General features: G+C 35.0%; 5 protein-coding genes across 7 annotated transcripts; 3 read left to right on the forward strand and 2 right to left on the reverse strand.

Annotated features, from left to right (window-relative positions):
- Window positions 1-13,185: 13,185 nt before the first annotated feature.
- Window positions 13,186-16,810, forward strand: LOC141677764 (LEAF RUST 10 DISEASE-RESISTANCE LOCUS RECEPTOR-LIKE PROTEIN KINASE-like 1.2). Its single transcript, XM_074483824.1, has 4 exons — window positions 13,186-14,078; window positions 15,205-15,240; window positions 15,328-15,555; window positions 15,656-16,810. The coding sequence occupies exons 1-4, from the start codon at window positions 13,388-13,390 to the stop codon at window positions 16,576-16,578; spliced, it is 1,878 nt and encodes a 625-aa protein (XP_074339925.1). The 5' UTR covers window positions 13,186-13,387; the 3' UTR covers window positions 16,579-16,810.
- Window positions 16,615-21,096, reverse strand: LOC141677765 (nicotinamide adenine dinucleotide transporter 1, chloroplastic). Of its 3 annotated transcripts, none has more exons than XM_074483826.1 (9): window positions 20,729-21,096; window positions 20,222-20,317; window positions 19,871-19,977; window positions 19,158-19,206; window positions 18,887-18,996; window positions 17,961-18,055; window positions 17,481-17,569; window positions 17,295-17,389; window positions 16,615-17,183 (listed from the first exon to the last, which is right to left on the reverse strand). In XM_074483826.1, exons 1-9 carry the CDS (start codon window positions 20,790-20,792, stop codon window positions 16,803-16,805), a joined length of 1,086 nt encoding a protein of 361 aa, XP_074339927.1. In that variant the 5' UTR covers window positions 20,793-21,096; the 3' UTR covers window positions 16,615-16,802. The 3 variants fall into 3 exon arrangements, with proteins under 3 accessions (XP_074339927.1, XP_074339926.1, XP_074339928.1); XM_074483825.1 differs by having other exon boundaries at window positions 18,887-18,999; XM_074483827.1 differs by lacking the exon at window positions 20,222-20,317 and having other exon boundaries at window positions 18,887-18,999.
- Window positions 21,097-27,164: 6,068 nt separating this feature from the next.
- Window positions 27,165-28,514, forward strand: LOC141676528 (flavonol sulfotransferase-like). Its single transcript, XM_074482193.1, has one exon. It carries the CDS (start codon window positions 27,165-27,167, stop codon window positions 28,173-28,175), a length of 1,011 nt encoding a protein of 336 aa, XP_074338294.1. The 3' UTR covers window positions 28,176-28,514.
- A 1,095-nt stretch (window positions 28,515-29,609) lies between these two features.
- LOC141677601 (putative leucine-rich repeat receptor-like protein kinase At1g68400) lies at window positions 29,610-32,326 on the forward strand. The gene is made up of 2 exons (XM_074483604.1): window positions 29,610-31,000; window positions 31,661-32,326. Exons 1-2 carry the CDS (start codon window positions 29,689-29,691, stop codon window positions 32,293-32,295), a joined length of 1,947 nt encoding a protein of 648 aa, XP_074339705.1. The 5' UTR covers window positions 29,610-29,688; the 3' UTR covers window positions 32,296-32,326.
- A 218-nt stretch (window positions 32,327-32,544) lies between these two features.
- On the reverse strand, window positions 32,545-35,878 carry LOC141677602 (glycosyltransferase BC10-like). The gene is made up of 2 exons (XM_074483605.1): window positions 35,229-35,878; window positions 32,545-33,378 (listed from the first exon to the last, which is right to left on the reverse strand). Exons 1-2 carry the CDS (start codon window positions 35,754-35,756, stop codon window positions 32,728-32,730), a joined length of 1,179 nt encoding a protein of 392 aa, XP_074339706.1. The 5' UTR covers window positions 35,757-35,878; the 3' UTR covers window positions 32,545-32,727.
- Between the last annotated feature and the right edge of the window lie 36,211 nt (window positions 35,879-72,089).

Below are 72,089 nucleotides of genomic sequence, written 5' to 3' on the forward strand. Positions count from 1 at the left end.
GCAGCAGTGATTCTGCGAGTGGTGAGCTGATTACAACCGTGAGAGTTGTATTTGAATGGTTGTTGAGATTGAGTACCACTAATCGGGTCGTGGTAGTGTATAAGTTATCATTGATAGACTAATTAAGTAGAGTGTCTACCTAGTGAATATTTATTCTTTCTTATCAATAGAGAGTCGTATTATTATACAAGGAAGGTTACGGTGTAAGCATAGAACTCTAGTAACGATGATGTCTAGAATGAGATCCCAGGTTCGATTTTCGAAATCGAGGGAGTTTCAAAGGTGATTGTGTATAAGCTCGAGGAAGAGCATGGGTCCAGAGAATGATGGACGGATTAGCAAATATTTAGGCATGTGAAATACGATGCTATAATACTTGATGTTGATATAAATACGTATATGTTTTGTTCTCCTATGACAAACCTCTATAGTTCAGAGGTAGATTCCAAGCCAGATATTTTATGGCAATAAAATTTTTACGAATATACAATTCTCTTCAGTTCGTTCTTTTCTCTCCTTTTCATTTCATATAAGCTGAGAAGAACAACCCTTCCAGAAGGGGAGGTATTTCCGAATGACTATCTATCTGTGTGATAGAAGCCGAGTAGGATACCAGCTATTGTTTAATTGCTTGTCAAGTACTAAAGGCTGGCCACCTTCTGTACTAACTATGCGATATAACAAGTGTTCATGATCATAGTGATCTCTCAACAAATTCATTTACTTCTATATGATTGATCAAACTTTGGGAAATAGAAACAGCTGAAAAAGGAGTAATAAAGTTGTGGTAGTATTCGGAATGGAAACACATTCGTGATACTAAGGTTGACGTGGTTATTAAAAGGTTATAGAACGCTAACGAGCAAAAGTATAACCAGTATAATATTAGGAACGGAAGGTGATAGCGATTACGAACTGGAAAAGAATGGGTATTGAGAAGCAAAAGCTATAATGTTAGAAGCTATGATGAGAGTCTGTGCAATAGACTTGAAAGAATTTGGAATGATCACTTAATGCCTTGAGGGAAGACAATGTCGATCTCCCTTATGTTAGGATGAAGTTGTAGAGCGCAAGATGCTCGGACCCGCAGTAGTCCAAAGGACCAGGGATATAATAGATCTAATCAGAGGATGACTGGTAGTAGCCAGGAAGGACATAAGAAGTATGTCGATTTGACACGAAAGGACAAAGAATAGGAAGGAGGGAACCTTATATTGTTAAAAGTATTCCCTTGAAAAGAATTAATGAGGTTTGAGAAGAAAGGAAAGCTAAGTCTACAATTTGTTGGACCCTTGGATATATTAAGACGTTTGGGAAGTTAGCATATGAGCTAGCCCTACCCCCGAACCTGTAGCAAGTTCATAACGTGTTCCACGTATCAATGTTAAGGAAGTGTAATTCGGATGCCAGACAAATAGGGGCATATGAGCGCATAGACATGCAACCAGACGTAACCTATATAGAGTAACCAGGAAGGGTATAGAGTAAAAAGGAACGAGTGCTTAGGAGAAGGGTTATCAAACTAGTAAGAGTTTGATGGTAGAACCACAATGTGGGAAAATTGACTAGAGAGTTAGAAAGTGCAATGCTAAGAAAGTATCCCTATTCATTTCTATCTGATTCCGGGACGGAATCCTTTTAAGGAGGGGAGACTGTAATAACCCCAATTTTTGGAAATTTTTGAAACCCTTATGAATAGTGCTTTTGCTGAATGAGAAAACTTTTCATGCCACACTATGTAGGGGTTCTGATATGGATATTCTGAGATTTTATTAGTACTTTATATGGGATATAAGTGTATATAAAGATCGTCAGAATCCAAATCCGAACACTTTGATTTTTCCCGGAAATCCACTAGGTACGGAAATAATTGAGTATAAGGTAACAGGATAAAATGGATTTAAATTAAAGGATTATAAGAGAGGATCATAAAAGGAATATAATATATTGAGAAAGGTTAAGGGAACCTAAGTAATAAGATCCCGGGTATGATCCCTCAAACGATAAACGAAAACGAAAGTTAAGCGAACCGTATAACAGATCAGCAGTCATTAGGCAAACAATTAGAAGCTAATCAAAGAGATTAGAAGGGATGATGACATAGCAATGTGACATAAGCATGACATAAGGGGAAGGAGATGTGGTTGATTTTTAACCACACAAAATCAAGGGCAACTAGGTAATTTACTAAAACAAGACAAAAAGCAACCAACCAAGCCAAAACATTTCATTTTCATCAAAAAACACAAAACCCCCATTTTCTTCTTCAAGCTCTCGGCCTCTTTTCTTAAAAAATGAAAGTCCAAGCTCCTCCACTTGCTATTTTACAAGGTAATTATCCTAGCTTCTCCTAGTTAAGTTACATACTTCCTATAAGTTTAAGCTTCTAATTCCAAGCCAATCTTTTTCTAGAAATCCAGGAAGAAGATGGTGAATAGTACTTTCTTGAAATTAATTTTTGTGTTCTTGATTTCTTTGAAAGAACAAGCTTGTAGGAGGTTAGATTAAGGCTTCCATGGGCATTCCAAGGATCTTTCATGGATTAAAAGCTTCAAGGAAGGTATAACTCTTCATGATCTTAGTTTTAAGTTTTGTTGTTTAGATTTCCTAATGTTGAGATGATGGGTTAGTGTAATGGGTTTGTAATCATGTTTAAAGCTTGTTATGAGTAGTTTAGTTGGTGAGAGGCATGATTATTGTGTGTTTAGAGATGGGTTGATTTTGTGATATTTTTGGAGTTGGAAATCTTGGTTATTAGTTAATGAACCTAAGTAAAGCTTTTAGTTCATGTGGGGAATAAGTATAAATTGTTAATGTGGAGTTGTTGGGGCTGTTATGATTTAGTTTGGATGGAGTTTTTATTGGGTTGTGATTGTGGGTTGAATTGTGGTTGATTTGGAATGGTTTAATTTGGGAAATCGCGTAAACATAGCCGTCGTAACGTCCGATTTTCTTTAGACTATTTTTGTGCATAACATTAGGACCCGAGAACCCCCTGCTAGATGTTGACCATTGCCATGTCTAGATAGCTCATGTTACGAGCTTCGTTTTGATATGTAGTTCGTTCGATTCCGATGCACGGTTTAGGAGAAACGACCGTTTCAAGTAACGGCGTTTCGCGAATGAAACATTTCCCCTCGCCTTACTTTGAAACATAGGTTAAAGACCTTAAAGGACTAAATGAAGTATGAAACATTTATGTAAGGTGTAATAGGCAGTTGGTAAGACACTCGCGAAGGAATCGCCTTAAAACTCGTAATGGTTAAATTATTAAAAATGGTGGAGCCGAGGGTACTCGAGTGACTTAAGAGAATTAGTAAGCGCAAAACAAGCGTTAGAGTCTAAGTTAGTTAAAGTATAGATTTACAAGTGACTTTGGTTTAATTCCAACTTACTTGTTGTTTATAGGTTACCAGACTCGTCCTGAGCCATTCGTAACCCCCAGTCGCTCAGGCAAGTTTTCTACCCGTTATAACTGTTGTTGTGATGTATATATGTATATGCATTATCTTGCGATAGATGCATGTTGGTTAATTAGCAAATGTTGCAATATATTGAAGGATGCTGCTATGGTATATATATATGCATGCCTGTTTCATATTCTTTCCATATATATTTGTTGATTCAGTTGATAATACCTATGCTAGAGGATAGCGGTAATTTGCATATACCCTTAGTATAGGGACCCAAAGGTGAAAATATTTTCTAAAACCGGGAGTCGAGGATCCCGAGTAGATTTTGTATATATGGATATAAATATATATATATATATACTTATATATATATGGTCATAGTTTTCAAAACTATTAATCGAATAAGGTTTATTCGATAACTTTAACTTTATTTTATTATTGAATATTATTTTGAATATTCATTCGAGGGCTTATGACTTCTTTATTTTATTAAATGAATATTATTTGAATATTCATTTGAGGGCTTATGACTCTTTATATTATTTATTGAATATTATTTCGAATATTATTCGAGGGCTTATGACTCTTTTATATTATTATTGGATATTACTTGGATATTGATTTGAGGATGTATGACTCCTTTATTTTATGAATATTATTTATAATATTCATTCGAGGTATTATGACTCCGCTTATTACTGCCATATATTCTTTATTTTATTAAAGAATAAGGTGTCAATAATCAAACTTATTTTCGATTATTCAATTAAAGATAGTACTTTCGTATAAGTATATCTTTGGTTATTTAATACTTGTTTCAAGTATAAGTTTTAATACTTCTACTTCAATTATTTTTATAAAGATTATTCTTTATGGGAATATTATTTAAATAATAATATTCAGACATTTTCTAAATATACTGGGGACTGATTTACTTCATTAAATCAGCTTTACTCCAAACACTCTTTAAAGTGTTTTCGAGTCTTCAAAATGATTTTTAAAAGTTAGAGCGGATCTCAAAACTCATTTTTATATTTAAGATCTTCCTTTTTAAGGGGATTTAAATACTCGCTCAAAACCTGAGGGATCCGGCTCTGTGGTGTATTTTATATTCGCAACAAGGTTGTAGTTTTGGTAAATGAATTGATTACTTACCCAACGTTCGGGAAGTAAGTCCATCTATTGAGTCGGCATAAGCAACATGGGCTCAGTGGGCGTACATGATAGTGTAAGTGGCTCAGTGGGAGTCCATCGAATGCATAAGTGGCTGAGTGGCAGTCCAGCATAAGGTCCTATTGAGACCAGGGTGATGACCAGTGGGGAATTCGTCCATCTACTAGTAGAAAAGGTTACTTATTGGTATCTTTGCCTGATCAGCGAGATACCTGGTTTATGCCAAAATTCTTTTCCTTTCCAAATTTATTGGATATTGCAACTCTGTTCATACTTTACATGACAGAGGTTTTCAGGAAATGTATAAAGAAGATGTATATGTGGATATATATATATATATATATATCAGAACTTAATGAAGTATATCCTAACTTCATTTCCTTTAATAATATTTCAAAGATTGAATCTATTCAAGTCTTATCTTGTGGTCTCATCAGTGGGATGAACTTTTGAAATTAATTATAACTTGAACGGTGGTAGTTCAAGTAGTATTTGGAAAAGATATAAGTATATTGGAGTATCTTGTAACTTCATCTTTTAAACTTATATCTAGTTAATAATTGTCTTATGAATGACAAAGATTTTCAGAAAAACGTTGAGACAAGGTTAGATATATTAGATCACCTTGCAACGATACTTTTTATACAGTTATAGACTGGAACTTTGTGTATATTATGCATGGAAGAGGACTTCCAAGATTTTGAAAAGTATATATGTATATATATATACTGACTATTTTGCGACTTCATCGCATTAAAATATCAAACTTGGTTCATTTCTTTTGACCAAGACTTTCATGAGTACTATGAGAAGGCTCATATATTGTTAATCATTATACATATTATTTTGGTGGGCTTGCTGCTCACCCTTGCTTTCTTCTTTCATCACACAATATCAGATAGACAAGATGAACAGGACCAAGCTCCCAATTCGCGAGCGGATAGGAAGCATTCCGCAGTTTCCTATAGGTGTTGAAGTCACTGTAGCTGAGGTAGGGAAATACCAATAGACTAGGCTTCAACTTTTGATGTACCATATTATGTATATTTACGAATTGTAATAATGGCAAAGAAAATGTAAATTTATTCAGAAAACCTTCTAAGGTGTATTGGCAGATAATTGTGGAATAAAATAACTTGTGATTATTTTTGGATGTTCATCTCTGAGACTATAACGTGTGGTGTGTGTGTTTATTGTGGGGTCACAGTACAGAGTAGTTGATTAATGATTAAGGTTGGGTGTTACTAAGGGAAATGGAACTCGTGACAACCCGGATCCCCGACCCCGGATCTGGGGGTGTTACACTTACCATGACTGGACTAGTCCCACTAGCCTCTTACGTCCCAATCCAATCCATCAGGAATTCGTTTGGAAAACCTTGAGTTGGAAAAAAAAATAGGATTTCTAAAATCCATTTTATCATTACCAAGAATATGAAATCATTCAGACTCTTTCGAGTCGAAACTCATTCTTAAGTCAGATTTTAAGAAAATAAAGTTCAGGAAGTGATATGAGGATAAACAAGGAACAATTCTTAAGGATTCTGTATCAAGAATAACAAGGTACTTAAGTTAGAAGGATCAACATCTGTTTAGGGATCAATAGGGTGATCGGGAAATAAGGTATCATTAAATAGGGTTCGCAAAGATAATTATAGGGATTTAATACAATTCATGGCTTAATAAATAGTTTGAATAGAAAGGACATGTTATCAAAGGGTCGAATCAGTAAGCTTATCAGTAACAGTTTAACAAGATCAAAGGCAGGGTGTCTTAAATCAATATTAGGGTTTCACAATTAAACAGTTCAATACTCTACATGATATGAACAACATTCTCTTTATAACTATTTACACAAGTAATCAGAGTTACTTGCCTGAATTTGCTTTCCTGAAGGTTGAACTACTGCCACCTAGTATATCCTTTCCTTTCCTAGCCTGAATGCCCTCACGCTCCGAATCTACAATAAAACCAAAACCTTAATCAGTTCCTCAACTCTCGTTCCCAGAACGATCACTCAATATGATAACTCGATTATATCCTCGACTAGGTTATACGAATATAGCTTATACACATAAGCACATAGCACATTCTTTACTCATAGCCTTATATTACTTTGCATATACTTGCTAATCCTTGACTATTTTCCCAGATCAAATATTTACAACTCGTACAAACACACAATGACATGCACGACTATTGCTTATAGCTTTTAACCTTAATTAACTCAATTCCCTTTTTCTTTTATCCATAATTCGAACCAAAAACATAATCCAACAAGCAAAATTCAAAGATTTTCGCACAAAAACACTCAATCATTCTATCATCTACCAAAAATCAGATTTTTGACTTTGAATTTCTTTGGCCTAATCGGCCTTAACCACAAACATAATCAAACCAAAACATGCATTAACAATTCCTCTTTTAAGTCAACATGCAATCTTATTACTTTCTAGTTAAACCTTAATTATACCAAAATCAAGTCACAAAAATCAATTTCTTCTTTTTATTAACACAAGGTCGAACCAAAACCTTCACCATGCATTCCCAAATTTCGCATTTAAACAAATGTACAAGTCCAATTATCTTAGAATCTTAGTTAGCATACTTAATTCACAAAAGAACTTAGCCCTTTTTGATACATGCAAACATTAAGAAATTTTATCACCCAATCTTTACTAATTTCCAAGAATGAACATTAACAAGTCATGATCATTACTAAAAATCATTTTTGATCTTTTGAAACCAAGATCCCGTTCGGGTTTTTCAAAAAAAACAACACATGCAAATGATCTTCTTAATCCTTAATTCACAAATCAACCCATAATCATATATCAAATCAACAACTCATTCATTTTACAAAAATCAACTTGGTTTTCTAAAAATGGCAAGGGCCATTCGGCCTTCCTCAAGAAAACACACATGCAAACTCAACTTCTAAACTTTTGCATCTTTAATCCTGCTAATCTCTTAACATCAAACTAAATTATCATTACAACCAACAAGAATCAATTTATCAACTTATAATCCACAAAATCATTCGGCCTTTTTATTAAAATACCACATGCAAACACAAATATTTGATTTAAAGATTCTAGAGCTCGGTTTTTAACATCATGGCTCACCACCGGTTCACCGGAGTTCATCACCGGTGGCGGTGGCATCTCGGTGGTGCCCCCATTCGGGGGTTTCAAACCATCAACCACCCATTTTCACAAGTAGTACACACATGCAAACACATATCCTTATTCAAAACACAAATTCTTTTGTTTTCATGAAAACCGAACTCAAAAACCACCAAACCCAACTTTGATTTTTCTCAAGAACTTGAAAATAGCTACATGCATGTATGAATACAAGTAGATATCTCTATTTCTCACACAATCAAGGTTCTATACCCGAAAATGAATGAAGAACAAGTGAGAGAGAGTGAAGAGAGAGAGTGTACCGAGAGAGAGAGAGAGAGAGAGGAAGAAACGAGAGAAAAGAGAGAAAGAAGGGAGGGCTCGGAACAAAAAAAAAAGAAAGAAGAAGGAGGTGGGGTGGTTTTATATTACCAAGGGAGGGTAATATAGTAATTAGGTTATTCTATGTTTTGATTCTCTTTTTATGCTTAAAAGAAAATAGAGTTGATCTGCAAATAATTCTCTCGGAAAGATGAATTTGTTTTGAATAAAAATCTTATAACACGTAGATCTCGAAATTAGCTTTCCAACCATTACTCATAATAGATTTTTGAGCGAACGGTTGATTTTATATGATTTTTACAAGTTTGTGCTAGTAATAACACTTTTCCACATAAAATCAATTTAAAATGCAACGATCTCCAAATAAATCCGTCCATCATTTTTAGAAAGTCTACAGGATTATTACGAAGATAGCAAAATAATTTCCATGTTTTTATCTTACTCAGATAATTTTATAAAAATGTGCGAAGGTTAAATAAACCTTTATTTAAATCACATAATTCCATTAAATTCATAAAAATATCACAGAGCAAATAGTCATGCACACAGACAAGCAACCACACATATACAATCACATAACGACTCAGGTCTGATCACAACATTTATTCTTCTTTAATCTTTATCTCTTTTCTACCCGTACCAGGTCACGTTCAGCCTGACGGCCCGACGTTCAGCCTTTCGATTACGCTTCTCATTATCATTATCAATCGACACATCACTTAGGACGAAATACTTTATCTAAACACTCATTTCATTCAATCGCACATAATTCATATTTTATATTCTTTAACTCCTTATTAGGACGGGTTCCGTTCTACCTGACGGCCCGACGACACAACTTAACTCCTGAGCTGTCTCTTTAAATTGGAACGTTTTTATTTACGCTCATATATTCTAATATACAGAGAAGACAATTAATCAACACTTAGTCACATAATTATAATCACATCGCATAAAACATACTTTATTGACTTAATTACGTCACAAAATTCTCAGTCGTCACAGATGTTCGTCACCATTTTCTACGAGATAATGTTTCTAAAGGTAATATTGAGCTTATTTATATATCTACTGAGAAACAACGTGCAGATATCTTCACTAAACCTTTAGCTGAAGATAGATTTTATTTGATGCGTCGAGAACTTGGTATGTGCTCTTTGTGTGATTAATTCTTTTGTCCCTTTTATGATGTTGAGGGGGAGAAAGAGTTGTTTTTCATTTGGCTCTATACTTATTGTTATATCTGTTGCATAACGATATAATCTGCATATGCTATTTTCTTGTTACTAACATCTTGAACAGAGCTTAAAGTGTTTTTGATAGGGGGGCAATTGTTCTCTTTGTCATCATCATAAAAGGGGGAGAATGTTGATTTGCAGATTTCTGATGATGACCTAATTCAAGATGTACGTAGAGAATGCAGATTATGGCACTTAGTTCTTGTAAGTGATAAGGTTTGGAGTAATTCTATTTGACTGGGTAAACAAGTTTATCACCAAAACAAACTCTATTTTGATAAACCTATTTGAACTATTCTAATCTTATCCTTTCTAAGGTTTATCTTTTACAACCAACTAACGTGTTGTTTTACAAAGACTTATTCAAATATTTTCAAACAAATAAATTATCCAATCTTATCTCTTCTTTGTTTTGAAAATCAAACCCGTTAGATTTGTGTGTATAAATACACATCTTATTTTTCAGATTCAACAAGAGTGCTTATTCCACGTTCTATCTTTATTCTCTGAAAAACTCTTCTTATTTCATTCTCTTGAATATTCTATCAAAGAAGAAGACACATCTCATGTTTTCATATTACACCTAATGATTCCATGTTCTATCTTTATAATCTGAAACACCATTCTTGTTTTATATCTCTTGAATATCCAGTCAAACAAGAGGCCTAGTTTGAGTTGTAATATTTCATTGTTATCTATTGCGTGTATTCATATCAATTTTGTGCCGGGTTGTGGCAAACTTGATTCCAAAGTATAGCAAGGTAGCTAGAAGGCTAAGGAATAGCAGTGAGCTAGGTAGCAAGGTAGCTTGGGAAAGAGTTTCTTTCAGGTGCTATATTTGTAATCAAGGAAGAGATTGTAAGTTCTTTTATTAAAGTTGATATAATATATTTTCTATGCTAGTTGGCATAGGGACTTGAATGTAGGCCATAGACCAGGTGTAGGGGTCGAACCAAGTGAAAACTCTTGGTGTTCTGTATTGATTAATTTCTATATTATTGCATTTTTATTTCAGTGATTTATTTTCTACAGAGTAATTGAGACTGTCTCATTGCATGTCTCATTCGTAAAGGGTTTATCTCATTTACATAAGAGACTGTCTCATTTGTCATATCAGTTAGATAATTGTTTATATCGTTTGGGTCTTTAAATTTCAACCAGATCAACACATACGTTTCGTTCGTGCTCTAGGGCTTTTTTGCTCCAATTGAGTTTGAAAATAGCATGAATTAGGTCAGGATTAAAAGAGTCTGTTGGGAACTAAGAGGAGAAGCAGTGATGTAAGAGAGTTCCATATTGATATTAAAGTACTTGGAAGCAGAGCACGGTTGGATAACTCAAGTGATTAAGAGTTTATCTTCTGTCCTCCTAGATCCTGGGTTCGATCCTATACAAACTCTGTATGCCATTATCTTTACGGGAAATTTCTTTAGCATTAATTTTCCTTAATCCAAACTCAAGAACTATTTGTTGACAGTTTATTGAAGGTAATTTTGATAAAGTATAAGAATAAAGAAAAATTATCAAAAATGCTAATTTGTTTTAATTTTTATCGCGATTTTACTATCTTCTGAAAATATTTGTAAAAATATGGTGTAAATAAAATTAACCAAAATTAAGTAAATAAACAATTAGTTGAATCGAGTTTTTTGGTTGTATTTGAAGTTATATGGGGTTACAGAAACTCGTCGAATGTTGCATAAAGTTGAATCGAGGTGCACAAAATCGTACTTTTGAAAAAAAATGAAAAATTCTATTTTTGCGAATAAAAAAATTACAATTTTTTCAAAAAAAATAGTATTTTTACGAAAAAAATAAAACTGCCTAGGGTATTTTTCGAAAAGAGCCCCAGAATAAATTAAAATCTGAATATAAGTTTAAAAAAGTGTAATGACTTGCTTTTGGGCTTCAGTCTTCAAGATATTTAGTGACTTGCTTTTTGGGCCTGAAGATATTCAGCAACTTACTTTTGGGCCTTTCTAAACTAGCACTCTGTCAACCAACCCAATATATACTGCTTTTACAAGATTTTTTCGTTTCTTGATTTTGTAGATATTATATTAAAAATTAAGTAATTACACTTTTTTTCCTATCTTTCGAAGTAATTTTACGTTTGCAGAAGTAACTGATGTTAAATTCTAAATAATTTTTTTAATATACGAACACATAATTTGTGTTTATCCCGTTAAAATAAGCAAAAATCATTCAGGTTGATGGTGTACAAAAGATATCTGAATCAGGTATATAACTGACATGCTAATAAATTTAAATTTTGTAAATAACTAATATTCCCGTTTACTTAATCATACTTCTTAGGTTCAGACCTTCAGTGGATGAAATTTTATTATTTTGATTAGCAAAAGTATTGCGTTAATTGTCATATAAGTCACTTGATATGTTTCAAAATATCAAATGAATTATCGTAAAAGTTTTGATCTCTCTTAAATCACTGACAAGTTAAAATCTAAATTACAGTTTCAACGGATCATATACTGATTTCCTCGTAAATACGTTTCTTCAATTTGTATAACTTGCCGGTTGTGGAAATGAAAAAGATTTGTGCGGTCTCATTTGACTTTTCTTCCAAACTACTTAAAAATAATTTAAAATGTAATGTTAGGATTATTAAATTAATTATCAAAATTTATTCCCATATCACATGAAATCGATAACTTGATAAGGTAATTTGCGATTATTTTATTATTATAAAATTTTGGTAAACACACTGGGTCATTATTGTTAATGATATTGTAGCCGAACAGTTCATGACATATGAGATCCGTATGGGTACCGATTCGAGACATTTAACCTTTCTCTGATTTCAATAATATATGTATTTTTAATGTATAATTGATTGTCCTTAGATTTAGTCAAACCGCGTGGTATTTTATTTTTTTTGACAAAAAACATTCATTAAAATTTTCAAATACAGTCAGGATAAATCCCCGAACTGATAATACAACCTGATTGGAAATTAAAATGAGCTAAATATCGAGTCATTTTATTTTCAAATTGTTTAACAAACAGAATATAAATATTTTTGATAATAAAAATGATTACAAAGATTTTCAGAGCAATCCAGTAGTAGCGTCACAATTGCCCTGCGGTGATAGTCCCGTATTCATATCCGTCAGTTACGCCAACTGAGGCCGGGAATACAGATGTCCTCATATATTGAACAATCTTTCGTTGTGCAAGGAGAGCTTTTGTGATAATATTTTGTGATTCAAAGCGAGCTTCCCAGATCTCCCGATATATCAATTGAATCATTATCAACAGATCAAAATAACAAAATCGAACACACCAAAATATATTAAAACACACCAACCACTCCAAAAGAAGAGACACAAAAATATAGATGCACGAATCCAAACCAAAGGATGAAGATTATTGAAAATTATTGAAAGAAAAACAGAAAAAATAAGAGAGGAGAATACGTCTCTTGCGATGATAATAGTTATTTAAATTGAGTGGATGAAGGTGGAAGGGGAGACGGCGAGTGTGATGAAAAATGAGAAAAATAGGAGATCGACTCTCATCGCGGATTTACGCTTGGTATTTTATAACTACATGATTTTACAGTGAATCTTCTAAAATCTTGATTCTTCTTTCGCTCCGACTTAGATGACAAGTGCATGTGCTATGAGCCAAAAAAACCTTCTCAATGAAGTCAACTAAAGTTTTGTTATGACAGGAGTGGGTCAATAAACGATAAAATCAGACGTTTATTTATAAAATTTATGTTTGAACAGGGAATAAACTTTTAAAGTCAATGCCTTAAACGCTTCTATGAAGTCAATCTTTTGATAAAATTATGAATTCTTGGTTTCATACAGTGACATATTACATAATATAAATGGTTATTTAATCATTTGGTCACTGTCAAAGCTCCTAAACGCGTTATAATTTTCTCACGAGTTCTTTGCGTTGAAGCCATTGCATATAGGATACTAAGCATGTGATACTTTCGTACAAATGCACATTTGTTATATGAGAATCCAGAATTTCAGAAACGGCTACTATTGAGCAACCAGCTCGTCTAAAAGTTTAAGTTGTTGGAGGAAGATCTCAACAGGATCATATAGTTTAACAGCTCCATGACTTTTGTTGATCATTTCTTGATCATGAATATGAAGTTTGTGCAATGTTGTGTTTTCATTAGCATTTGTCTCCTTTGTGAACCACACGGATCATTCTGCGAAGATCGACAGTCTGAAGCATGCGAGAAGATCAGATATTGTGGGAAGCATATCATTCGATTCCCGTTTCACATTCAAGAAGAATCGTATTGCAGATACCCCGGATTCAACCTCACTTGTGTAGAGAATGAAACCTTAGTACCTGATATATCCCGAGACTTGTACCAAGTTAAGGATATATTCTACAGCAACAATTCTCTTCGCGTTTCTAATGTTTTCAGTTCAGACAGTGATTCATGCAGCCTTCCTAAAATTAGCAACTTACTGTTGCCTAGTGATGGTCGTTTTAAGCTACACAGCAGCGTAAATCTGATTTTGTCATCGAACTGTACTCCCCAGTCTGCTAAGAGACTTTCTAGCTATAAAGTTGGATGTGATCTTAAGACAAATGATACAGATTGGGTTCTGGTAATGAGAAGTAGTGATCCAAACATAAGATATGCATATGAGGCGTGTAAATCTGTAGCAGTGGTCCCTGTAAGTAGTCACAGTGGAGACGACGACGATGATGATGATGATTATCTGGCATTGTTGAGAAATGGATTTGTTTTGAAATGGAATGCCACCAACTGCAGCGACTGCAAGCCCCGTAAGCAACCTTGATCATTTTCTTCTTCTTAATTTTTCTTTTTCATATGCTTGTTAGTACAGTTTAAGTCCCTTGGCTTTGTTCATGATGCCTTAAGCTTCTTATAGCAGTTTAAGTTCCTTGACTTTGTTCATGATCTGAAATTATCACATTTACGTCTATCTCAGATTTCATAATTTGGTAACACTAATGGCACAGAAGTTCTCAAAGTCACTGTAGTAGTTCTCCAACTGCGATCAACAATATGAACATGCCTATGTGCACTACTAGAAGTTGCACATTAGGTTAGGCCTCTGCACCTTCCATAGATGATAGAACAGTAACAAACAACATAACAACTTGTCAAAAGATTGACCTTATGTCATTAGAATAGTGCAATCAACTTACTGATCTAGGTTGTTCTATAGTTTGTGAATTGTACTGACTGGTATTATGTAACAACCACCTTCCAAAACTCTACCAAGGCACCAACGAACCAGTTCCCAGTCTTTAACTAGGAAAAGAGGATCAATTACTTCCTAGCTCAATTCTCCTCCTTCTACAAGCCGGGAATCTTATTGTTAAGAGATTAAGTCAGTCTTCTCAACAGATCGAAGTTAATGATGACCAAGCACATCAGATTAATCTAGATAACAAAGTCTGCAGTTCCTTCATAGTGATGAGTGAACTGATGAAAAAGCTCTTCTTCTAATATTACACATCCCAGAATTCCACCTTACAAAAGTGCAAGGATCAATTTGTACTACTGATATCCAGTTCATCCCCATACACCAATTCTAGACGAGCCTTAGTAAAACTGCTTAGTTATTGCGCTTCCACTGTCAATTCTAGTTAACACTAGAAAAAGCACTACCTTAGTTATTAAAGATGCTCCATTTTCATATCTCTGCTCCTCGTTCAGACTGTATAACAGTAGAGGTCGTCATTATGTAAACTAAAATAAGTTAAGAACTGAGTATATTGCACAAACATCAAAGTATGTCGCATCTTTAAGTTCTTTATCATGACACTGCTCTCTAAGAATCGAAAGATTGTTTAAGATTGTCTCCCAAATTCAAGTTAATAGGCACTTCCATACACGCATTGGAGCTGACATGTGTGTTTTTCGTGTGTTACTGAATTGCAGATAAAGAGACTAGGTTGGCAGTGATACTTGGAACAGGTACCGGTACTATGAATTACTACTAACTCGGAAATATGACATGAAAATTGACCAACGATTTGACAACTACATTTTTCTTTATTCTAGTTGTACCTGGAGCCTGCATCATACCATTGTTGAGCGTCTTACTTATCTTGTGGAGGCGCAAGAAATCCAAGCATCGTAGCCTTGAAATGAACACTTCTACAGATATTGAGAATGGTGCTTCTTATTTTGGGATCCATGTTTTCTCCTACAAAGAGCTTCAAGAGGCAACAAATAATTTTGATCCTTCTAAACAACTTGGAGAAGGAGGCTTTGGAACCGTCTACTATGGTAAGAAAGTTACAGTCCTCACAATTAAGGAGAGCTGATTCAATTGTTTATCCATGTCACTTTTTCACGTAGCAGAATATGTTCTTATATTTTTTACCAGGAAAACTACGAGATGGCAGAGATGTTGCAGTGAAGCGATGTTATGAGAAGAGTTACAGGCGTGTGGAGCAATTTATGAATGAAATCCATATCCTCACCCTCCTACGACACCGCAATCTTGTTATACTCTATGGAAGCACTTCTCAACAAAGTGGTGATCTTCTACTTGTTTATGAATACATTTCCAATGGCACGCTTGCTGATCATATCCACGGAGATAAATCAAATTCTGAGCCACTCATATGGCCTGTCCGAATGAACATAGCCATAGAAACTGCAAAAGCATTGTCTTACCTCCATAGATGTGATATCATACACCGTGATGTGAAGACAAACAACATACTTTTAGACAAGAATTTTTGTGTCAAAGTTGCCGATTTTGGGCTCTCAAGGCTGTTCCCTACTGATGTTACTCATGTCTCAACTGCTCCGCAGGGCACACCGGGTTATGTCGATCCAGAGTATCACCAGTGTTACCAACTAACTAGCAAGAGTGATGTTTACAGTTTCGGAGTTGTCCTTGTTGAGCTCATTTCATCACTGCCTGCAGTCGACATAAATAGGCAAAGAAATAGCATTAACTTGGCTAATTTAGCAATAGACAAGATTCAGAAAAGTGCACTTCACGAGTTAATTGATCCGAACCTTGGGCAGGAAACTAGCACTGTAAGGATGACTACTTCAGTGGCAGCATTAGCATTCAGGTGTTTGCAACTCGACAAGGATTTGAGGCCTACAATGGATGAGGTCTTGGAGTGTTTGGAGCAGATTCAAAGTATCGATCTGTCAAAAAATGCAGCTCTACCTTTGCATGAAGGGGACGAAGATGCGTTGTTAAAGGACAGTAGTAAGCTAATGAATTCGCCTGTGGCTGTTACCGATAGATGGAATAGTACATCTACCACACATAGTACCAGCGAGTGAAAAATGCTTTTTTCTTTTCATTTGTAAGGGCTCTGATATCTAAGGAGATCATTTTTTCCACAAGGTAATTGTTTACAAGTTACAAGCGAAATCAAAGACAAGGTGATGAGTGAAAATTGTACCTACTTCATTCACCATTATAGTCATATGACTCATATCTAAACGACTCACATTATTACAATTGTCAGAGTGAACAAGGTAAAGTGTCAATTAAAATTTAGCTGTTACTTGATCTGTGTTCTCAAAGGTATTATAGGAGTCTGCTTGTTAGATGTGATTTCTGATCTGTTTATTTTTAAGTCATTTCCTACACCAGTCCCTTCTAAATGCTTGCTTTGATTCGCACAATCTTCAGCTTTAGGACAGGCTTTTGAATGCTTCTTGTCCGGAGGTAGTTTCCGGTCCAAAAGTTGATGTATCATCTCATACGCGGTGAATGTAATAACAGCAGATGGAGTTGTTCTCAGTAAGTTGGTGGCGCACCCACGATATAAACCAGAAAAGCCATCCTTTTGGATCACCTTCTTCAGACAATCAAGGCCACCAGCATATTGTGGTTTTAAATTCCTGACCTGTCCTTGTTCTTGAAGTCTAGATCGTATGACCTGGTTTATAACAGATAAGGTCTTACATTAATATAATAATCAAGGCCTTTTATACTCGTCAGCGCTCTGGTCAAAAGACCCATAAAAGACCTAGAGGGAAATTAAAAATACCTCATGCGGGTAAGTCACTACAGAAGCACCTATTTTAGCAAGTGAAGATGCAATTGCGACTTTACCAGCACTTAGCTCACTGGTGGTGGTATTATCTGAAAGACATAACATGCCCACAGCAAATTTATCCGTATATAGATTAATATATATAAATCAACCCAATCGAATCAAGACTAGAAGCATTACCTTTTTTCGCCAGATAGGATTTTATATTTTCATATGCTGGAAACTGGATAGCGACATGGCTTATCCCAACAAGAGAGGGAAGAAGGCCGCTGCATATCACATAAAATCCATTTCCATGAAGAAAATGTTAAAAATGATGGAATGGGACAAAAAACATGTATACATATCTATCTCCACATTACATTTTGGATCCATATGAATTTAGTCAAATTAGAGTCCATTTAAATAGTTCTGAACCCATGAAAAATTAACAGCAAACTGTGGTGATATAGCACTATAAGCACAAACTTAAAACATGTAGATAAATTAGTAACATGCTTTTAACATTATTAGCTGGAAAATGATTCTGAAAGTATACTAATTTCCACGTCCCGGAAAACATTAGATCAAGAAAGGGTATACTGCATTAGTTGAAAAGCATATGTGAAAGCCAAAGGTAGAAACTTCGCAGTTGAATTTAGTTCTGCACGAAGCACCAACCTGTACCATCCCCGAATCCCTTCCTCAAGAAAAATTTGTCTCAAGGCCGAAAGTGTGCTTTTGTAAGGAACCACGCCAGGTCTCATGCCCTGTGTCTAGTGAGAGTAAATCCCAAATAAGTATACATGGGAAAACTTAGAAAAACAATAACAGTAACAGAAATAGTTAGTAACTGAAAGCCTAGTTAATCAATCTATTAGACTTGGTATTACAATATACGTTACAGTAATCACAGGAAAAACATCAAAATTATTTTTCCAATTGCTTTGTGTGCAAAGAGGCCGCAGAGCTCAATAGCTCATTGCTTGCAATTGCAAGGCTTAGAATGTGGTTAAGTCAAAAAATCATAATTCAATGCACAAAATAAACATAAAAAAGACAGCACTAAGATTAGCAATTTCTCTGCTATAGGTTAAAAATTCTAGTCCACGAAATATAGAGAAGAAAACCCAATTAATCGCCCACCTAACATAATGTTTCAACACTTCTTCTACTCGATCTGTTTCAAGAGTTACATTATATTAATATTATAGAATAAAAACTAAATGTAAAGGATAGGGGCCAGGATGAAACTGGAGTACTCAACAACATACAAGGATAGCAACATCTATACTTGATTCTATATTTAGCACCAAGTATAGCATTTTGCTATTTTGCATCTATGTTTAGCATCTAGTTGGAGTGAAGTTTTTCTATGGGTGCTATATTATAGATATAGCATCACTTTTAGCTCCACCATTGAACTTCTTTTAGATATTCCTAAATTAGTGCTGATAGATCTCGCTAATATTCTAGGAAAAACACTATCTCTAATAGCCAAATGAAATACTTTGCTTTTTGTAGGCAACCTACAATAAAAATATAATTTGATGCCAACTGAGGGACAAAGCAATAGATTCTAATATTTGCATAATCAAAATATATACCTGAAGCCTAGTCTTAACAACCCAAAGCGGATTTGTTGCAATTGCTGTTGCTGCACCGGCTCCTGCAGCAGCTATAATATTAGCACCAATCGTAAGCTGGCCACTGCTGTCTGCTTCATTACCACAATAATAAATTTGTTCAGCAAAACTATATCAAGTGTCCGAAAAGGTTCAAAAGTCTTGAAGGGAGAAAAATGTTGTCTTCTATTCCCAGCCAGTAGAACTATAGAAGTAAACAAATATTGATAAGTACACAACAAAAATTACCAACCATGTGAATGGAGCAGGGTTTTGAGATTCCCGTAAACTGCAAAGTACACCTACATGTCAAATTAACAGTTTTGTCACTTGAACGGAATAAGAATAAAAAAATTAGATTTCTACTCCAGTCTATTTTCAGTAGTGTTACTTCAAGCAACAAAAAAGAACATACGCTTAGCGATTTGCGCCATAATAACAAAAGGTTGAAACTTTCTCACAAGAAGGGGTGGTAAATAATAATATAAATCTTTGTTCTCGTTTCTCACTGACAAAAAATAAAATACAAAGAGATAAATTTTTGGTCTGGAGTATAGCATTTTGTACAAAATGATCAAGACAAACAGGACTAGCAGCTAATATATTGTTCCCATTCCTAGCTATTTTCAAGTTTCAAGATCCATGAAAATAGGAACTTTCCAATCCTCGAGAACTTAGGTCAAAAGAGTCTACCAGCTATCAACGACAGTGGTTCCCAGAAAGGGATTTATAAGTTACAGAAAGAAATAGAAAAAGGAAAGACAGCCTAATCTCAAAGAAAGTCTGAAAAGCCACAACCAGTGTTAAACTTTTAATTTGGACCATACGCTGATATTCTTACACAATATAGAAAACAATAAAGAACAGTAGGAGGAGAATCCGAAACCACACTTCTGTAGTCCCTATTGTTTAGTAAATGTAACTAAGCACTTCTCTTCATTAAACTTATTTAAAAATGACACTTACTGCCCAGTTTGGAAGTAGAGCAACCAATGTTGGTGATAGTCCACGATATAAGCCCTTCACACCCTCGGCTCGTATTATATTTTGAAAGCTGGTGATAATGATGCCCCCTATTCACCAAGAAAAAACGCAAGTCAAGGCACGAAAGGATCAAGAATAAATGGCAGGAGGCAGAAAATATCAAAATGAACATTTCGAAAGGGGAATCAGAATTCTAATCGTCACTCTGAATATCGTAGATTAAACAAACAATGAGTTATTTGACAGTTTATTTACCAAAAGAAACATAAACCGCAACTGTGCCACAAATTTTTTATGCAGTAAAAATGAACTAGTATGTCTATCCACACACACCTTTATGACCAGAACGAGACAATTCAGTTAAGCCATGAACTTGCAACCTTGTCTTGATCACATCCAGGGGGCACATAATAGTCGCAGCTATAGCACCTTCATATCACAAACATTATACATTCTTAAAAACATGTCAATTATGCCTATATAACAACTCACTACAATTAAACAGACTCATCATGTGATCATGTACTTCAGCTATTTCACTTTTCCAATTCCTAAACACATAAACTTGTAAACCAGTTAATCACTCCAAACAAAAGCACTAACCATTACCACACAATTCAACTCCTAGTAAACAGTCCTTTATTCGAGATTAATTCCAGCTAGTTACATACTGTAAATGCATGTCACAACAGATTTCTACATACTAATGCAGGCTAATATCATCATAATGAAGTACAAATATCATGTCACAATATTTTTTCGATAAATGAATAATCTCGATAAATTAACATTTTCTCGAAATAAATAAAATTTTCCGGTCCCGAGGAAAAAGAAAATTACCAGCTGAAGCACCAGCGCCGGCGTCACAAACGATGTCTCTAGCGCTTCGGACGCCGGCGGTCATCTTGATCGGAACTACTTTACAATTTATAAACCCGAAAATTAAATTGTAAGTATGATATGAAAGATGATCGGTTATTTTTAATGGAAATACATGTGGGTTTATGTCAGCAAATATGGAAAGCGTGTTGGAGTTGCTATGAGTTTTAGGTAGAGAAAATGTAAGTAGAGTTTGGACATTGGGATGTGTGATTAACAGAACATAACAGAACAGAGCAGAGAGTGGGATTTTTGTTTTAAATTTAGACAGGAGAACTGCACAGTGGGCTTGTTTGGTCTGATGAAGATGACATGATGTGATATGACCCGGCCGGCTTTGATTTAGACTGTGCCCACTTCCCAGCGAGCTTTATCATCAAAAAAATTTATCCCTTTTTGACTTCTGACACCGGTCATCGTAACTGATTTACTACTAATTTACGTCTAATCTATAAGATCAAATATAGTCATGCGTGATCTTGTTGAATTCGTATTTATGAGTATTTTAATACAATAAAATTTTATATTTAATACTAATACGAAATTAAAGATATTAACAATCAAAAGTGTGCATTGACAAACGTGTCCAACACAAATAGGAAACGTTTTTAGTGACGGAGGGAGTAATAATCTATCTCTCATGTATATTAAACACGAAATATTAAAAATTTGGTCGTTGGTTTTGGTCATCTTTATTTTAACAACTCAAAATATGTAATTATATTTAACATAAAAAACTCTTCTTAATAGAGTAATACTCACAATATAATTATATAAATATAAATAGAAGCTCGAATGGTTGGCTCAGTTGGTTAAATAGGGATAATTATCCTCTTGATTGATATAGTGACCAGGAGAATAATTATCCTTTCTTTAACCAACTGAGTCAACCCTTGCGGGCATGATTTTCAGAAAATTATGGATGAATTTCCTGAAGGTATGTGAAAATTAACTTTCACTAAATTTTATTTGATTATTAAACCTATTCTTCAATTTGCATGTTGATATTTTTGATATTTAAAGTAGAGTACTTATTTTTGTTGATTTTTTGTGATATTGACACTCTTATGATGATTAGATCTAGTTATATATTATTTTTTGCTTATAACATAGGCTTACATAATGTTGTGGAGATTTAGTCTTGATTTTGTTAGTAAATTACGAATGATTATTATAATAATGTGGTGATTTTTTGTTATACTAACACTTTTGTAATGATTAGTTAAGGTTTTAGGCATTATGTGGTGATTACGCATATGATTTTTGAAAATCAAGAACTCGGGGAAGCGATCCCCAGGCGCGGGTCTTTGAAAAGCTTTACAGCCCGTTTCATCCCGGTGATTTCCAAGTCTTTAGGCTTGGTTATCTCCACTATCTTTGCAACCGTTACAAAAGAAAACCAACAGTTAAAGCTAGAAAGACAAGTTAAAACTGAAAATATAGATAAGAAGATCAAAGTTATAACTTACTTTTCATTGAGACAGGAGAGAGCCCATGCTCTACGAGAACGGTCTCCTTAATAAGGTCCCATAAATGGGACGTGCCATTATCCTTAGTAAGGATATCAAAGGCCTTTGTCTCTTCCTCGGACAAGATAATGTCGTTGGGGCTCCTGTCGACTACCTGTCCAAAAGATGAACGGAAAAGGATGCCTCAATCTCCTCCTTCCCAGACCAGATAGATGAACTCCTTCTTCCACCTCAAGTTGTTGTCCGGGATAGACTTCCCATTGACAATGTGGGGGATTGTAGGGCGTTGGTTCAAAGAAACCCAACCCAGATTCTTGTTAAGGCTGTTTTTGAACAGAATTTTTTTCCTGAAAACAGCTAATGTGGGGGCCAAATTGTGCTTAGCATTGTGATAAGAAACAAATAATTTATCTCCAAACATTTAGAGGAAGTTGGCAGGGATTAATCCCAACATCAGCAAGAAGAATAGGAATAAAAGGGTGAAAAGGGGAACCTGACACCTGCCCTGATGATATCCTTGAAGACGAACAACGCATCCTTCTTCCAATGGCAAGCCCTGTCTGCGGCCCTAGCCAGAATCAGCTTGTAGGGCTTCTCGATCTTATACATAAGGTTCATTCTCTCCATCTCCTTCACATTGTAGAAAATATTGATGTGATCGAACACATCCAAGTGATCGTTAGACGGGTACTCGTCTCCCCGGGTGTTAATCATGTCGATTAAAGAAGGGTACCTTGATCGAATCCGAAATTCACTCGACTTTTTAGCCACGTTCATTTTGGCCAAGCGAAGCGATTTTTTGTCTACCATCTGAAAAGTGCAAAGAAAAACAAAAGGATATACAGAACATGGTGAATATATGCATGAAAAGTGCAGAAAAAACCCAGAAGAGATGAAGACATTCATCCGAAAAATGAAGTATCTATGAAGATATTCATCGAAAAAACCAGAAAATAGGAAAAGAATGAAAAAATATAAAGGATGCAATAAACATACATGGAGAAGATATGAAGATTTGAAGATTTTGTAGGAACACTGAAAGATTGAGTGCCGGAAATTGCAGAGATCAAATTGAAAAAAGCCGAAAATTGCAGAGAACTTTTGAGGAGAAGTTTGTGAAATGAGAAGTGAGAAAGAAGTGAATCTACTCACTCTAATATATAGGAAAATTTAAGGAATATGGGCTATTAAAGGCCCATAAGTCAAAGGCCCAACGGGAACAAAACCCAAATTCTGGAATATTCTTGAACTTTTTAAAAGAAACAACTAAGGACCATGGCCCCAATCCAAGTTGGATTTGGAAAATGAAGGACTATGGGCCCAATCCAAATTGGATTTGAAAAATAGGCCCGTAAGCCCAACCCTAATTGAATTTGGAAAAATAGGCCCGTAAGCCCAATCCAAGTTGGATTAGAAAAGTAGGCTCATAAGCCTAATCCTAATTGGATTTGGAAAAATAGGTCTGTAAGCCCAATCCTAAATGGATTTGGAAAAGTAGGTCCACAGGTCCAAATAAAATTTGCAAAATAGAAGTTCAAACTATTATGGTTGAATGGAAAAAGGCAAGACAAGGATTTAGGTCGAATTTCAGGTCGAGAGTTCTAGTCAAAAAATTTAGACTAGAGGCCCCAAAATAGACCATAAATTTGACCAGGATTTAGGTCGATTTTCAGGTCGTGGATCTTAGTCGAAATACTTCAACTAGAGGCCTCATAATAAACCATAAGTTCGACCAGGATTTAGGTCATAATCCAAGTCGTGGTTCCTGGTCAAAATCTTTCGACTAGGAAACTACAAATGGCTAGAGCTTCGACCAGGATCCTAGCCGAATTCCTGGTTGTGGATCCTGGTCGAAAATATTCGACTAGGCTACAAGAGTTGGAAGAAATTTTGATTAGAATCCTAGTCGAAATTTTGACTCGGATCATGGTCGAAAATAACAGAAAATTTGAAAAAAAAATCCTGAAATTTAAAGAATTAAAAGAGTAATCTTGAAAATTTGACCGGGCAGCGAGACCCCCGAAGTTCCAGCATTGGGGCATTAGCCGATTCAAGACATATACCAGCAGAGGAAGTATGAAAGGAAAATGAGTATGAAAAATTTCCAGAAAATAGTTTGAAGCCTCGAAAAGGGCAAATCGTTGTAAGATTATAGGTCGCTCCACACTTTATGCTAGAAACGATACCTTGCAAGGGAATAAAAACTTAACTTCTATGAAATCCTGTACGGTTTCCCAGAAGTTGGGGGACAAATTATAGGGATAAAAATAATCCTGATTGCGTAATAAATGAGCGCATTAATTAGACCCAATTTGGTCTAAAGACGAAACCCGGTTATTAGGGCCCAGTAATTAATATGTCATTAATTGGGCTCAAGGGGCCACAAACCAAGGATTTATTATTAAATTCGTGGGTCATGAATCAGCCCAAACTGTGGTTGATAAAACAAGTTCAAATTAGAATCAAACTCTCAAAATAGTAGTCCTCAAGCCACACAGTCCTATAAGGAAGCAAATCCCTACATTTTAGGACTCCAAAGTCTATTCTAAATCTGAGACCTATCCACCAAGTCTCCTAACGCTAATCTAATTCAAGACATCCTATGCCTATATAAGGGGGCTCACCCCACAATTCAAAACTACGTTTTTAACTTGATCTTTGACTTACAACAAGGTACATAGGCATATTGTGAAGGAAGATTGAGTCACGAAGCACGAGAGCGGACAAATAAAGCCTTAAGCTCACAAACCATAGTCTTAAATACAACATTAAATACATCCTAATTTTTTACTCAAGACAAAGTTATAAACTAGGAGTCTGTTAACTAAAAGTCAAGAATAAATAAGAAAATTTATACATTTTATTAATAAAGAAAAACATTGTTTTGATGGAACACGATATTAGTAAAGTACCAAAATACCAGACACTGATAAAACTCGATAAATGAATACACTTGGGAGTGGACAATTTTATTCATTTAACAAGATTATTCATTTATCGAGTTTAAAAATACATTGTCTCTGGGACCATAAAAAATTATTCGTTTGACGAGGTTATTTATTTCATTTATCAAAGTTCTTTTGTAATAGTTATTGCTTTTTAATTTAATTCGTTAATTTCAATTCAAACTCTTAAGTTTGATTTCATTCATCTACATATATATACAAGATTTATGTATTTAATTTCACTTTTGAGATTTTATCATAATTTCAGTTTTGATTCCCCATGAGAGCTACTCCCTCCGTCCCATTGGATTATTTATGTTACTTTTCGGCACGTTTTTCAATGCTCGTTTAAAATATATTTCCATAATATATTTTTTTAAAAAAATTCTGAAAAAAGTTTGATCATGTTTAAACTTTTATTCAAAAAAAAATTTAAGAAAAAATATTATGAAACTATACTTTATTGAAGTCTCGAAATACGTGCAAACAATGTACGTAAACTATCCAGCGGGACGGAGGGAGTGCATAATAGTTAAATAACGATGGAATAGTATCTAAATACCAAATTTTGGTTATAATCATATAATCTAATAAATAGTTTTACTTCAAATTCGAGTTCGATTTCCCGAATTTTGGTTATAATCATATAATCTAATAAATAGTTTTACTTCAAATTCGAGTTCGATTTCCCGTAACTAGATAGTTATAGAAGATTTTTTTTATTAGTTTTACTAATTAAATTTCACCCTAATTTAACTTTGATTAACTGTATAACAATTAAATATGATGACCGAATAATATGATTGATCATTCTCGGCCCGTGCTTGGCACGGATTATCGTCTAGTAATATCAAACATAAATTTAATAATTTAATTTGATTATTACCCGATTAATCCGTTACATTGTGTATCTCGGTTAAGTCCAATTCCCGCTTTTTACAATACCGGTAAGGATTGAAATTTTTTAAATATAAATTGGTTCAAAAATTAGACAAGTAAAATATATTTCAAACATTTGAATAAAAAATATGTATATTTTTCAAATAAAAAAAATGAATTTAGTTTAAAGTTTAAACTCGCAGAGTGTTGCTCCTTGCTACATTCTGAAATAGTGGATCAGCCTCTTCAAACTATAGTCTTCACCAAATAGTTCAGCCTGTTACTTTGCAGAACCTGATCAGAAACTGTGACAACCAATTACTAGTTCACTACATAACTCTCACAGTCTATATTCATAAATCGTAACCTACAAGAATCTTACGGCAAAGATCGGCATTTAATAATTCACATTTTTCTTACCTTTCCTGTGTTTTTCAGGAATAACTTACCATCAGCCTTAATCAGCTGCATTGTGATAAAAGTTCTTCATTTATGATCCATTCATCTCCCAGATATGAAGTCTGGTCTCGTCAATGTATACCTAAACTAAATATCAAACACGTCGATTTATAGTGCACACGGAAGTCCAAGGCCAACTGATCTATAATCGGGTTCTAATATCCGCAGTAGAATTTCAGCTGCTGGTATGCTGATCATAGTAATACTTATATGGAGTTTCTGGATGACTTAAAAATTACATAGAATTAGTTTATGAAAATAAAAGCATGCTTTGTTAACATATGAGTAGTTGTAAGCCATCTCCTTAAGAAATGAGGAATGGGATTTCTATAAGGTTGGATGAAGCAAGTTAGCAGACGATTACACTATTTATTAAATGTTGCGAAATCTGTCGAAACATTAATCATTTTCTTATAATTAATATTTTCTAAAAATGAGTTTTTCCCATTACAGAAACTGCAAATCTTGTATTACAGCCATTCAAAACACATGTAAAAGTATCATTAATGTTTGGTTACATTTGTTCTTGAATGAGCAATTGAATAATAAGTTTCTTGTTTCAGCTTTAAATTCTTCATTATACAATATATCCTTGTCAAGCTGCTCATAAGTTTAAAATTTTTGAACTTTTTTTGTATCTGAAACATGGCACTTCTTTGTCTAAAATCAAGTTTCAGGTACGATGGTTGCAAAGATCCCGAAAAGAGCAAACGAAATTTCAGAGAAATAATCTCAAAAGCTCCGAAAAACAGTGAGTGGTTTGCTTTCAGTGATCTCTATCAGTATCAGGGCTTTTGGTTCACTCCCAAGTTCCTGGAAGGAACAATACTAGCACAAGAGCAATTCAAACCTCAGTCCAATGATGTTATTTTGTGCAGCTATCCACGAACAGGCACTACATGGCTTAAATCGTTGAGTTTTGCCATCATGAACAGAAACAATTCAGATTCTTCGATTAATCCCCTGTATTCTGTTATGCCCCATGAATGTGTTCCCTTTTTGGAAGTTGATCTTTTTCAACAAAAAACCATCAAATATTATCCTAAAGTCCCCCTCGTGGCAACACACCTGCCTTATAGTTCACTTCCTGAATCTGTTATGGACTCGGCTTGTAAACTAGTTTACATCTGTCGAGATCCAAAAGATGTGTTTGTTTCTCTGTGGCACTTCTTAGGTAATGTGAAAGACACGGAGACAAAAATTGACGAGTTCTCTTTGCAGAAAGGATTTGATTTGTTTTGCAATGGGGTTTCGTTACATGGACCTTATTGGGATCATGTTTTAGGATATTGGAGAGCTAGTTTAGAATCTGCAGAGAAGATACTCTTTATAAAATACGAAGATCTCAAAGAAAACACTTTGCTTCATGTGAAGAGATTGGCTGAATTCATGGGATATCCATTTTCTTTAGATGAACAAAGGGAGGGTGTGGTCGAGAAGATAATAGAAATCTGCGACTTCAATCATATAAGGAATTTAGAAGTGAACAAGAAGGGGGAGTACGCCATATTTGAATCTGTTGTGGTGCAGAACAATAAGTATTTCAGAAAAGGTCAAGTTGGAGACTGGAAAAATTATCTAACTGCGGAAATGCAAGAACGTTTAGACTGTATCGTTGATCAGAAGTTACAAGGTTCAGGCTTAACTCTTTGTTAATTTTCCCCAGCAAAACTTCGCCAATGCAAGCATTACTTTGTGGAAATTCGCCTTGGTGCTCTGGGCCTCTGGCCTTCTTGTAGCTGTAGCTCCATCAGTTTAATCGTAGTTTTTGTCTAAGCAAACACTACTCTGGTACTTTTATTGTTTAGTATGCTATTAAGAATTAATAAAAATCTAGACTTTTTTTTGTTTCACAATCTCAGTGTCGCGCAGCAAACAATCATAACTAGCAATGTGTATAGTTTTATCCAGAGCTTCTGCAAAAGGTGCTCCATTTGTCGATTATGATTTCATCAAGTTGACAAGACGAGCATCCAGGCCAGTCCATCCAGTACTCTCCAGATGGTGCAAATGATCATCTACAAGATCATGACTTGTGAAAAGGGAAAAAAAGGAAATTAAAATTTTAAAGCTTTATAATGAATGAGAATCAACACTGAACCAGCTAGACACTGCATATGTTTCCATTTCTTGTCTTGCTAATTAAAGACTTCAGCTAGTGACTAGTGTTAGCATGGTTTCTCAGTCAAACAAAGGTTTCATGCGACTCATAAAGCCATTATTTGCAAGTGTGTTGTCGATAGCTTTTTATTAGTCTGTGTATGTGTGTATTTGATAATCCTACTTTCGCTTTGATCATCTTTTGCTTTATCTTTTTGTCGCTTCAAAATTAATCATGTACTTTGTATAATTGAGTGTTAGTACTAGTTAGAAAGACATGTAATTAGTATGTGACATCCCTGTAGAATCAAGGCACTCAACTTACGAGATGTCGAGAGTTCGAATCTTGTCAAAGATAAGATGTAAGTACGATTTTTGTATCCAAAATGAATCTTATAATGTCCATTTAAGTGGAAATAAGATTTAAAACATGCAATGTGGTAGTGGTAGCAGTAGCATTACAGTTGAGAATTACTGATAAAAGACAGAGGACAAAGTAATGGATCAAATTTCAAAATAACAGAAGCTTTATTCCCAAGCAACCTCACTACCAGAAAAGCTATTATTCCGTAGACAGTAGATCACTCTTGTGCTCATTTGAGTTCAAACACACCTTTCAATGATTCTGAAACTTCAAATAAGTATTGTTACACATCCATCCTCTATCCAAAAGAAGGGACAAAAAGCCTAAAATAAGTGATCTTAGAATACCAAAAAAGTAGAGATTATATATTCAATAGAGTATTTAGAAATCCTTGATCATGTAAATCGAATCGAATTTTTTTCCGATTAAATTTAATAACTCTCTCGATAATATGAAGTCAAGGATTTAAATATCGAAGACATCTTGAAAGATCGGACTGTTATAAATGTCGTATATTTGAACAATCAAATGCCGTAAAAAATGCCTGATTCGGTCAAAAAGGTTACTCCATTATCAAATTAGTTGTACTACTTTACTAGTTATATGTCTTAAGACCAGCAGCCAGACAGAACAACACTAAGTTAAGTTCACTCTTCATGCACCACATTCAACAACTGTGTACTAACAGATACAACACAATCAACAATGCAGCCATTACATATGATTCTCCCTCTCCTCTTCTTACACTTCTCTCATCTCCAAGCTCTCCTTTATTCCGACACGCAATCGTTACTAACATTCAAATTATCTTCAGACACTTCCAACAAGCTCACTACATGGACTAATGCAACTGATCCTTGTACATGGTACGGCATCCATTGTCTGCACAATCGAGTTTCGCGTCTCGTTCTTGAAAACCTTGAGCTCACTGGTACTTTCACGTCTCTTAGCTCGCTAACTCACCTCCGTGTATTGAGTCTTAAACGTAACAACCTTTCTGGTTCTTTACCTGACATGTCTAATTTTACTTCACTAAGACTAGTGTTCTTGTCTCATAACAAATTTTCGGGTGAGTTTCCTCTGTTTTTGTCGAGGTTGTATCGTCTTGATTTGTCGTATAATAATCTCTCTGGTCATATTCCGGATAATGTGAATAATCTCACTCACATTCTTACTCTCCGATTAGAAAGTAATTACTTCTTTGGTAAAATTCCGGAGATTAATTTAATAAATCTCGTAGACTTTAATATTTCGGGTAACAAATTGACTGGCGGAATACCAGAATCACTTTCCGGTTTTCCGCCAAGTGCATTCGTTAATAACGTTCTTCTTTGCGGAGCTCCGCTCCAGAAATGCAAAAATGCCCCAACTAGGCCTGTAGCTATTGCTTCACCGTCAAGTAAACCAATGACAAATGCATCTTCTCCGAAAAGAGAATTGCCGATTTCAACGGGGAATATTAAGCATAAAAAAGGAAGCAAGATTAGTACTCTGGCAATAATCGCAATTGTGATAGGCGATTTTTTTGTGTTAGTTTTGTTCTCATTGCTCTTATACTGTTATTTTCGGAGGAGCACGGGAGAAAATGACGATACAGGTCCTGGTTCGGGTACAGAGATCAGTAGGATTACGAAAGGGAAGAATGTAGCCTATTCTTCGAATCAGCACATGACAGGCCAGCCCGGGTTTGAGGGAGGTAAAATGGTGTTTTTTGAGGGGGCTAAAAAGTTTGAGCTAGAAGAGTTGTTGAGAGCTTCCGCGGAGATGTTGGGAAAAGGAGGGTTTGGAGTGGCATATAAGGCGGTGTTGGATGATGGAAATGTGGTCGCGGTGAAGAGATTGAAGGAGAATGGGAGTAATGTGAGTGTAAAGAAAGAGTTTGAGCAACAAATGGAGGTGTTGGGGGAGTTAAGGCATGAGAATGTGGTGAGCTTGAAGGCTTATTATGTTGCTAGAGATGAGAAGTTGCTGATTTATGACTACATGCCTAATGGAAACTTGTTTTGGCTTCTTCATGGTAACTTCATAAAATCTCAGTAGTACTAATCTTTTCTACTGTTTTTCATATTACGTAAGGTCGTATGCAGGGCTATGCTGAGGCAATTTCCAAGGTTCTAACCTGTGATTTAGCGGATAACAAAGTAGACACTTTGAACATAGTCCCTATGTTGTTATGTCTATCATGCATAAATTGGTCAGAGTATTATGTAATTTGCGGATAACAAGTAGACATGTTGAACATTTTTCATCGTGCACGGATGAATTGGTAGGAGAAACAGACTCTGAATGTCTTCACTCTTCATTCATATCATGCAATGCGTTCCATACACTAATCAAGGTAGATGTGGTTAAGGAACTTACTGGCCTTAAGTTAGATTGAAAAGATGCAGTTCTGTTATGTTGAAAGTATTAAAGAAAATAAGAGCAGAATAGCAACAGCCTTTGTGAGTGGGTTTTATTTTTGTTTATTTGCTAGAAAGAAAAATATTCATGAGTGGTGTTTGTTGGTTAGTGGCAGCACCTTTAACACAAAACAGTTCTGTATTTCTCATTGTACCATCTTCTACCCATAACTGTATGATAATAAAATAGGCTTAGTCGATCCCATACTATTATTTTGCTTAATGTAGATATGATGCTATTTGTATATTTCATTTATCTGGAACTGTTTTGACAGGTAATCGAGGACCGGGACGAACCCCTCTAGACTGGGCCACAAGGCTGAAAATTGCAGCTGGTGCAGCCAGTGGACTGGTGTTCCTACACAGTTCATGCAGGTCCCGTAAACTTATCCATGGTAACATCAAATCCACCAACATCCTGCTTGACAGGTGTGGCAATGCCCGTGTTTCGGATTTTGGCCTCTCCTCCTTCACAACCTTGTCCTCTGTTGCTACCAGATCAAATGGCTACCGGGCTCCAGAATCACAAACACACAATAGTCGGAAACTCACAGATAAATCTGATGTGTATTCCTTTGGTGTTCTTCTGCTAGAATTGTTAACTGGAAAAAGCCCTTCAGTTGCAGGGGATACTGGTGGTTATTGTGATGTAGTTGATTTGCCACGATGGGTGCAATCAGTGGTAAGGGAAGAATGGACTGCAGAGGTGTTTGATTTGGAGCTGCTACGGTACAAGGGAGTCGAGGAGGAGATGGTTGGATTATTGCAGATTGCATTGACTTGTACTTCAGAGTCACCTGATCAACGCCCCACCATGAGTTCAGTGCTGAAAATGATAGAGGAGATTCGAGGTGTTCAAGCGTCTTCATCTCACAACTCAGTTTCAGATTCTCCTGCTGTCGGTCTCTAATGCTAGTCTTCTTTTATTTTGGTTTCCTCTACCACATTCATAGATTTCATCTGTTTACACTATTTAAACCACTTATAAATCACAGTCAGAGCATCATCTTATAGTGTTTAATCTTTAGTTCTTTAAGGTTCTCTGCAGCTTACCTCAACTTTGTCACGAATTTAACGACAAAGGTCAATTTCAGCATGTTTATGACAGTAGAATCTTAAATCGAATGACAATGAATGTAGCAATCATAACATCGTATAATGAATACTAGAACCACTGTAAATCTTTAATATATGCTTTTCATTTAACACTCTGTATATGAAGTCACCATGCTGGCTTTACTAATGTACATAAAAACAAATGAATAATAGTGAAGGCACAGGTAACTCCCTCAATAAATTGATATATAAATAATGACTATACCTATGAATATTTAAAAACCTGTCATGGGTTAAAATGCATAATCTTGGGTGCAAATCTCAACAGCCTGTCCAGAGCATTAGGCAAAAACTTCCTCGCAAACAAGAAACACGCATTGGTTGTATTGCTAGTATTTTCATTGTATCTGCATTCTTCATTCCTCAACTTATTCAAAAACTGTTCTGTCACATCTGTTCTTATGTACCTCACTGGATGTGGTCCGCCCCTCGTCCAATTGACCCAAGTTACGGTTCTTTCTGAATTCCTTTCAGGAAACTTAATATTTACAAATGTAGGCAAGTAATGTTCATCAGCATAACAAGAACCTTTGCAGTATTTTTGGAACACGGGGAAGTAGGTTGTATCTGAAATCACCTCAATGGCTAAATCACGGTCCATCTCAAACCATTGTGAACCTTTTCGCCATTGCTTAATACTGATAGTAGGATACATTTGGTGGTTATAGCGGCCACGGCCAACTGGGGCTGCCAGATCATAAGCCTCAACATAGTTCTCAGTGGAATTCATCAAGTAAGAGTAAATGGTAGAGAAGTTGAAGAGTGGAATACATGATTCTGATAGGAGAATAAAACGTTGGTTGGAGAAATCAAGAAGAGCATTGGCTAGTAAGCGACGTTCAGCTTCAATCATGTTAACTTTTCCCCATTCAACTTTCTGCATGACATATCACAATTTGTGTAAGATGAAGCCCATCATTCATAAAATGTTAAACCTAATAAAAGTGTAATCGATGATATTCCAGTTCTAAACTGCCATTCAAAACGTATGCATGTGTGAAATAAAACAAATACAGGGACCAATTCTACAGCTACAATTTTTTGTGAATGTTCATATGTTGTACGTATGATGGATGAAATGATGATCAAAACAGGCGAAAACTTAACTAAAAGTTTCTCCCTAAAGAGGTTTACCTCGTAGTCTCCTACATTTTCTAGTAGAAGCTTACTTTCTAGACCTTTTAACTTGCATTACATATTTTGATGTTCATACCACCAATCAACGGTGAATAGTGAATTGATTCACAATCACTAACTACCCAAATGTAACTTGTGACCATTTTTGTTAGTTTGTTTGTGCTTGTGCCCACACTTTTTCTAGTGTCAGAAGCCTGAAACTAAAATTTAACTTCTTCCAAGCCCAGGCACGTGCACTAAAGATTGGAAAAGACTAAACTGTAAAACATTCGAAGGTTCCTAGGCAGTAAGAAGGCGAGGGAGTTCTGGAGAAATGTGGAGATAAGATGAAAAAAGTAGGAAAGACAAAAGCTTTCAATGGAGTTGAGTGGGGGTGCCCTTCAATAGGTTCTACAAATGCCAACCCATCTGAATGATGTCTGATGGTCACAGACCTAAATGTATGAAATTAGTTAGGTGCACATTTCTTGCCTGTACTATAAACAATATGCCGACATTAAGATTTTCAGAATACAGATTCTGGATAACATCTTCTTCATTTACTTGCATAATGGTCCTACGCTTATAGATTTTTATTAAATTTTATCTCAAATAATTCACTGTCATATATTGATGTGAGTCAAGTTGTGCTCTGCACATTTGTGCGTTGAGTCATTTTCTCTGGGACACTCTAGCTATGCATTTGAGTCACCATTGTATTAGACTTGTTGTGTGTAAATTTCTTTCCTTTCCTCCCCCTTTTCATCCCCCCCTCAAGCAGTTTAAGTTCTCAAGAAACCGAGTTATGCATAAAAAGACAATTCTCGCGGAAACTCCCGGCTTAGTAGAAGCAGATTTCAGTTTTCACTAAACGATAGTTTTTAAATTTTTTCTGAGAGGTGCGAAAATGCGTTAGTTACAAGGATTTTTCTAGTGTGTTCCAATGGGTACATGCTAAGAAAGTGTGATAGATGAGTTGTAAAAATTTGATTACATAAAAATCTCTATCAATCAAATTTTTATAACTCATCTATCATACTTTTTTAGCATGTGCTCATGGGTATACACTAAACAAACTGTAGTTACAATGCTAAGATTAGAGATGATGCTATATAAATATTTCTAATTAGCATAAAATCAATATCATAGTGTGTAGTGTTACTTTATGAAAGTATTAGCCGACATTGTTGCGCATTGACAGAACTCAAAAGTTAGAAAGTATTAAGAAAATCAATTTGGTGGAAAAAGCAAAACAAAAGCAAAACAAGTTGTGTTAAATATAACTCCCAATTCCGATTTTCCAGAGGAAATAGTTAAATTCCTATATATGAAAGTAATATATGTGCAACAATTTCTAATTAATCCTAATAACAAACAGTTGAGATTACAAGTACTTGATCAAACTATCAAATGATAACTCGGCAAGAAGATAGGAAATTTGATTTCTAATCCTAATAAGAAATGCAGCCTTCTCCATGTAGATGATTACGAATAAAAATTACCAATAAAATGTGCCCTTCTTGATCAGATTCAAACGAGAACTAAAAAGCTGTGAGAAATGTACGAGATCATTAAACATGTTTACGCATACATCAAAAATAATAAGCTTACCTTGCTAGGGATTCTCCGGCCAGTAATAACTGAATTTTTCGACTCAGAAGAGCCATTAAAAGATGGATCAGAATGTACATATATCGAATACAGCCCTTCATTGCCTTTAAAAAACAAGTCCCACAAGGGTGCAAAAGTAACAGATTGTCTCGTCAAGAACATGAATGCAATTTTCGGAACATAAGGTCTCGGAAACTCGTGTATTTTTGGAACCATTGATGCTCTCCATAACAATTCATCATCACTCATGCCATGCATGACGCTAGGTGGCCTAATATATTCCTCTAGTCCACTCTGCAATTTTCTTTCGTTTTCGATATCGGATTGCGGTGGAGATGGCAGTGATGGTGGTGTTAAAGATTGTGTGTTGGAGGTTAGAGAGAACTGTGTGAGTTGGAAGTTGAGAGAGATGTTTCTTAAGTGAAAGGTAAGTATTATTCCAAGAGTTAAACCAAAAGCAAAGAAAAGTATGTATGAGAGGAGGTTTACAAATTGTTTTGGGATGTTGTTTTGAGTTTGATTCTTCATTTTTGTGTGTGATGAGAGAGATGAAGAAATGATGACAAAATTTATAGATGTAGAAGAAGAGTTCAAGAGACAGACAAAATATATGAGGTTGAGTTAGTTAGAATAGAAGAGCAATGATTCTTTCTGGGAAATAGATTTGGAAGTCTACACAGATACACTTGTATGGGTTTGACTAAATTAATATACAACTTACAAGAATTATGGTGATTAACACATAATCTGTTTGATTGACTGTTTAAAAATCAATTTCCTCTGATTTCACTCCTCTTTACCATATCTGTACTATTAACATGGTGATAACTGATGTTGTATCCAAATTTAAAATGTAGTAATTCATAATTTAGGGGCCTTTGATTTATAGACAAATTTTAAGAATAACACACATTAGTTATTTAATAATTTTCTACACCATTTTTAAATAAATAATGTGGAATGTTGAAAATTAAAATTTTTTAGTTATGTCCTTTTTAGCTGTCATGTTTTTAAGATGGTTAGGCCTTGTATCTTGTGATAAGTCTTGGTTCTTACTCTACTATTGTCCATATTTATTACTCAAGATTTATTAGAACATTAAATATTATGATGCGTAAGGAATTTAAGTTTAATTATTAAAAGACCAATTTATGTATTTATTAAATAAGTTTTATGAGCAACTTTTTAAAAAAAATGTACTCACGATTCACAAATCACATTTACTATCGGAAATTGCCCAGATCTGATATGTCATATGAATATTTGGCAATCTTCATAATAATAATAATATGAGACCCGCGTGTATTTATATACGCCCACGAATTAAAATCAGCCATTTATCAGCCACGTTATTTGATAAATTTTTTACACAACTCTTTGCTATTATCCTGGCTCAACTCCAAAGTTTCTTATAACAAATATTCATTTAATTTGTATGATTATAAATGATATATGTCAAAAAAAAATAGATTCACCGTACATCGTTTACCAAAAGATTTTGTTAAATTACATCGGTGATATGCATTAAAATAGTCAAATCATGATATTATAATTATAAATAGAACACTTTTAATTGAATATGTATTTTGGAAAATATAAATGACTCTCATATAGTCATATATCCATGTGCGTTTCATTAAAATGTGATTATATGATGATAATTTTCGAATTTATTTTGAAATCCGGGCAATAACATCTTAAGTTTGTTAATTAGTCAGAGTTAAGATTAATTGACAATATCGGTTCGGTGGCATTGATGACTCCGTAGACCCGACTTAGGTAGTAGAAGCCTCTTACACCAGACTTGAAACTTCATGGCCAGTGTCGGTCTCATAGAGCTGCAATTACCTGTTTTATTCGGTGTTTTAAAAATGGGTCTAGGTGGCGTCTAGGCGCTAGGCGGTGGTAAAACGCCCGGACTCGGATCTATAGGGTGATTTAGGCGTTTTTTCAAAAAATCGGCTCAAAATTGGGATTAGGCGGTCAAAAATCGGTCCTAGGCGGTTTAAGCGGAAAATAATTAAAAAAAATTATTTTTTTTTACCTTTTTATAATTTAATTCATTAATTTCATAATTTCACACAATATCATGTCAATTTCTAATATAAAGTATTGGTAATAAATAACAAGTAATCAAATATATTTACTTTCTTACTTAAAATATAAAATTAACATATTATAATTAATTTAAAAGTGTGAATTAAAATATTATTAATATTGTAAACTCAATAATTAGTACATAACGCATGTCAAATGTGTAGATATTATTTAATATCATTCTAATTTCTTTTTTCAAACAAATATTTGACATATTGATCATTATATAATTATAAAAATTAAAAATAATATTTATATTTTTCCGATTAATGTTCTGATTAATCGGTCCGATTAATCTCCGACTTCTGTTCCGATTAATCGGTCCGATTAATCTCCGACTCGCCGATTAATCTCTCGAAGGTACTCTCACCGCCCTGGCACGCCTAGCGATTTCTTGAACACTGGTTTTATTTAGTGCCCATTTGAAAAATCTTAAAATAAATAACTTATGACTTAAATCAGATAAGTTATTGATAAGTGATAAGTTGATAAATGCTTATAAGTTATACAAATGTTTGAATAATTTAACTTATAAGTCAGATTTTTTTTATTTAAATAAACTAAAATAAATAATTTTTAAATAAAATTATCTTAATTCTTATATTTTAAGTTAGATTAATATTTAGAAAAATATATTTTAAAAATAAAATTGATAAAAAAACGAAAAATCAAAATAAGTTGAGAAAAAGTACGTCGTTAATAACATTCAATTTATCAGCTTATAAATTATAAATTCAACTTATCAGTTGTTGCGGGCATATAAGTCAAAGCTGACTTAAACAATTTGTCCAAACAGGCCCTTACTTTTCCTTCTCCCATTTTCACCTTCCTTGGCACAAATGATGGTGATCGATGCACTGGAATTAATTAGATTTCGAATCAAAAACTCTATAAATAGAGCAATAAAAAAAGAGAAGTTCTACAATCTCAAAATCGTTATCGAAATTATTTGAGTTGTCATTGTGCAATTAAATTCATAAATAAAATGGGTGCATTAATATAAATATCACACATAAAAAATAACACCTATTATTTTTTAAAATATTTTGAAAAAAATTCAAATATATATAGGACTGCACATAAAATATGAGTATTCCTATTACTCACATACTCGCATTAATATATGGGTTAAATGTTTTTACCATTTTAACATATGCGCTCCCAAAATAAAATATAGAGAAATTATAAAAAATATTACTTTTTTCTAAGTTTTTTTAATTTACGATCTTTTTAATTTTTTTTGCTAAAATACGGTTTTCAACAAAAAGCTAAATATACAACTTAATTGAAAAGGTACTGAAATTTTTTTGGTTGCAATTGAGATTGTATTGGTTTGCATTTGGTCAAACGGCTTGTATCTGATTGCTGCGAGTTGCAAAACCGTATTTTTGCAAAAAAGTTATAAATCTTTTTGTAAATTAAAATTAAAAAAAAATCATATTTTTGCAAAAAAATAAAAAAACGTATTTTTGAAAAAACCTCCAAAATATATCATATATTGTATCCCGTCATTAGAATTAAAACTTGGAAAAATCTGTCACTATTCTCAATTTTTTTTTTGTCAAAATATCGCACTTTTATTGGAAAAGAATATATTAACCATATATCAGTGCATTATACGCATATATTTCAGATTACGTTCTTATCTGTATTTGATAAATTTGCAACTGATTATACGTTTGGTACAGATTATTTGACAATCTAGTTTATCTTAACCTTCGAAATTAGTGGTACGTGAACATCATTAATATTAAAAACTCGTTTTTCATAATTACTACGATAAATGTGTGAATGTTTGTTTGTCTTTTTGCTTATCCCGGTAAATCAGAATAATCTAATTTCATGTCCAGACTTTGCATTTGTGCTTGTGCATGTATATTGTGATGTGTTGCAAGATTTTCAGGTCATAATTATGACTTTTCTTTTAGAATTCTTTAAGAATTGTCTCCCATTAAACTATTCCTGCCGTGTGCCCCCTCTATTGACTAATATATATTTTACAACTTTGCTTAGTTTTTTCATTACATGCAAATCTTTTTCCTATTTTCTCGTTACTATCTAGGAAAAACATCATGTACAATATGGATCAGTAGCTCTCAATATTCTAGAATCCCTAAATTTGACCAAGTTTTGCTTGAGCACGGTTGGATAGCTCAAGTGGTAAAGGACTTATCCTTTGTCGTCCCAGATCCTGGGTTCGATTCTGGCTCACCCCGAGAATTGTTGAGAACAGATACTCATTTGTAAGGCTATAAGCCAAAATTAGTAAAAAAAAAAAGAAATATTATAAAATAATAACTCTTAATAAGTTAGGACATGATTTTATATTTTAATTCATATAATAATTTTTAAATTCATCCCTTGTTATTATTATAATAATAAATTTGAAAAAGATATGAACAAAAAGTGAAAGAAAGAGAAAGAAAAAAGTGGAAGAAAGAGCGAAGAATGAATATTTGATTAATAAAAATGATATAAGGGATGACTAGTTGTTCCTTAAATATAAGATAAGGCATGAAGATAAGGTAAACCACTAAGACATTATTGGAGTGCAAATTTAAGCCAAGTTCCTTATATCTCTTCTATATATAATAGCAGAATAATGAGATAATATTATGAGATTAAAAAGTCTCATTGAAAAGACTAAACTACCTTTTTTTTTAATATTTATATAAAAGATTGGTTTATAGGAATCGAACTCGAGATATTTAATTCACCTATACAACCTCATACCACTGCACCATATTGTCACATGTGTTTTTTATCATACACATAATATGTAAGTGTGCTAAATGAATATTTTATTTAACTTTAAAGATAGTTACTTGAATTCCGTAAAAAAAGGATAGTTACTTAAATATTTGTACAATTAATTTTAAAGAATTAAATTCTAGATACAAAGTTAGGCATAGTACATAAATGGATTATTATCATATTCATTAATCATTATTTAGTTTGAAAATATATCTCATATATTTTTAACATATTTTTATTAAAAAAAGTAATTAAAATATACGTATATAATTTTTAAAAAATATTAAAAATAGAATAGCTTATATATAAATAACCTATATTGGTATTACATATTTAGATAAGTTCGAATTATAATGAGTCAATGCATTTTAGTTTATTTCGAATTTGAAATCAGAACTTGACCCATTGTTTAAAAAATACTCGAAATTTGACTACATGACTCGGCCGAAAAACATCGTCACATTCTACGTTTAGTAAATTTAAATTAAAAGCTCGACGAGAATATTTTACCAATAACATGAAATTTTTTAATACCTTATGTTAATATAAATTAATGTGTTTGAGGTTTTTATAGGATCAAGTCAATTGATTATTTATATTAAAATTACTAACTTCACTGGTAACACATTATTATTTTTGGGATTTGTCCCAATTTTAAGAATATTCGAAATTTGATGTGAAATTTGACGAGATTTGTTAAAACTACGATGATATATTAAATCGATTTATTTTTCATTTTTCACTTTAAAAAAACTAGCTTTTAAAAAGAATTTTTTTAGATAAGCAATATTCATTGATCAAGATAATATTGCACAAATATTTTGAATTATTCAAATAAAATTTATATCTACACTATATTGTAGCATTTGATTCAATGCATTTTATATTATTTAAAGAAAAAATATATATTGTTCAATAATTTGAAGGAATTAACCAGTTCAGTTGATATTTATAAAACTTTATCGAATTAAAAAATATTTAATATTAGGAGAATAGTATACAATGTTATCAAATTATTATATGAAGAAATATAAGAGTCCTAATGAAAGAAGCTTAAAAACAGTTTAAATAACGATATAATTACAATTTTTCCTTCGAATTCTTGAAAAAATCATGAATATCAATAATAAGTCTTAAAAATATATGATTTATTTTATGTTACAACCATTATTGATACTCAGTTGCGTAAAAAATAGATATGGACTGTTTGTCAGTGATAATGTGAATACCATATATAAATTATAATAATTTATTTATTACAGAATTTTAATTTTTGAATAATTATAAATGCATGTTATTTAAGTAATCAATTGTCTCACTAGATGTTAATAATGATTATACATGTACATAAATCAGATATTTAACATATAAATAATTGAAACCTTCATAATTTACTATGAAATGTAACATACAATAATTTAATTTACATGCTAACACACACACATACATATAACTTTATCTTACTTTGTTAACAATAGTGTAAATAAAAAACTAACATTTTCCCATACATACCTATGTTGAATTTCAAAAACTAATGTTTTTCATTAAAATCAACTTTGCAGTTTTCAGAGACATTCTAGCAGATAAGGTTTATGGTTTTTATGTAAATCTTAGTTTGACTGGATATATAAACCTCTTCTCAATAAACCCTATCTTAAACTTAGTTTGAATCTTTCAAATACTTATATTTAACTAAGTTTATCCATTTTCAAACATTCTAACAGATTATCTTCAGAACTTATTCAAATCATTTCAAACAAAACCGTTTTATATATCAGTTATCTTATCTTTTGTTTGAAACAAAATCTGTTGGACTTTGTCTATAAATACAACTCCAGTATTTCAGATTTAAGCCTAATGCTTTCACATCTATTTCTCTTCATCTGAAACACACTCTTGTTCATTGTTCTAGAAATACAAATCCAGTCGAACAAGATATAGTTTGAGTTGTAATCAATTTGTTTATTCTTGTACTCATGTATTCATATCAACTATGTGCCGGGTTGTGGCAAAGCTTGATTTCAAAGTATAGCAAGGTAGCTAGAAGGCTCAGGAATAGTAGTTGGCTAGGTAGCAAGGTTAGCTAGGGAAAGGGTTTCTTTCAAGTGCTATTTGTTTATTCTTGTACTCGTGTATTCATATCAACTATGTGCCGGGTTGTAGCAAAGCTTGATTTCAAAGTATAGCAAGGTAGCTAGAAGGCTCAGGAATAGTAGTTGGCTAGGTAGCAAGGTTAGCTAGGGAAAGGGTTTCTTTCAAGTGCTATATTTGTAATCAAGGAAAGACTGTAAGTTCTTTATTAAAGTTGATATAATATATTCTCTATGCTAGTTAGCATATGTACTTGGATGTAGGCCATATACTAGGTATAAGGGCCGAACCAAGTGAAAACTTCTGGTATTTTTACATTATTTAATTTTCAGCATACTGCATTTATATTACTGTTATTTTCATTCTGCAGTTAAAAGAGACTGTTCCATTCCATGTCTCATTTGTAAAGAGACTGTCTCATTTTCATAAGAGACTGTCCTATTTTCTTTGACAACTAGCAGTCATTATTTACAATTAGCCAACCTATTTTGTACATCAATCTAGCAGTCATTATGACTTACAGAATCCTACAGCATCTACTCAACTAAAACATTGTCTTTACAGAAATGTGCTACAATTCTTATTGTTACATAAGCTACACTCTCGATAGATGTTCAGTTGTCATCCGTCGGGACTATAAAGTTCATCCGTTGGGACTATATTAGAACATCCGTCGAGAGCTACAAATTCACTAAGTTAAATCTACTAAGGTGTTTTGTTTAACTTATCATCAAGTTCAGAACATATTCCTAACAATCTCCCCCAATTTATGTCTACTGGAATTGTAGCCATAAATTAAGAGAAAATTGATGATAACAAAACACCCTAAATGTACAGATTGAATTATAGTAGATAAAACTAATAGGTGCTACAATTTATTGAAAATTGAACAAAGTAAGGTGTAAAGAGTCCTCACAATCATTATCAAGGTGCTCCTCTAGTCTGGGCTGATATTTTCTATTTCCTTGATTGTCTGGATTTCTTCCCAAGCTTCCTGTTATTTTCTTCTATTTGATTTTGAAGTTGTCTGTGGAATTCAAGTTCTTCAGCATCTGATAGATCCAGTTTTTCTTGCATTTCCAATAGAGTCTCATTGCTAGAGATACTCAATTGGTCATCCAGTCTGAAGAATCTTCTAACACCCTTGTCATCCATGAATTCCATCAACCAATAAGGCCTCAAATGCACTCTATTTCTTGTGAAGGGAATTGATAGAGTCTTTGGAAGTGCATCTTTGGCTTTATTACTCCTTAGATCTTCTATCTTCTTTAGGACTAATTTTCTTGCAGTCACATTGAATCCAAAGTTTTTCTTGAAGGATGAGAAGATCTTTATTAGTACATAGCAGCTTTCTTGAAGAATCCTATGAAGAGGCCATGTGATTTCTTTCCCACCCTTGTACTTGAACACCAGTCTTTCAGGAAGATTCCTGTGAGCATCAATTTCTCTCACTTCTTCTAGTTCATCCATGTAGAGATTAATCTCTGAAAATTCTTTGATGTCACAGATGTATAGAAGATCTCCCTTGTTGACAGTTGGTTGAGCTTTGGTTAGGGCTTTGGTTCTGAGAATCACAGGCTTGACCTTCTTGGTTGCTCTTATCTTTGTCTTCTTTGCTTTGTTGAAAATTGGTAAATTAAGTTCAGGAATTGGCAAACTTTTCCAATCTATTGGCTCATCCTTGGGAATTATAGGCTCACCATAAAAATTCTTTGTAGGATCCACCTTAGATTTCTCATGTACCATTGAGGGATTGGATGTTTGAGTTGAAGTTGTAGACTGTTTGGGAATGTAGTCTTCCATTTCCTCATCACTGAAGTTCAGTTTTCTTTTGGAATGGAGCTTATATCTGAACTTTCTTTTCTGTTGGGGTTCATTGAGCTTCAGTTATCACATGTGGTTATTCAGAAATCTCAGTTGCAGTTTTCACAGCTTGAAGTTTGGCCAAGATAACAACTTGCTGCTTCTTTTGTTTGAGCTTTTTAGAATCTAAAACAGCTTGCTTCTTTTCTTGCTTGATTCTCTCATTTTCTTCCCTTTTAGCTTCTGCAAACTGAGGGTGTCCAGCTACCACATAGATTTCTTTCCCATTCCTGTAGATTTTGGCAATTCTTCTTTTTAGAACTGAGTCAGATGGATCTTTGAAAAATGCAATAGACCTTGCCAACAACTTCTTTTTATCTGGCCTTGGAGTCTCAAACATAAGATCCACAGGATTTTTGTCTGATGACTTTGGATAGTTCTTCTTAGGCTTCAAAACCAGATTGGCCTTTGGAGACTTTATGCATGGAGGTTGGCCCTTTTCCAAACTACCTAGACTCATTTCATTCACATAGATTTGCTTGACTTGAGAGTAGTGATGAAAAGTCTTGTCTGGTTTCTCAATTGGCCCAAATTTCTTTGTAATTTCTTCATCTATTTTCCTCCATTTGTCATCCAATTCTTTCTCAACAGCTGCAACATCAAGCTTCTTGAAATTTGACTGTGAATCCAGCTTAGCAGCTGCTATTTGGATCAGATCAATGCTGTCCAATACTGGTGGCTTGGAAAAAGTAATTTCTGGAACCATTATTTGACTGATTTGAATGTGAAGCACATCCTCCCCCTCAATGATTGGCTCTCCTTGACTAACTGGGACAAGTAAGTCTTTCTCCCCCTTTTTGTTAGCATCAAGTTGAGTGGAGGTTGAAGTTTGTGCAACCACCAGCTTTTGAAGCAACTGGGTTTGCTGAGCTTGATGTAAATGAATGGCAGTGAGAGAGGCTTCCACTGCTTTTAGTCTTGTATCCAGGGAATCCACTTTAGTTGCAAGATTAGAGTTCTTCCTCAATTATCTGTTAATGTCAAGCATGGATGTGTTGGGAAATTTAGCATCCAATCTTTCAGAGACATCCTTCTTGACTTGATCAATCTCTGTTTTAATTGAAGTGACATCCAGATTGTGTTGAAGAGATTGAATTTGGTGCAGTTGAAGAGAATTGAGATGTGCTTGAAGTAGCTTCCTGGTGTTGGCATTGGTTATAGCTTGAAGAGCTGTCTGAGTCTGTTGAATGATATGAAAGAGAGTAGTCTTGAAATGTTGCTCATCACAATCTTTAGAGAACACCCAAGCTAGAATGTTTGATCTAGATCTAGGGTCTGCTTCTCCCCCTATGTCCATTAGCTCTTCTTCATTATCATCTTCATCTCCAAAGAAGCCTTCAGAGCCACTACTACCATAATCAACATCATCACCAATTGTTGGAGGCATGGCTAAGATGACATCCTTTGCCCTCTGTATTGAAGCAATTGTATGCACCAAGTTTAGCATCCTTTCTGCAGCCATATTGTCCTGTTCATCTAGGACTTGATATGCTGACACAGAGTGAGTAAATACCTCAGCTTCAAAAGATACAGAGTCTAAAACAGCTTGATATTCTTGCTGAATTAGCTGTTTCTTGTCAGCCTCATTGACATCCATTAACTCACTTACAATGGGCTCTTCCCATTCAGTTGTACCTGCTTTTCTCTCATTTTCTCTCTTTTCTTGCATCAAGGGCTCCCATTGGCTCACCACCCTCACACCCTCACCTTCACCTACTAATGTGGAACTCCTTTCACTCTCTTTTACCAGGCTGGAAGAAATAGCCTGCATGATTTCTCTCTTTTCCTCTCCTTTTGCCTGAGAGCAACTCAGTCTCTCACTCAATTCACTCCCTTCCCACAGTCCCAAAAGTGATTGTACAACTACTAACTCATCTACACTTATAACAATTGTTGAAATTTCAGTGCGTTTAGTGAGTACCGACGGATGAGGAACATCCATCGGGGTAGTAGTTAGGATAACCGACGGATGACTGTTGTTAGGCACATCCGTCGGGATGCAATCACGTACCGACGGATGAACAATATCCACCGGAATAGAAGAAATGATAGAGTTTGGAGTGAAAACTATTGTAGACTCTGTGCAGATTGATGAGAATTTGGGCACACATGTCTCAATAGTTCCTGAAAGAATTGGCAAGTGAGCCAACAAATCATCTAAAAGATGATGCTCACTTGCACTAGATTTTGGCTTCTCCAACAGAGTTAAAGAAGGAGAATCAGGGATTGATGTGTTGATCATATCCACATCCAGAGAATTTGTGGGAGAGTATGGTGTTTGTGGTGCTTCTATAATTAAAGATTTTGGCTGTGACCCCACATTTATTGGAGCCACATTAAACTGAATTTGAGATGGTGCAGTGATTGAGTCTTTAGCTGCAGTTTGAACTATGTGTTCCATGTGCATCCCCAATGGTTTTAGATCTCTTCTTTCTGACATAAGTTTGGGGTGAGCTTGTGTCCTTTACCCTCTTGGCCTGTGCTCCTGGTTGGGAGCTTGTTTCAATAGTAGCATCCTTTTGGGAGGATGAAACTAGAGTTGTGCTGATTTCCTTATTAATCACCACAGTTTGTTGGGAAACTGTTATTCCCAGTGGACTAACAATGAGATTTACAGAAGGGGGGTTGAATGTAAATCTCAAAACTTTTTCAAGTTTTGAGCAGTTTCTAAGGCTAAGTATTTTTTAGAACAAGTGTGTGTGAATTGCTTGAAGCCAATGCAGACAGATATATATTCAAACACAAATGTAAAGAACACAAAGATCTTAAAAACTTTTCGGGTGGATTTGTTATTCCACCAGAGATGTGTTATTTCAGAAAATCTGTGATTCAAAGAATTAAATCACAGCTGCTTCCTAGTACAAACTAGATGATTTTCTCTCTGGATATTTCTAAACAGCTCAGGAAAAATTCTCTTCTAATTACTAGCTGCTACTTGGTTTATATACCACCAAGTTTACAAGTTTTAAAATCATTTTGAAGAATCGAAAATATTTTTTGAGAATGTTTGGAGTAATGCTGATTTAATGAAATAAATCAGTCCCGATATATTAGAAAATATCTGAATATTATTATTTAAATAATATTCCCATAAGGATAATCCTTATAAAAATAATTGAAGTAGAAGTTTTAAAACTTATACTTGAAATGAATAATAAATAACCAAAGATATACTTATACGAAAGTATGATCTTTATTTGAATAATCGAAAATAAGTTTGATTATCGAAACATTATTCTTTAATAAAATAAAGAATATTATTTAATAAAATACGCGGAGTCATAAGTCCTCGAATGAATATTCAAAATAATATTCATTAAATAAAATAAACCGAGTCATAAGTCCTCGAATGAATATTCAAAGTAATATTCATTAAATAAAATAAACCGAGTCATAAGTCCTCGAATGAATATTCAAAGTAATATTCATTAAATAAAATAAACCGAGTCATAAGTCCTCGAATGAATATTCAAAGTAATATTCATTAAATAAAATAAACTGAGTCATAAGTCCTCGAATGAATATTCAAAGTAATATTCATTAAATAAAATAAAGTTATCGAATAAACCTTATTCGATTAATAGTTTTGGAAACTATATCTATATATATATATAAATATATATAATATACTCGGGAACATCGACTCCCGGTTTTAGAAAATGTTCGCCTTTAGGTCCCCTATACTAAGGGTATACGCAACTACTACTTATCTCTAGCATAGGTATTATGCAACTTATAAGCATTTGAATCAACAATTAGATATCAAGATTACGAAACAGACATGCATATATACCATATCAGCATGCTCCAATATATCACAAAATTTGCTAATAACAATCATGCACTTATCACAAGATAATGCATATATATATATATATATATATATTTACATCACAACAACAGTATAACGGGTAGAAAACTTGCCTGAGTTTTTCGGGGTAGACTTAAGCTTAGAGTGGGTCCGATAACCTATGAACAACAACATAAGTCGGAATTAAACCCCGGTCGCTTAAGAAACTAGACTTTAACCAATTGAACCCTAACGTTCACTTATGGTAACTTATACGCTTAACGAATCACATAAGTCATTCGAGTACCCTCAGCTCCACTATTTTTAATAAATTAACCATTAAGAGTTTTAAGGCGATTCTTTCGCGAGCACCTTACCAACTGCCTAATCCACTTTACATAAATGTTTCATACTCCAATTAGTCATTAAAGGCCTTAACCAAGGTTTCAAAGTAAGGCGAGGGGTAATGGTTCGGTCGCGAAACGCCGTTACTTAAAATGGTCGTTTCTCCTAAACCGTACATCGGATTCAAACGAACCACATATCAAAACGAAGCTCGTAACATGAACTATCTAATCATGGCAATGGTCAAAACCTAACAGTGAGTTCACGGGTCCTAATGTTAAGAACAAAAACAGTCTAGGGTAATCGGACATTACGACGGCTATGTTTACGCGATTACCAATTTCGTACAACTCCAATTCAATTCACAAACAACCCACAATCATAACCATTCCACCATCATTCAACCACAATACAATATCATTCAACCATAACTCAATATCTCAACTTATTCATCTAAACCAAGTCAAAAATGTGGCCAAGAACTTTAAATCCAACAAGTATCACTCCTAACTCCAAAATCAACAAAACCACTTACTAAACAAAGCTCTAAACATGATTACACACCCATTACACTAACCCATCATCTAAACATTAGGAAATCCAAACAACAAAATTTAAGACTAAGATCATGAAGAGTTATACCTTCCTTGAAGCTTTTAATCCATGAAAGATCCTTGGAATGCCCATGGAAGCCTTAATCTAACCTCCTACAAGCTTGATCTTTCAAAGAAATCAAGAACACAAAAATTAATTTTAAGAAAGTACTATTCACCATTTTCTTGAATGATTTATAGGAAATGCTAGGAAAGGATTTTGAAGCTAAAATTCCTAGGAAGTATGTAACTTAACTAGGAGAAGCTAGGATAATTACCTTGTAAATTAGCAAGGGGAGGAGCTTGGACTTCCCATTTCTTAAGGAAGAGGCCGAGAGCTCTTGCTTGGAAAGGTGGAGAAAATGTGTTTTTGTGATTTGTGATTTGTTTGGTTGGTTGTTTTGCTTTTGTTTTGTTTAATTATCTTTTAACCATGTAAAATTGTGTGGCTTGAAATCAACCACCCTTCCTTCCCTTTTTGTCATGCTTAGGTCATCAATCCTATGTCATCTTCCCATGCTTGTCCTCTTCTTATTGGTTTGATGATATCATCCTCACTAACCTCTTTGATTAGCTCCTAATTACTTGGCTAATGACCGCTGATCTGTTATGCGGTTCGCTTAACTTTCGTTTTCGTTATATTCCTTTTATGATCCTCTCGTATAATCCTTGAATTTAAATCCTTTTTATTCTGTTACCTTATACTCAATTCTTTCTGTATCTGGTAGATTTCCGGGAAAAATCAAAGTGTTCGAATTTGGATTCTGACGATCTTTACATACACTTATATACCATATAGAGTACTAATAAGATCTCAGAAGATCAATAAAAGAACCCCTACATAGTGTGGTATGAAAAGTTTTCTTATTCAGCATAATCAGCAAAATCACTATTCATAAGGGTTTCAAAAATTCCAAAAATTGGGGTTATTACAAGAACATGAAGTGATTAAGGCATGGAAATCATCTAGAGATGTCCATGCTCAAATCACTAAAGTTCAAGGTATAGAGTCGTTTTGTGATGCAACCTGGAAAAAGAATAAAGAGAAGCTTGATTCTAACTTGGTTGAAGGACTTTCAACAGATGTGGACTCGACGGATGATGAAAATTATCCGTCGAATAATCAAAAGGATTATCCGTCGAAAGACAATGAGCCACATCCGTAGAATGTAAGTAAGCCAATTAGCAAAGCTAAGCTAGTTAAGTTGAATGATAAATATGGATAAGTTTTTAAAAACTTTGTTCCAGGAGAATTTAGTCAATTTAGAAAAGAAAAGAAAGCTAATGTTGGTCATATGTCTATCAAGCAAATGAATGACAGACTGGAAAAGATTGAGGTTAAAATAGAAGCTAAAAAGAAAAAAAATAGAAATGGGAAAGTAGAGATTAACAAATATAAAAACTACATACCTGATAAATATGCACCAAGAAAAATATGTGTTAAGTGTGGTAGTGTTAATCATCTGTCTGTTAATTGCAAGCTTGTTGTGCCTACTCCCATGTCTGTACCTTCTTCTTTTCCCAACATGACTGTCATGCATATGAATGTTATGCCTTCACAGAATATGAATGCACAATTTGCTAATATACCATTTGCATATAACCCTTATTATGCTGCATTTAGCATGCCTCAAATGCCATTTAGCATGCCTTACTGGAATAACATGTTTGCAAATAGCATGCCTTTTCCTATTAATTAAAATGTGCATGATAATTCTGCTTCAATGAATGGTTTCAAAGGTCCAACTCAAGTGACTAAGGATGAATCTGAAATATCTAAGTCAAATAAGGTCAAACCTAAGAAACCAAATAAAAAGGCTAACAAGGCAGGATCCAAGGAAACTTGGGGTACCAAAATCAACTTGATTTGATTTTGATGTGTGGAGGGAAAGAGAAAGAATCTTTGGTATTTGGATAGTGGGTGCTCAAGGCACATGACTGGAGATTCTACCCTGCTCACTGGGTTCAAGGAAAGAGCTGGCCCAAGTATCACTTTTGGAGATGACAGCAAGGGTTATACTGTGGGATATGGCTTGATTTCAAAGGATAATGTCATCATTGAAGAGGTTGCCCTAGTGGATGGACTCAAGCATAATTTGTTGAGTATCAGCCAGCTTTGTGATAAGGGCAACTCAGTCACTTTCAATTCTGAAGCATATGTTATGACCAACAAGAAAAACAACAAAGTGGTTCTCACTTCTTAACTAACTTACTTCCTTGATTTACAAGTTAAACAAGTCAATGATGGAATATTCATTAGTCAAACCAAATATATTTATGATCTTTTAAAGAAGTTTGATCTAATGGATTGCACATCTGCAAAAACTCCATGGTCACTGCAAAGTCTGTGGATATTTCAAGCTATAGAGGCATGGTTGGCTCACTTCTGTACTTAACAGCTAGTAGGCCAAATATAATGTTTTCTAATCTTTGTGCTAGATTTCAGGTTGATCCTAGAGAATCTCATTTAGTAGCTATTAAGAGAATTTTCAGATATCACAAGGGCACACCAAAACTTGGTATTTGGTACCCTAGAGATTCTGGTTTTGATCTAACTGGTTATTCAGATGCAGATTATGCAGGTTGTAAAATTGATAGAAAAAGTACAACAGGAACCTGTCAATTTCTAGGAAACAAGCTAGTATCTTGGTTCAGTAAAAAGCAAAATTCAGTTTCTACTTCTACAGCTGAAGCTGAGTATATTGCTGCTGGTAGTTGTTGTGCACAGATTCTATGGATGAAAAACCAATTGTTGGACTATGGTCTCTAAGTGGATAGAATTCCTATTTTTGGTGATAACACAAGTGCAATTGCCATCACTGAAAATCCAGTACAACATTCAAGAACAAAGCACATAGACATCAAGTACCACTTCATTAGGGAACATGTGATGAATGGTACTGTGGAACTTCATTTTGTTCCAAGTAAAAAGCAACTTGCATATATCTTTACCAAGCCAGTTGATGAATCCACCTTCACTAGGTTGGTAAGTGAACTAGGTATGCTTAATTATTCTTAATTTGTTCATGATAATTTTTGAAAGTTGTAATGCAACCAGAAACTTAATTGATTTTTCTATTTTAGATGAAATTTTGGCGGTCAAAATTTACATCTCGACGAATGTTCATTATCCATCGAGTTTGATCATCCGTCGAAATAGAATAGCTTGGTAAAAATCAATTACTTTTCTGGATTATTTTATACCCGACGGATAATTGCTTTATTCTCATCCGTCGAATTGTCTACATCTTAGCCGTTAAAAGTACTGAACATTATCCATTGGATATACTTACAGTCTGTAAGTATATCACGACAGATAATTGACAGAATTTTGACAGTTTATTTTATTTTTAAACAGCTATTTTGGGCAATTTTGATTGGGTCTTTAATTTTTAACTTTAACTTTTATTCCATTTTAATCTGAGAATACATAAAAGCCTTACTTCAAGTTTATTTTAACTTTTATCATTCTTTATTGCAACTAACTGCTATCTTCTTCCTCAAAGCAAAATCCTCTTTCTCACTGCAAATTTCCTCACTTTAACAATGGCACCAGTAGTAAAAATCATGTCTCAGTCTGGATTCATATATGAGAAGAACAACTTTGTGGCTCTAGTGAACAAAGAGATTCCAGCATCTGAGGATTATAACAAAATGATGGATTTTGTGAAGGGATGCAAGCTCAGTTATGCCATGCTGGAATCACCCGCAATCTACTGTGAAATTGTGGAGGAGATGTGGACTACTGCTATTTACCAAGCAGCTGACAAAACCATCACTCTCTCCATTAAAGGTAAAGAACATTGCATTAACAGTGATATTATCTAAGCATGCTTTAATATTCCTGATAACACTACTACTAAGCCACACACAGATGCTGATATAGTTAATTTGCTTAATTTTATGGGCTATGCACTTCCTACCACTAAGTTAAGTGAGATTAGGAGACTAGGTCTTAGAAAAGAGTGGAGTTATCTGTGTGATGTAGTTACCAAGGTATTTTCTGGTAAAGTAAGTAACTTTGATTCTGTCAACACCACAATGCTTAACATGCTTTACATGCTTCTTACTGATAAGTACTACAATTTCAATGATGCCATCATGTTTGAGTTAGGATACAAGTTAGGGGAAATAAAAAAGAGATCTTAAAATGTTTATTATGCTAGATTTTTTATGATTCTTGCTAGCCATATTTGTGAGAATCTTGTGATTGAGAACCCAACCAACAAACTGAATTATTGGGTTCAAGAAAGAAGAGTGATTGCAGATTTAAACAGGGCTGATCATCACAAGGAAATGCCCCTTGTTTATTTGCCCATCATGGAAGTTCCTCAGGTAAGTGAGGTAAGCACCACTGTCTCTAATATATCTACCTCTCAAATTTTTTTGCCATTGACTATGGCTATAGCATCTGTTTCAATGACCCAATAGATGCCTACCCAAGCCACAAAACCTAAATCTTCTAAATCCAAGTCAAATAAACCACACTCTGGTGTCTCTCAAAAGATGCCAGTTTCAAAATCCACCAAAACCAAAGAGGGGAGTGTGAAGGGTGGTAAGGTAGGTGAGGGACAGGGTGAACATCAAAGAAACCCCAAGAATAAGGATGGAGAGGTGAATGTACCCAAGCCTAGCCACACCACAGTTTCTGTTAGGAATATATGTATTAGTTTGATGATAAGTTAAACAAAACACTTAAGTAGAAATCTAGTGTTTGTAGCCTCAACGGATAAGACCATCTTGGCTATCCGTTGAAGGAGTAGCTTTACTTAGCAATAAGTTTAGTATTGTAGCACATTTCATTCTCTGGATTCAAGTTGTAATTATTAGATGTTGTAGGAAAATATCAGTCATGTTGACTACTAGTGGATATGCAAATAGGAGGGCTAATTGTAAATATTTAATGCCTTATAATTTTGTATAAGTGAAGAAGTATCAACTGATATTGAAGACCTTCAACGGATAAGAAACAAAGCTTCAACGGATGTCTCTAATGCTTCAACGGATAATATCCATCAACGGATAAGTGCTTCAACGGATAAAGACTTCAACTGATAATGCATCAACGGATAAAGCTTCAACGGATAAAGCCTCAACGGATAAGGCATCAACGGATGAAAGCTTCAACGGATGCTTAGTTCATTAGCAGTTGATAGTGACAATTCATAAGCTGAAAGAGGCACGTGGGTTGACAGAGACAAACTGGAATGTGGAAGCCTCTTGGAGGAATCAAGAAAATGCAGCATTTCCATTCTGATGCAAACAAGGAAGTATTCAAAGATCAACAGCCAAGCCTAAATTGCATTTGATAGAGAAATGAAGAAGAAACATGTGAAGAACCTTTTTAATTGTATTTTACATTTTTGTCTTCACTTGTAAACTTGGTGGTATATAAACCAAGTAGCAGCTAGTAATTAGAAGAGAATTTTTCCTGAGCTGTTTAGAAATATCCAGAGAGAAAATCATCTAGTTTGTACTAGAAAGCAGCTGTGATTTAATTCTTTGAATCACGGATTTTCTGAAATAACACATCTCTGGTGGAACAACAAATCCACCAGAAAAGTTTTTAAGATCTTTGTGTTCTTTACATTTGTGTTTGAATATATATATCTATCTGCATTGGCTTCAAGCAATTCACACACACTTGTTCTCAAAAACACTTAGCCAAAGAAACTGCTCAAAACTTGAAAAAGTTTTGAGATTTACATTCAACCCCCCTTCTGTAAATCTCATTGTTAGTCCACTGGGAATAACAATTGGTATCAGAGCAAGCTCTTAACTTACAAAGAGTTTAAAGATCTATTCTACTAACATCATGAGTAAGAAGGATATTGGTGTAAAGATTCCAATCTTGGAAAGAGATAACTATCATCACTGGAAGGTGAAGATGCATTTACATCTTCTCTCTCAAGATGAAAGCTACATCAACTGCATTGAAAATGGTCCTCACATCCCTCACAAAGTGGCCACAGCTGCTACTGCAACAGTTGCTGTTGGACAGTCTATTCCCAAGCCAAAAGCAGAATGGATTGTTGAAGATATTGAAGAGGTTCACAAGGACAAGAAAGCCGTGAACATTCTGTTTAATGGTCTGGATCAAGATATGTTTGACAATGTCAATAACAGCCAAACTGCTAAGGAAATTTGGGATACTGTGCAGCTTATCTGTGAAGGCACTGAGCAAGTTAGAGAAAACAAAATGCAGCTTCTCATTCAACAGTATGAATATTTTCACTTTGAAGAAGGAGAATCATTGAATGATACCTTCAACAGATTTCAGAAACTGTTGAATGGATTGAAGCTGTATGGGAGAGTGTACCAAGTCAAGGACTCCAATTTAAAATTTCTAAGGTCTCTACCAAAGGAATGGAAGCCTATGACTGTTTCTATAAGAAATTCTCAAGATTATAAGGACTTCACACTTGAAAGATTATATGGAATTTTAAAGACATATGAACTTGAGATAGAGCAAGATGAGCTGTTGGAAAAAGGGAAGAGAAAAGGAGGATCAGTTGCACTTGTAGCTGACAATGAGAGGTTGAAGCCAGGAATGAGGAAAAGATAATGCCAAGTCTCAAAGTTGGCACAAGCAAATCAGAATCAAGCAAGGGTAAGGAGCAGGTAGCTGAGGATGAAAACAATTCCAGTCAGGATGACTCTGATGATGTTGATGAACATCTGGCTTTTCTGTCCAGGAGGTTTGCAAAGATGAAGTTCAGGAAAAATACAAAATTCACTAAGCCAAACAAAAACATGGTGGACAAATCCAAGTTCAAATGTTATAACTGTGGCATTAGTGGACACTTTGCAAGTGAGTGTAGGAAGCCAACCTCTGATAAGAAGAAATTTGAGCAAGTTGATTACAAAAAGAAGTACTTTGATTTGCTCAAACAAAAGGAAAGAGCTTTTCTCACTCAAGATGATTGGGCATCAGATGGAGTCGATGAAGATGATGATATGGAATATGTCAACCTAGCCCTGATGGCTAACTCTGATGAAAATGAAACTAGTTCATCAAGCAACCAGGTAATTACTACTGATCTCTCTCAGCTTTCTAAACATGAATGTAATGAAGCCATAAATGATATGTCCAATGAATTATATAATTTGCGTGTTTCCCTTAAATCACTAGCTAAAGAAAACACTAGGATCAAAGAGAATAATATGTTTTTAAGTGATAGAAATGCTGAGTTAGAGGATCAGGTAATTGAGCTTGAAAAGATAAAACTTAAATGCTTGATTGTTGAGAGTGAACTAGAAGAAGCTGTTAAGAAAGTAGAAATTCTTTCTAAATAGCTAGAAAGTGAGCAAGAGGTAATCAAGGCCTGGAAAACATCTAGGGATGTCAGTGTTCAGATTGCCGAGGTTCAGGGAATTGAATCATTCTGTGAGGATGCCTGGAAGAAAAACAAAAAGGAGTTAGAATTAATTGATGGATTGTCAACGGTTGTGGAATTAACGGATGATGAAAGTTATCCGTTAAAGGAAGCAAAGGAGCATCCGTTGAAGGCTCATTAATTAAAACAGGCAAGTAATTTTAAAAATAAAAATCTCAATAAGAAGGATGATTCAACTTTCAAGAACTTTGTCAAAGAAGGAGCCAGCACATCCAAAGATGCCAGTAAGGTGAATATAGGACACATGACTTTAGATTAGCTAAAAAATAGGCTTAAGTTGGTTGAGGATAAGAAGGAAACTAAAAGAAAATCTAAAAGAAATAGGAAGGTAGGGATTAATAAATATAACAATTACACACCTGATAGGTATGCTCCTAGAAAAAGCTGTGTGCATTGTAAAAGTGGTAATCACCTATATGATAATTGCAAATCTGTTAAACATGCTCCCATGCCTTCAAATCCCTCCATGTCTAACATGTCTATGTCACCTCTGCATGCTATGCCTGTTATGTCTCACCAGAATCCTCATGCACATTTTGCAAACATGCCATATATTAATAATCCTTATTTTACTGTATTTAGTATGCCTCACATGCCATACAATATGCCTATGTGGAATAACATGTTTGCACAATCTATGCCTTATCAAATTCAATCAAATGTGCTAAATGATTCTGTGACTAACCCTACACTTCAACCAACCACATCTGAGATCAAGGTTGACCCAAAGTTACCTAAGTCAAAAGATGCAGGAGGAATGAAGTCTAGGAAAAAGACTAACAAGGCTGGACCCAAGGAAACTTGGGTACCAAAATCAACTTGATTGATTTTGTTGTGTGCAGGGAAAAAGAAGGAATCTATGGTACTTGGACAGTGGTTGTTCAAGACACATCACATGAGATTTCACCCTGCTCACAGAGTTTAAGGAGAGAGTTGGCCCTAGCATAACCTTTGGAGATGACAGCAAGAGATTCACTATGGGATATGGCTTGATTTCAAAAGAAAATGTCATCATTGATGAAGTTGCATTGGTTGATGGTCTCAAACACAATTTATTGAGCATCAGTCAACTATGTGACAGAGGGAATACTGTTTCCTTCAATTTTGAAGCATGTATTGTCATAAGTAAGAAGGACAATAAAGTGGTTCTAACTGGAGTTAGAAAAGGGAATGTGTACTTAGCTGACTTCAACTCTACAGATGCAGAATCCATTACTTGTCTTCTCAGCAAAGCAAGTTCAGTTGAAAGTTGGCTATGGCACAAGAAGCTGTCCCATTTGAATTTCAAGACAATGAATGATCTAGTCAAAAAGGACTTAGTTAGAGGAATGCCTCTAGTAGAATTCACAAGGGATGGACTGTGTGATGCTTGTCAGAAAGGAAAGCAAAAGAAAGTATCATTCAGTAAGAAGCTTGAATCTGCAATTGATGAACCATTACAACTGCTACACATGGATCTTTTTGGACCAGTCAATGTATTGTCAATTTCAAGGAAAAGATATTGCCTAGTGATTGTAGATGATTTCTCAAAGTTTTCATGGGTCTATTTTCTTGGATCAAAAGATGAAGCTAGTGAAATCATTATCAATCATATCAAGCAAGTCAACAATGACCCTGATTTCAAAGTAAGGAATATTAGGAGTGACAATGGAACTGAGTTCAAGAATTCAACCATGAATTTGTTCTGTGAAGAAAATGGGATCATGCATGAGTTCTCAGCTCCAAGGACCCCACAACAAAATAATGTGGTGGAAAGGAAGAACATATCACTAATTGAAGCTGCAAGGACAATGCTTGAAGAGTCAAAACTCCCAACTTACTTTTGGGCTGAGGCTGTTAACTGTGCATGTTACACTCAGAATATTTCTCTAATCAATCAAGCAAAAGGCATGACTCCCTATCAATTATTCAAGAGAAGAAAACCAACTTTAAACTTTCTGCATGTCTTTGGTTGTAAATGTTACATCTTAAGGAATCAATCTGATCACAAAGGGAAGTTTGATGCAAAGGCTGATGAAGGAATATTTGTTGGTTACTCTTCTGGAAAATCATATAGGATCTACAATCTAAGAACCAACATTGTCATGGAATCTATGCATGTTGTGTTTGATGATAAAAAGATTGATGGACTAACAGATGAGGGACATCATGAAGGACTCAAATTTGACAATATTGAGATATATTGTGATGATAGTGAAGATGAGAATGATGAAGAAGGCATCTCAAGAAGAATTCAAAATCTGTCTTTGGATAATGCACAGAATACTGCATCCATTGAAAGTCATAATTCAGCTTCCGTTGAAAGAAGCAATGCAGCATCCGTTGAAAGACAAAGTGCATCATCCGTTGAAGTTCATAATGAAGCATCCGTTGATCACAGTCTGCCAACGGATAATCAAGTCACTTCATCAGTTGATAGAGCTCCCAACTCCTTCCAAAGGATCAGTAACTCAGGGGGAGTGTCAACCAATCAACATTCTATCTCACATCATGACAATACTGAGGCAACCTCATCTAGAGCTAATCTACCACCTCAAAGGAAATGGACCAAGAATCACCCTTTTGAACTGATTATTGGTGATGCTACAACTAAAGTGCAAACTAGAAGGACTACTCAAGATGAATGTCTGTATAGTAGCTTTCTATCACAAGAGGAACCTAAGAGAGTAGAAGAAGCTCTATTGGATCCAGATTGGATTTTAGCAATGCAAGAGGAGCTAAACCAATTTGAGAGGAACAAAGTATGGAAGCTGGTACCCAAGCCAAAGAACAAGAGTTCTATTGACACAAAATGGGTATTCAGAAATAAGATGGATGAAAATGGCATTGTCATAAGGAATAAAGCCAGATTGGTTGCTAAAGGCTATTCTCAACAAGAGGGAATAGATTTTGATGAAACATTTGCTCCAGTTGCCAGACTTGAAGCCATCAGAATCTTTCTAGCCTATGCAGCCCATGCCAATTTCAAAGTCTATCAAATGGATGTCAAGAGTGCATTTCTAAATGGGGAACTGGAGGAAGAAGTTTATGTAAGCCAACCTCTAGGATTTGAAGACCCAAACTTTCCAGACTATGTGTATTATCTGTTGAAAGCACTCTATGGACTAAAGCAAGCACCTAGAGCCTGGTATGAGACTTTGTAAAAATTTCTTCTAGATAATCACTTCACAAGAGGTACTGTTGACAAAACTCTTTTCATTAGAAATGTTAATGGCTCTACAATACTTGTTCAAATTTATGTAAATGATATTATATTTGGATCTACAGATGATAAGCTTTGTAAAAAGTTTGCTAAGTTAATGCAAAGTAAATATGAAATGAGCATGATGGGAGAGCTAACTTATTTTCTTGGTTTACAAGTTAAACAAGTTAGTGGTGAAATTTTCATTAGTCAAACTAAATATATTTATGATCTTTTAAAGAAGTTTGACTTAATGGACTGCTCATCTGCAAAAACTCCCATGGCCACTGCCACCAAGCTTGAATTAAACAAGGCTGAAAAGTTTGTGGACATTTCAAGTTATAGAGGCATGGTTGGCTCACTTTTATATTTAACTGCTAGTAGACCTGATATAATGTTCTCTACATGTCTTTGTGCTAGATTTCAAACTGACCCTAAAGAATCTCACTTAGTGGCTATTAAAAGAATCTTCAGATATCTCAAAGGGACTCCAAATCTAGGAATTTGGTACCCTAGAGAGTCTGGTTTTGATCTAATTGGCTACTCAGATGCAGATTATGCAGGCTAAATAGACAGGAAAAGCACAACTGGCACCTGTCAATTTCTATGAAATAAGCTTGTGTCATGGTTCAGCAAGAAGCAAAATTCTGTTTCTACATCACCAGCTGAAGCTGAGTACATTGCTGCTGGTAGCTGTTGTGCACAGATACTATGGATGAGGAATCAACTATTTGACTTTGGACTAACTGTTGACAAAATTCCTATATTCTGTGACAACACAAGTGCCATTGCCATTACTGAAAATCCAGTGCAGCACTCAAGAACCAAGCACATTGATATCAAGTACCACTTCATTAGGGAACATGTGATGAAAGGTACAGTGGAACTTCATTTTGTTCCAAGTGAAAAGCAGATTGTAGACATATTTACCAAACCACTTGATGAATCAACATTCACAAGATTAGTAAGTGAGCTAGGTATGCTTAATTATTCATAATTTATGTCCTCTATATAATCTGTCTTGAAGCCTGAAATGAATTTGCTGCAAGAACAAAGTTGGCTTTAATTAAGACTTATCCTGTCAACGGATATTCCCTATCCGTTGAAAGCCAAAATTATTCTATCAACGGATGTTCATTATCCGTTGAAAGACAAATACATTTCTGGTAATTTTATCCCTCAACGGATAAAATAGTGTTGATCATCAACGGATAACTATTTACCTTATCCGTTAAAGTGTCACATCAGTTACTTTAAGTGAGTCACAGCCGTTGATTCTTTTCCTCAACCGTTGATATAGATATACACTGTTGTATGTATTTGTATTAAAGGCAGTTTTCAGAATTTCTACAGTTTTCGTTATTCTTAAACGGCTGTAATTTACTTAAAAGTATCATTTAATCATTTTATTTACGTTTTAATTCAAGAAAGTATAAAAGCCCATTGAATTCTAATTTTCACTTTACGCTTTCTTGCAATTTTTATTCTCCTTCTCTCCCAAAATTCTCAAGTTTTTCTCTGCAACCTCTACTCACAACAATGACACCAGTAGTTAAAATTATGTCTCAATCTGGATTTGTTTATGAAAAGAATAATTTCGTAGCCTTGTTTGAAAAGAATGAAGCCCATTCTGATTATCACAAGATGATGGACTTCATCAAAAACTGCAAACTAAGCTATGCAATGCTGGAAGCCCCAACCATCTACTGTGAGGTGATTGAGGAGATTTGGACAACTGCAGAGTTCAACTCCACAGATATGACTATTGTCTTCTCTCTCAAAGGTAAGGATTATTGCATTAACTGTGATGATATACAGTCTTGCTTTAAGTTGCCTGAGAATAATTCCATGACACCACACACTGATAAAGATGTATCTGCTATGCTAGATTCCATAGGCTATGCTTTTGATTCTGCTAGTTTAGGTAGTATTAGAAGGAAGGGCCTTAGGAAAGAATGGAGTTTTCTTGGAGATGCCTTTATTAAGGTTTTCTCTGGGAAGATTAGCAATTTTGATGCCATAACTTCATCTCTTGTCAATATGCTCTATATGCTAGTTTCTGATAGGTACTTTAATTTTAGCAACTGTGTCATGCTAGAATTAGGTTCCAGATTAGGTAACAAAGCTAATAGACCACATAACATCTACTATGCTAGATTCTTTATGTTATTGGCTAACCATGTTGCTGAAGGATTGATTATATCAAATGAGAACAATAAACTCAAATGCTGGGCACAAGAGAAAAGGGTCCTTGCAGACCTTGTGAGAATGAACCTCAACAGCCAGGTGCCATTGGTATATTTGCCAATCATGAATGCACCACAGGTAAGTGAGGTAAACACTTCTATAACTCCTACTGTTTCCAACCCCATTATTTCTTTGTCTTCCAGTGTGGCAATGGAATCTGTGTCTTTGTCCAAACAGATTCCTACCAAAGCCACCAAAACTAAAACTTCAAAACACAAGTCAAAGAAAACCACCTCTGTTGTCTCTCAAAAGACAACAGTTGTAACAACTACCATAAACCCTGAAGGGAGTGAACAGGGTGTGGGTGTGAGTGGTGAGGGGAGGGGTGAACATCAAGAAACCCCCCAGGATAAGGTGGGAGAGGTGAGTGGTACCCCAGCCAGCCAAGCCACAGTCTCTCAAAAGACTGTGGTAGTTCAAAAGGTATCAAACACATCCCTAGTTGCATCCTCCCAAAAGGGTGCAACTATTGAAAATAGTCCCCAACCAGGGACACATAACAAAAGAGGGAGGGACACTGAAGCCACACATTCACCAACCAAAGCCTTTTCAAGGAAGAAGAAGGCCAAGACCCTAGTTTCCACACAAGGGGCACACACAGCACAGATACATCCACCTGTATCTTTGCCTTCTCAAATTCAGCTTGATGTGATTCCAGGAAATGTGGAGTCACAGTCCCATTCTCTCATAATAGAAACACATCAATCATCAAACTCTCCATCACCCTCTCTGGATGTGGATATGATATTCACATCAATTCCTGATTCTCCCTCCTTAAAACTCAGGGAGGAGCCCCACTCAAATTCTGATGATCATCATCTTTTAGATGATTTATTGGATCATCAGCCAATTCTTTCAGATATGGTTGAAGAATCTGTGTCACCTCACTTAAAATCAATTCACACAGATTCAACAATTATGTCACTTTCTATATCTACATCTTTTCCTTCTTCAATGGATATCTCTCATCCGTTGACAAGTGGTTGTTCTTCGACGGATAAGCTTAACAACAGTTATCCGTTGATACCATCAGTTTCTACTTCAACGGATACTCCCTATCCGTTGATGGTCTCTACACATATAACAGAAACAACTCCAACTGTAGAAGACATGGTTACTGTACAATCACTTTTAGGTTTGAGGGAAGGGAGTGATATCTTGAGTGAGAGGCTGGGTTGCTCCCAGGCAAAAGGAGAGGTTGAGAGTCTTCATATGCATGCTATTTCTTCCAGCATGGCAAAAGTAAGTGAGAGGAGTGCCACCTTAGAAGGTGAGGGTGAGGGTGTGAGGGTGTGTGTGAGCCAGGGGGAGCCCCTGATGCAAGAAAATAGAGAAAATGAGAGAAAGGCAGGTACAGAAGCTATAAGGGTGGATCCAGCCATTGCTAGTGAGTCAATGATAGTGGATGATGCAGAAAAGGAAAGTCAATTTCAGCAATATTACAAAGCTGTAATTGATAACATTTCCTTGGATGCTGACACTTTTACTCACCCTGTTCCGGCCTATCAATTATTGGCTGCTCAGGGCAATGTGGAGGCAGAACAGACTTTAAACATTGTACACACTTCAGAATCTCTTCTCAGAAACAAAGCTGCTGTTAACAGGCTGTCTTCTCAAGCTGGTGAGCCATCTAAAGAATTTGGAGTAAATTCTAATGATGATGACTCTGATTATTTGGATGAGAGCATGAACTTAGGGGGAGAAGCAGGCCCAAGTTCTGTTCCAGATCTCCCTGATTGGGCATGGGCAAAGGCATCTACACCAGGAGAGTTTGGTGTCAATTTGGTCAGACAAGTAATGACTATTCAGAAGGCCCTTCAGGAGACTACAGATGATGGTACCAAGGCAATTCTTCAAGCTCATCTGGACTCTCCGCATCTCTTGCAGTTGCAGCACTTCAAACAGAATCTAAGTGTGGATGAACTCAAGCAGGACATTGCTGATCTGAAATCCTACAATGCTGAGAAGTTGGATTCAGTCATGCCTTATAGTACTATGCAAGATTTGTTGGGGAGACTGAGGAAAGCATCTGATGCTGACAAGAGGCTGACCAGGTTGGAAGACAGAGTAAAGATCATTGAAGACCCTATGGTCACCGTTCTTCAGAATCAACAAACTCAGACAAATCTACTAATGCAGCTGGCAAAAGCACAAGGCTTGACCCCTACCCTTGATGATAACAAAAAGGGGGAGAATAAAGGGGAAGGGAAAGGAGAGCCATCAACAACAGTTCAAATATCTCAAGTGCTAGTTCCTGCCATCACCACTTCTCCAACTATTCAAATCAAAGGAAAGCTTGATGGAATTGATCTAATCCAGATAGCAGCAGCTGAATTGCAAGTCAAAGAGCAAAGGAGGAAAATTGATGAAAAGATGCAACACATTTTTGTTCTACAACTTCTAAATCACAATCTGTGAAGCATAGCACAAAGGTGGAACCAATTATTAGGGAGCTCAAGCCAGTAAGGAGGAATAAGGTTGGAGAGACTTCTTCCAAGAATCTGAAACCTATGGTTCTCAAGCCCAACAACAGATCCAATAAGGACTCTACAAAGAATCCTCTAAGCCTTGCTCAGATGAAAGAAGTAGATTTTCCTCCTCCAAAACCTGATGAAGACAAGGTTTTGGGTGGAAGTATCATAAAGCACAAAGAGACCATGGATGTGGCTGTAAGGAGGAACATGGCTATTATCTTCAGAGAGGGAAAGAGCATATGTGTAATGCAAGGACATCCCAAATTCTCAATAGCCAAGAGGGAAGAAACCAGAAGGTTAAAGGAAGAAGCCAAAAAGCTAAAGGCTGACAAGAGAGCACAAGCAAAGCTTGAAAAACAGCTAAAGTCAAGTCAAGCTGAAGAAAAGAAAGAAATTGAAGACAAAAGTGAAGATGAAGATATGGGGGACATGGTTGATAGTGATATGGAAGAAAGAAGTAAGGAAAAAGAAGAATGGCAGAAAGGGAACAGAAAGAAGGCCAATGCAAAGAGAAAGATGGTAGATGAGACTGAAGAAACCCAATCAAAATCCAAACCACTACCCTCTATTCCTGAACCCATTGTGCCTGACCCCTTCATAAACATTTATGGTGAAACAATCATTCCTAAGGAGGAACCAATTGATTGGGACACCATCAAATTGCCCACCTTCTTAACCTCTTCTCCACCATCAAAGAAGCAGAAAAGAAGAATCAAATCAACACCCTCTAAAACCTCAATCAAATTCACTCAGAAGTCTAAGCCTAAGCCTCAAGCCTCTAAGGATGATTATGTTCACATTTGTGACATAAAAGAATTTTTAGACATTGAACTCTATCTGGATGAGCTAGAGGAAGTAAGGGGAATAGCTGCCTATAGACAGCTACCAGAAAGACTAGTGTTCAAATACAAAGGAAGTGGGGAAAGAACTTGGCCTCTCTACAGGATTCTGAATGAAGGCTACTCTACCTTGGTTAGAGTCTACTCAGTCATGCAAAGGGATTCTGGCTTTACCAGGATTGCCAAGACTGAGATTCTCAACAAGATTGCCAACATAAGGAAAACTTGGTGGGAGCCCAATGTTTTGCCTAGAACATTACTCATTCAAGAAAGAGGAATAACAGTTCACAAATCACCTCATTGGTTGATGGAGTTCAGAGACAACAAAGGAGTCAAAAGATTTTTCAGACTTGAAGATCAGCTCAAGATTGCCAGTAATGAAACTCTCAAGGATATGCAATCTAAGTTGGACATCAATGAAGAAGATGAAGCTGAGTTCTACAGACAACTTCAACTTCAAATAGAGGAGAATGACAGGAGGCTAGGAAAGAAAACAAGGGATCAAAGAAAAAGAAATTAATCTGCTCAGGCTAAAGGAGCACCCTTGGAAACAATGTAATTCTTCAATTCCATCTCAGCATAAACATTTTTGCAGCCTTTTGAATTTCTGCTTTATTACAGTTAATATATTTGTCAAGTGTTTTGTTATCATCAAGCTAAACCCAAATTTATGCCTACAGTTCTAGTAGACATAAATAGGGGGAGATTGTTAGGAATATGTGTATTAGTTTGATGATAAGTTAAACAAAATACTTAAGTAGAAATCTAGTGTTTGTAGCCTCAACGGATAAGACCATCTTGGCTATCCGTTGAAGGAGTAGCTTTACTTAGCAATAAGTTTAGTATTGTAGCACATTTCATTCTCTGGATTCAAGTTGTAATTATTAGATGTTGTAGGAAAATATCAGTCATGTTGACTACTAGTGGATATGTAAATAGGAGGGCTAATTGTAAATATTTAATGCCTTGTAATTTTGTATAAGTGAAGAAGTATCAATTGATATTGAAGACCTTCAACGGATAAGAAACATAGCTTCAACGGATGTCTCTAATGCTTCAACGGATAATATCCATCAACGGATAAGTGCTTCAACGGATAAAGACTTCAACTGATAATGCATCAACGGATAAAGCCTCAACGGATAAGGCATCAACGGATGAAAGCTTCAACGGATGCTTAGTTCATTAGCAGTTGATAGTGGCAATTCATAAGCTGACAGAGGCACATGGGTTGACAGAGATAAACTGGAATGTGGAAGCCTCTAGGAGGAATCAAGAAAATGCAACATTTCCATTCTGATGCAAACAAGGAAGTATTCAAAGATCAACAGCCAAGCCTAAATTGCATTTGATAGAGAAATGAAGAAGAAACATGTGAAGAACCTTTTTAATTGTATTTTACAGTTTTATCTAGGGCGGATCCCAAAACTCATTTTCAAATTTAAGATCTTCCTTTTGAAGGGGACTTGAATACTCGCTCAAAAATCTAAGGGATCCGGCCCTGTGGTGTATTTTATATTCGCAACGTGGTTGCTGTTTTGAGAAAACAATTTGATTACTTGCCCAATGTTCGGGAAATAAGTCCATCTAATTGAGTCGGCATAAGCGACAGGACGGGGTACGGTCTACGAAGGTGTAAAAGGCTGGGTGACAGTCCATCCACGCGTGAGTGGCCGGGTAACGGTCTAGCGCGAGGTCCTAATGCGGCCAGGGTGATGACCGGCGAGGAATTCATCCATCTATAATAGAAAAGGTTACTTAATGGGTATCTTTGCCTGATCAGCAAGATATCGAGTTTATGCCAAAATTCTTTTCTTTCCAAATTTATTGGATATTGTAACTCTGTTCATACTTTACATGACAGAGGTTTTCAGGAAATGTATGAGAGATATATATGGATATATATATATATATATCAGGACTTAATGAAGTATCTCGTAACTTCATTTCTTTTGAATGATATTTCAAAGATTGAATCTATTCAAATCTTATCTTGTATTCTCATCTATGTGATGAACTTTTGAAACTAATTATAACTTGAACGGTGGTAGTTCAAGTAGTATTCGGAAAAGATATAAGTATATTGGAGTATCTTGTAACTTCATCTTTTTAACTTATATCTGGTTAATGATTATCTTATGCATGACAAAGATTTTCAAAAAAACGTTGAGACAAGGTTAGATATATGAGATCACCTTGCAACGATATTTTTATACAGTTATAAACTGGAACTCTGTGTACATTATACATGTAAGAGGATTTCAAAGATTTTGAGTAGTATATATGTATATATATACTGAATATTTTGCGACTTGTCGCGTTAAGATATCAACTTGGTTCATTTCTTCTTGACCAAGACTTTTATGAGTACTTTGAGAATGCTCATATATTGTTAATTATTATACATATTATTTCGGTGGGCTTGTTGCTCACCCTTACTTTCTTCTTTCATCACACAACAACAGATAGACAAGATGAGCAGGACCAAGCTCCCAATTCGCAAGCGGATAGGAAACATTCCGCAGTATCCTTTAGGCGTTGATGCCGCTGTAGCCGAGGTAGTAACTACCAATAGGCTAGGTTTTCAACTGTTGATGTACCAGACTTATGTATATTTATGAATTGCAATAATGGCAAGGAATATGTAAATTTATTCAGAAACCCCTTTAAGGTGTAATGGTTTATAATTGTGGAATAAAATGACTTGTATTATTTTTGGTATTCATCTCTGAGACTATAACTTGTGGTGTGTGTGTATATTGTGGGGTCACAGTATGTAGTAGTTGGTTGTTTATTAAGATTAAGTGTTATTAAGGGAAATGGAACTCGTGACAACCCGGATCCTCGACCCCGGATTTGGGGGTGTTACAGTTCTCGTTCAAGTTGCTTTCTTAAAATCTCCTCTTTTTTTAAGGATTCAGTTAGTTCACCCTTAGCAACCTTGCATTCTAATTTCAAATTTTCAAACTCAATAAATTGAGTCTCTAGCACATTGTTTCTTTCACTTAAAAACACATTGTTCTCTTTAATTTTATTATTTTCTTTAGTGAGAGACTTCAGTGTAACACGCAGGTGATATAATTCAGTAGACATGTCATTTATTGCATCATTACACTCAGCTTTAGAATAAATGTGCTAGGTTAGTTGTGATTACCTGATTGCTTGATGAACTAGTCTCTGTTTCATCTGATTTGGCCATTAGGGCTAGATTGACATAGTTTGTTTCCTCATCCTCATCTAATCCATCTGCAGCCCAGTCATTTTCTTGTGTAATGAAAGCCCTTTTCTTTTGCTTGAGCAACTCAAAGTATTTTTGCTTGTAATCAACAGGCTCAAACTTCTTTTTACCAGAATCAGGCTTCCTGCATTCACTTGCAAAATGACCTGCCAAGCCACACTTGAAACACTTGAATTTAGATTTATCAACCATGTTTCTGTTTGGCTTAGCTGCTCCAAAATTCTTCTTGAATGTAATTCTGACTTCTTTTTGAAATTTTAAAGTTGTTCTAACTTAATATATATAACAGTGTTTGATTTGCAGTAATGCGGAATAGAAGAATAATAGAAATCAAAACACTAAGTAATAAAACACAAAGCTTTAAAACTTTCTGGTGGATTTGAATGTATCCGCCATATATATATATATATATATATATATATATATATATATCAGATTAAGAACTCTGTGATGCTTTGAATAGCACACAGCTGCTTACAAGTGAACAAACAAACTTACAGAGAAATTCTTAACATATACAGCCTTATCTATTTCTCTGAAAAATAAGCTTTCTTAGTTGCTTAGTTCTATATCACCAAGTTACATGATAATAAGACAAGAGAATAAAACAAAATTAATCTAGTCTAATATCATGGTTCTACATTACTCTATCCAACATCTTTGAATATCTTCACATTTGTATGGAAATGGTAATGCTTCTTTGTTCTCAAAATCCTACTTAACAGGCTGCCACATTCCTTTTGCAAACACCCAATGCATGTGACTGTTTTGTCACTATCAACAGCTATTTTGAATATGATCATCCGTCGGGACTATGTTGGTCATTCGTCGGAAGCCTTGGTGATTATCCGTTGGGAGATTTGGTGATCATCCGTTGGGAGCTTCGGTGATCATCCGTCGGGAGCCTTAGTAGATTATCCGTTGGGAGTCTTTCTGCCACTTGACTCTATTTCACTTGTACAGAATTACAAGACATCTTATATTTACAATTAGCCAACCTATTCTGTACATCAATCTAACAGTCATTATGACTTACAGAATCCTACAACATCTACTCAACTAAAACATTGTGTTTGCAGAAATGTGCTAAAATTCTTATTGTTACATAAGCTACACTCTCGATGGATATTCAGTTGTCATCCGTCGGGACTATAAAGTTCATCCGTTGGGACTATATTAGAACATCCGTCGAGAGCTATAAATTCACTAAGTTAAATCTACTAAGGTGTTTTGTTTAACTTATTATCAAGTTCACAACATATTCCTAACATAATGAGTGATTATAAAAGTTTCAGGTTGGAAAGAGATGAAAGTGTTTGAGATGCACAAGGAAGATTCCTGACCTTGATGAACTCTATCTCACTATTGGAAAGGATCATTCCTCAATCTTAGATCAATAGGAAAATCCTCAGGGTAATGCCAAAGAAGTTTGCTCCAAAGGTTACCATTCTGCAGGATTCAACACTTCTTTCGACTATGGACACTTTAACACTCTTCAGTGAATTGGAAGAATTCAAAAAAAAGCTACACAGATATGATGAAGAAGATGAAGCTCCTCATAAAAAGACTCTTGCACTCAATGCCGAAGCTGATGAGTCTCCTGATGATTCTGACGAGGAAATTGCTCTTCTGACCAAGAAGTTTCATAAATTTCTTGCCAAACGGAATGCCTCTAAATGACCTATAAAGACACAGTTTCCAAAGAAGGACTTCAAATCTATTTCTTGCAAGGAGAATAAATCAAATCAAAACAAGGATACATGCTTTGAATGTGGAAAGAAAGGGCATTTCAAAAAGGGCTGCTGCAAGCTGAAGAACAAAAAGAAGGCATTAATCACTTGGAATGATGATGAGTCTGATGTTGAGATCGATTCAGATGATGAAGTTGCTCAACTCTGCTTTGATGGACTCGAGGACAACTCTAATGACAGCGATGAGGTACAGAATATAAAGTATATTTCAAATGTATCTTCATCTATGTTGAGTTTGCAGGTCCAAGTTAAGAAGTTAAAACAAAAGAATGCTTATTTAAAACAAGCATTAAGTGAAGTTCTTAGTGAAATGGACGATCCTATGAAGGATGAAGCCTTAGCTGCTGAAAATAGATCTTTGCTTGAAAAGGTTTTTAAGCTTACTGAGGAAAATCAATATCTCAAGAATGAGATTGAGATGAAGGATGTATGTCTGGAAGTATTAAAGAAAGAGACAGCCTCGGTTGTTCCAAAAACTGTCAAAAGAGACGGTGTTTCTGATCCTTTGGTTCCTGAACTGAAATAGAAAGTGGCACAGCTTGAAAAAGATTTAGCAAAGTGTTTTCATGGTGAAGGAACTCTGAATGCTTTACTTGCTGAACAAAAATCTTCTCTTGATAAAGGAGGATCAGGATGCGAATCAATCAAGAAACATGCATTTCAAGGTGGTTACAAGCGAGCTCCAATGAAATACAAGATGCCTTATGAGAAATGTCGAGATTGTGGCAAATCTGGTCACCCTACTTCCGAATCTAGATTATGTGGTATCAAGGGCCACTCTTCTAACTCATCTTATAGATCGTCTACGAGATATAAATCTGTTAATATTGTTCAGATATGGATTAAGAAATCAGATAGACATTTATATAAGATATATGATACTAACCTACAAGGACCCAAAGTTAAGTGGGTACCTAAGAGATAAAGCAAATTTTGCAGGTATGCTTGAAGGTCCATGTTCCACGTAATAAATGGATAATCGATAGAGGATGTTCTCGCCGTATGACCGGTGATAAAACCAAATTTCTCTCACTTGTGGCTAAGGAGGGAGATTTAGTTACACTTGGTGATTCTAACACCGTTCGTATTATTGGTAAAGGAACTATTGGAAATGACATGTTTGATATTTCTAACGTTCGTTTAGTAGATGGTTTGAAGTACAATCTTATTAGTGTAAGTCAACTTACCGATGCTGGTCATAAAGTTAACTTTGATAAAGATGTATGTTATATTGGTACTCATTCTAATGAGTTTTCTTTAGTTGCCAAAAGAAAAGGGAATATTTTTGTGTTAGATTTTGATGAACAGTAGGAGGAAATCTATCTTGCTACTGTTTAAGATCAGCAGAATCTTTGGCATCGACGTCTAGGTCATGTTCACATAGATCTTCTTCGAAAGATATCTTCTCATGGTCTGGTACGAGGTCTGCCTAAGCTTAAATACCAGAAGTTTGAACCTTGCTCGGCATGTCAGCTAGGAAAACAGGTGAAAACATCTTTTATTGCTAAGAATCGTGTGTCAACAACTGATCATTTGTAGCTTCTTCACCTAGATCTTTTTGGTCCTGAAAGGTATGTAAGTCTTGTAGGTAAAAATTATGCGTTTGTTATAGTTGATGATTACTCACGGTTTACATGGGTATTATTTTTATGTACTAAGGATGAAGCTTTTGTTGAATTTAAAGACCTTATTACTAAACTTGAAACTAAGTATTCATATAAGCTCAAGACTATCCGTAGTGATCATGGAGGTGAATTCGAAAAGGATTTCATAACTTTTTGCAAGTCCAGTGTAATAACCCCAAAAATTTTGGACTTTTTGTAACCCTTATGAATAGTGATTTTGCTGATTATGCTGAATAAAAAAACTTTTCATGCCACACTTTGTAGAGGTTCTTTTATTGTTATTCTGAGATCTTATTAGTACTCTATATGGTATATAAGTGTATATAAAGATCGTCAGAATCCAAATTCGAAACACTTTGATTTTTCCCGAAAATCCACCAGATACCGAAAGAATTGTGTATAAGGTAACAGGATAAAAATGATTTAAATTCAAGGAGTATAAGAGAGGATCATAAAAGGAATATAATGTATTGAGAAAGGTTAAGGAAACCCAAGTAATAAGATCCCGGTATGATCCCTCAAACGATAAACGAGAACGAAAGTTAAGCGAACCGTATAACAGATCAGCGGTCATTA

The sequence above is a fragment of the Apium graveolens genome, chromosome 8 (assembly GCF_009905375.1).
Source record: "Apium graveolens cultivar Ventura chromosome 8, ASM990537v1, whole genome shotgun sequence".
Classification (NCBI taxonomy): Eukaryota; Viridiplantae; Streptophyta; class Magnoliopsida; order Apiales; family Apiaceae; genus Apium; species Apium graveolens.

What these genes read in the sequence shown, in the direction of transcription:
- LOC141677764 (XM_074483824.1), top strand. Translation starts at nt 13,388, where the DNA reads ATGACTTTTGTTGATCATTTCTTGATCATGAATATGAAGTTTGTGCAA. An exon ending in CTGCAGCGACTGCAAGCCCC is followed by an intron (nt 14,079 to 15,204) that starts GTAAGCAACCTT and finishes ACTGAATTGCAG; the next exon opens with ATAAAGAGACTAGGTTGGCA. An exon ending in GGCAGTGATACTTGGAACAG is followed by an intron (nt 15,241 to 15,327) that starts GTACCGGTACTA and finishes TCTTTATTCTAG; the next exon opens with TTGTACCTGGAGCCTGCATC.
- LOC141677765 (XM_074483825.1), bottom strand. Translation starts at nt 20,792, where the DNA reads ATGACCGCCGGCGTCCGAAGCGCTAGAGACATCGTTTGTGACGCCGGC. An exon ending in GGGATTCGGGGATGGTACAG is followed by an intron (nt 17,570 to 17,960) that starts GTTGGTGCTTCG and finishes TGTGATATGCAG; the next exon opens with CGGCCTTCTTCCCTCTCTTG. An exon ending in ATCCTATCTGGCGAAAAAAG is followed by an intron (nt 17,390 to 17,480) that starts GTAATGCTTCTA and finishes TATGTCTTTCAG; the next exon opens with ATAATACCACCACCAGTGAG.
- LOC141676528 (XM_074482193.1), top strand. Translation starts at nt 27,165, where the DNA reads ATGGCACTTCTTTGTCTAAAATCAAGTTTCAGGTACGATGGTTGCAAA.
- LOC141677601 (XM_074483604.1), top strand. Translation starts at nt 29,689, where the DNA reads ATGCAGCCATTACATATGATTCTCCCTCTCCTCTTCTTACACTTCTCT. An exon ending in CTTGTTTTGGCTTCTTCATG is followed by an intron (nt 31,001 to 31,660) that starts GTAACTTCATAA and finishes CTGTTTTGACAG; the next exon opens with GTAATCGAGGACCGGGACGA.
- LOC141677602 (XM_074483605.1), bottom strand. Translation starts at nt 35,756, where the DNA reads ATGAAGAATCAAACTCAAAACAACATCCCAAAACAATTTGTAAACCTC. An exon ending in GCCGGAGAATCCCTAGCAAG is followed by an intron (nt 33,379 to 35,228) that starts GTAAGCTTATTA and finishes TATGTCATGCAG; the next exon opens with AAAGTTGAATGGGGAAAAGT.